The sequence below is a fragment of the Natator depressus genome, chromosome 18, assembly GCF_965152275.1.
Source record: "Natator depressus isolate rNatDep1 chromosome 18, rNatDep2.hap1, whole genome shotgun sequence".
NCBI classification, from domain to species: Eukaryota; Metazoa; Chordata; order Testudines; family Cheloniidae; genus Natator; species Natator depressus.
In genome coordinates this window covers 10,631,539-10,694,092 of record NC_134251.1, presented here as the reverse complement: position 1 = coordinate 10,694,092, position 62,554 = coordinate 10,631,539, and the positions used below count along the sequence as shown (strand labels likewise).

Here is a 62,554-nt window from a genome sequence, read left to right as displayed (position 1 = left end):
AGGATGCATGTGTCCCTGCCTGGGCCCTTTCTCCCAACCAGGAGGATGGACAAAAAACACAACCCGCATCCCTTACTCTTTTCCCCCTAGCTCCCAGAGCCCTGTAGTCACTGCTGATCTGACCCATGACCCATGTATGCGGCGTGACAGATGTCACTCATGTTGCTTAACACACAGCTGGAAGGTGCTCAGGTCCTATGTAATGAGGGCAGTATAAGAATCTGTACAGAACAGAATAGATCTCAGTTTTTGGGAAGAGCTTCAGCGAGTATCACTGCCTTTTATTCCCCCCTCCCCCAATTTTGTCCCAGAACTAAAAACCGTCAGAGAATCGCTTTGTCCATGAAGGAAAAAGAAAAGTGGTTTTGTTTCTAAAGCAACACACCAGATGGGCCGTATGGTGATGCAAAGCCTCCTCAGAGCATCATTGTAATAAGGGAGGTTAACTAGGAGTTCACTTGCCCCTCCCTGATGGATTTCACAGGCTCCTTTTCTACATTCTCTTCCTGACTAGTTTCTTCTTTTGCTCTCTCTTTCTCACACTTTGCCATCCTTACCTTCCCCTGTTGTTCTGTCTCGTTCATCCTCAAGATGGAGGGTGACTACGCTGGGCCAGTCAGAGTCTAGTCTTGGTTACGCTTGAATTCAGTGGAGATGCTCTAAGCTGACGGAGATTAGATAATAGCCACTTGGCTTCAACTTCTTCCTGGCGTCCACCTTCACACGATTCAACATCACTCTCAACTGCCCTATTCCAGCTACCAAAACTGACCAGTTTACCAACCTCAGGTCAAATGGACCCATTTCAAACTGACCCTCCCACCGATCCCAATTGAAAACGTTCTTCCAAACAGCCTTGCGTCAAGCCTCGTGACACCCAGCTGCCTCATTCAACCTGCCAGGCCACCTTCCAGAACCTTTGGATGGCAACATTCCACACCTGCTGTTAAAAGGACGTCATCACACAAATCAGTCTCTCTTTCTTTGTACTATCTAAGCAGATACAAAGAGGTAAAGAACATCCCTTTATAGGTAGCCTGCTGAATATTTTTGCAACCCTCTTGACAACTAATGAAGTAAGCAATTGTTACCATGAACCTAACCTCAGAATATTGGGATATACGGGAAACTAGGGTTTTGGTTTTTTTAAAGTCACAGGTGTCTTTCTACCCTCATTGATCATAATGCTTCTGTGTGCCAATGATGCCTGAATGGTATAACAGCCCCTGGGGGGACACTGCCTGCCTGTGCAAGTCAGAACAGTCCTGAGGCTATTCTAACTTGTATTAATGGTTGAACTGGCTCCTGGCCAGTAATAGGGGGCATAAATATGGCAAAAAGCTATTTTTGCTCTTCCCAGGTCCTGAACTGAATAGAGCTTAGTTGAGAGCTCCAGAATCAGGGTCATTGTTCTCAGACCTATCTCCATTGTTATTCCCCCTATCCCTGTTCCCATTGTTCTTTTGCAAACCTGACCTCTTCCTGCTTCTCCCATAACAGACTTTTCCCCTTCCATCATGCTGTCCCAATCCTCTTGCTGCTGGAATAATGCCCTTTTTTCTCACCTACAAATCACCCTCTTTTCTCCTTCTTTCAAACCCATGTCTTTCAGCAATCCCTCTTCTAAACATTAAAATTCCCCACTGCCTCCCTCACAGGAGATGTTGGCAATTGTTTTTTGTTGTCTGTTTTGATTTGATCAGATTATAAAATATTCACGTCAAAGGATTGTCTATAATTATATCCATAGTTTTAACCTGTAGATCTCAAAGCACTTCAGCCAAAGTGGGCAACCATAATTATTATTTTTGCAGATGCAGGCACAAAGACGGCAACTAATGGAGGGAACAAATAATACAGCCTACTTGTCCTGGCTCCCAGCCCCATGATCAGCCCATTAGATCATAGCTGCCCCATAATAGATCTTTGTATAACACCATGAACATTCACAGCACTATATAAATATTTATCAACAATGTTCAACTTCTGTGCATCAGGTACACTTTACTGTTGTGGACAGGAAATTCTTTATCATGCGTTGCATTGCGAGGTAGCATTATCCAGCCTGGTGAGAGAATTTAAACGAGGACTGAAATCGGTAGTTGTTCCGAAAATATTACAATCACTTTCTCCCAGTGGCTTTGTGGAGAGAGAGTAGGTGGCACCAGCTGTGAACCAGGGTAGCTGCTACTTCAGTGCTGGCAGAGGACTCCTCCAGAGAATGGCAAGGACTCACGTTGTATCCACATACAGAACTAGGCCCTGTGAATAGATTTATTACTGTGGATTGCCTGCATAGCTCATGAGGATGGAGCTCACTGCAGGTGTGCACGGACATGTCATTATTTAGCTGGATTCTGCTACGGTAACAAAGGCCTCTCTTGAAAAAGGGATGGCTTGCGTTGCAAATATCACTGTATCCAAGAGTCCGTGTACAGCATGTTTATTCTCTGCTCCTGTCACAAGGTAATTCCAGTCAGTTGTGTAGGTTGGACCTTTAATGGGTTCTATAGTTACATGGCCCCAGCAGCAACCTTTCCTCCACAGATTTGCGGTACAAGTCGCAGAGACTATTTGAGACTTTGAGGAACCAAAGCAGCAACGCTGTGTACCCTAAGGTGGGCAGCCCTACCCATTGGAACCCTGAGCCTAGGCCCAACTACTCTAACCATAGGAACCCTAACCTTGGGGTGGGGAACCACATGGTTGGGGATGTTATAATTCCTTTCTCTCCAGTTCGTGTGAGCCCCCCACCCCCGCCCCACTCTGTGGAATCTAAATCTGCTAAAAAATTTGTCTCCCAGTATTTAATTCACTTCAAAGTCTACTTACCCGAACAGGCGGTAAAACAAAACGATTCAGGGTTAAAACTCGATATCAACGCTGAAATACAGAAGGAAGTCTGAATGAGAGAGAAAACCCAATCTGCAAGTATTTATATGTTTGCGAGAAAGAGATCACTTGTCATATTAGGCAAGTTAAATTAGCTCTTTCTACACAAAGGATCCTTAGGTCTCTCTGGGATACTTGGTGACATGCTTCAAAAGCAATCACGTTATACTCCTTTCTTCCTTTTTATATTATTATTAGTTCAAATAAAGTGGATCTCAACAGCTAGGTAAATAGGATAAGAAGATAAAAAATTATTCAAAGTTTTACACTAAGATACACCAATAGAAACAAAAAATGAAGAAATAGCTCTGAAAAAGTAACAAGATAATGGACTAAACAAGGGACTCTTGGTGTCAGCTAGAAAACGACCTTTCCTTTGGAAAGATTGTACAGTAGTTACTGTTACAAGCAACACCTAAGGTGGCTGTGACTGGAAGAATTAAAGATATTTTATAGACCTGACCAAGGAAATCTCAACTTCCACTGTTGCTACTTATACAAGGCAATATAGAGGAATCCTGTGTGTTCAGTTTTAAACCCTTGAGATGTATCACCTAGGCCTCAGGAAACTGGAAAAGAAAAAAGCTTGTTAGGTATATAATTGGCCACCAGGTGTCACCGAGGAACCAACTAAAACAAACAGGAGCTGCAGAATAAATTCGATCTGGTAAAACATTTCCGTCTAAATTTATTTTTGATGAAAATTGGATTTTTGCTCACAACGTTTTCCGCAGAGTGGTGGCTTTCCTCAAAAATGGTCAGTCTCCATCCGAAAATGGAAGTTTCTGGTTTTCAACCAAAAAAATTAAATTTCCAATGAAAAATTAAACAAAAAGGATCCCCCCCCCCACGTTTTCATCAAAATTTTCACTGAAGGGGAAATTCTCCCTCCCCCAATAGCTCTACTTGGAATCTTTCTAGTTGAACTCTGCCTACAGAATGGGGGCACAATACATTCATGTCATAGTTTGTTTTTAAAATGACTTTTTTAAATGGAATAATTCATGCCAGTTTTATACTGGGCCTCATTTTGGAGATGCTAAGTTCCTACTGCTCAGCACCTCTGGAAATGAACTGCCTGGTATTTTACAGAATGCGGGTCCCAAAATACTTTAGCGTTTCCATAAACGGTGCAGTTACAGAGCTAAATCATATCAGGGCACGGGGGAAATAAAGAAATGTTGCTAAGAAGGAAACTATATTTTTTCAGCTGAGTTTCCAAATGAGAGAGAGAGAGAGAGAGTTATTGAGGCAAAGAAATGCAGGAAGGCTGGTCAAGATGTCAGGAGCCACAGAAATGAAGGCTCTTGTACCTACAGTGGTACAGATAGAGATACAGGAAGGAGACCACTAGAAAAAAATAGGAAGTGCAAAGGAGGAAGAGAGAGTGACCAAAGCCACGAGACAGACAACAGCAAGACCACAGAGGGCTTTGGGAATTAAAAGAAAAAAATTAAATTGGGTCCTGATGGGAAGGAGCCATGGAAATTGCTTGAAAGTGGGACTGATGTGGGTGAAGTTTTCTGGGCATGTTAGGAGGCTGTAGGCAGCATTCTGTATATGCTGCAATTCAAAGAGCTGGGAACTGAGGGAAGCCAAATGGGAGGCGTTGCAAAGGCTGATGAGGGTTTTGGGAAAGGTGGAACCAATGTACTGCGAGAAGGAGAAGAATAGCACGTAGTCACTTACAAATGCTGGCAGAACATCAAGTCAGAATGAAGTTGGGAAGGGTGGCAAGACATGAAGTAAGAATTCTTCCCTGCCATCAGAATTGCTTCCAAACACCAAGGGCTAAACCAATGTGGTACAAATGGATATAGCTCCATTTGAATTCAATGAAGAGATACCAATTTACACCAGCTGACAATCTGGCCCATTTAACATAGTTTGGAGTTCATCCCCCAGTCTAAATGCAGAACCACTATTGATGAACTAAACAGATTGCTCCCTTCATTGCTAAAATAGGTATTTTAAATTCCTGCTGTATTTTAGGCTGACCCTTCTGGTGCCTGTTGAGGGGTAAAGGAATGAGTCTGTGGATTAGCCCAGGCCGAATACCACCAAATATACAGAGAAAAGCATCCGAACTTTTGGATACTTGTCTGAATCAAATTTCTAAAAGATTCAAGACATTGTCACTTCCTCCCCCTCCCTTGGCCCTCTGGAAATAGTGGGATGCCTAATTTTAGAAGGTTTAAAATTACCAGCAGCATCAAAAATTAAACGCCAAAGTCCCATGTTCCTCTGAATGAACACACTGTAGATATAGAACTGTCCTGCTGACTACCTGTAACATTGTTAACTTTGTACATGTACAGTTTAGAGTTGGCTGGCTCTGTCTCTCCATGAATAAATCTTCACATCACTTGTGTGGGATGTCAGGATGGGCGCACTTGCCAGAATAGCTGCTAGCAGAATTTTATACTGCTGTGCAAGAGAAAGCCTACATTAAACGTGTGAATCCAGCCAGTTACAGTGCAGACACATACCATCTCATCTTCTGCACAATGTTCAATGTGATCTTCTAACTAGTATTTATCTGCAACACTTGCCCAAATTGTTATGAAATCATTTACAGTGTCAACAGTGCTGTGATGAAATATTGGGTGCTACAAAACATTCTCCAGTGTTGTTTCAGCTTAGGAGTACAACCCGCACTCTCTTGTGGATGTAAATAACCTAGTTATATATCCAAGACACTTCAGAAACTGGAAGGAACATCAAGTCAAAGTCAGTTCTCTGACTACATCACCCCCAGTCAAGAGACATGGAGCTTGCTTACTTCTTGTTCACAATTGCAGCAGAAATATTGATTGTTTCTTTTACTCTGGTGGCAGCATGGGCAATTTATTATGATCTCTCCAATTCAGAAATCCCTCCTGGAGTCGAGCAACCTGGAAAGCTTCGCATCCTTCATTGCCTGATGGTTATTGTATGTTTTCTGGTGAGTTTTCCTGGCTTGAAACTGTGTTTACATTTTGGTTTTTGATTGACATGGGAGGGTTGGAGGGGAAGCAGGGGGAAAGTTTTAAAAGTAAATGTTTAAATGTGGTGCGCTCTTCTGAGCCAGAAACTAGGAGAGATGGGACAAGTATTTAAGATAAGAAGAAAAGCTGACTTTGAGTTATGGAACAAATTCCATCCTTCTCCTGGATATGCTCCTGCCAACAGAATTTGATGCATAAGTCAGTGTGGCAGAGAATTCAACTCTGAATTCCACTGTCCAGGGACCAGCTGAGATCAAGTCTGGTACTGAGAGGCCTGGAAATCTGCTGTTACGTACATCCTCTACTACCCCTGCCCTTCAGTGAAGAGGTATCTTAGGGCAACAGCAGCTACTGTCCTCAAGGCTGCAACAGACACCTGTAGAACAGCAGCTGGCCTGACACAGAGGTTTCCTTTCCTTGCTGCTCCATCCTTGTGGAAATACTTAGGATAGAGTGTTCACAAATTCTGGTATCTGCAAGGAGATTCATGCAATGCATACCATTTAGAAGCAACACCCTGCTTTCCACCAAATATATAAATCTCACTGTGTGAAATATTTCCGTGCAACATAACTCAATAAAAACTGCTTGCAAAACTGAAATGGTTTAACTTTTTTTAAAAACTGGTTCGTATGGGCTAGCATGCCTTCATGTTCAAAAAGATGTTGCCTTTTCCTTAGCTGAGTTGGATTGTTGTGAGCCCACAGTGCAAGGTTTAGGTGTGATGTGCCCTTGCGTGTTCATGCAGATTTGCATATGTTCAGAACTATGTATGGGAGTGAAATTCACAAGCTAATAGCAGCCTCAAATGTTTGCAGATAAGTTGGTGTGTTTTGATTGTTCCATAAGGTGGAAAGGTATCAACTTTTTGCCCCCCGGCTCACTTACAGCTATTAATTTTCTTGTTGTCTAAAAGTCCAATGACTTTTAAAAGTTGGCAAATGGCTGTGAATGGACAAAGACTAATTTTGACAACTTTTGAGATCTAAGTTGAGCACATCACACAATTCTAGTGCTTGTGTAATGAGGAGATGATTATTTTATTTCTTGGTTACAGAAATGATAATCAATTTCCTGTATCTGAGGCACAACTGCATTACCAAAGTTATCTGTCTGACAGGTAGTTTTATAGTACAACTTTTTAACAATGGGGATTAGATAGCTTATGGGGACTGGTGATGGAATACAGAGCCTTTTACCTAGGTCAACTGTTCAAATTAACCTGTCATGGCAACCACAACTCACAATAATCTGAAGGCTATTTGGTTATCTATGTTGAAGGAGTTGGTAATCTTAGTTCACTTTCTAGTGGACTAATGACCACTATTGGCATGGACTGGAACTTTGTTAGCATTCTTGGTAAAGGACTTATTAGGCCATGAGGGCTAAAGCACCCTCTTGTTTGAGGCATAAAGACTGGGAGATGTAGGGTAACTGGCACAGCCACTATCAATGAGGCATTTATTCTGAGGAAAAACAGAGGATTCCATCTCCAGGCCTATCAACATGGCAACTTTTACCATCAGACCTGGGGGAAAATTTCCACACGAATAGTATATTCACCAAAAAAAAAAAAAAAAAAAAAAAAGGCAGGTATGAGTAAACCAAAAGTATTCCCAGATTTGACACAAATTCACCAAATAGTTTTGGCTAATTCCCCCTGGCTTTAGCTGCCATTCATACAACCAGCAGCAGGTGACAGTGTCCTCCGTGTAGCCCTGTGGTTGGGATGCTCACCAGCATTCAATTCCTCCTGCTGTCTGATGTGGAGAAGAAATCTGAACTTGGGTCTCACACATTATGAATGTCTGTGGAGTACTGCTATGAATGACAGTGAATAGCCATTGGGTGAGGGAAAGAGAGAGGCTGACTCTGTAGAGGTGGTTAGCCACTCATTCATCTGTGGTATGGGAGACCCAAATTCAAGTCCCTGTTCCAATGAATATTTAATTATTTATACACAGTTCAGCAGCATTATCAAGGGAGACAGAGAGACCACACCAGAATGCCCCATAGCCCAGTAGCTAGGGTACTTTTGTGCACTGTAGGGAATGCAAATTCAAATCCCTTCTCCACATTAAATGGAGGGAGGAACTGAATACAAGTAGGTGCCCTAACCACTGGACTAAAAGCTATAAGGAGGGCACCAGCACTGCCTCCTCCTATCTGCACAGTGGCCAGCTCTGGGCCATCTTAACTAATTTCTGGCCTTCCTTGTTCCAAACAGGGTAAGATTTTTGAGCGCCTGGGTTTCTGCTCTGAGATCAACTTCATCCGCTACACACAAGATGGAAAAAACCTGCAGGAGGACCCCAAACTCTTCATAAAGGACCTGCAGTTTGAGGAGGTGCCAGTGAGGGTTTACCAGCCTAGAGCGCCTTCTGTTCGCCGAAGGAGAGGCGTCATCTACTTGCATGGAGGAGGCTGGATGTTTGGAAGCATTAGTAAGTCATTAAAGGGAGGAAAAAAAACCACGAATGGTATTTAAAACAAATAACTCATCTGAACTGTTTAGAACCTCAAAAAAGGATCCAGGTCTGTTTCCCATTTCAGGAGAAGTTTTGGATCAGGTCTTATTGTATCCAAATGAAGTTGTGGCTTCCATATTAGCATCTAAATGAATGTACACTGGTCGCTGTTGGTAAAAACAGCTTTCAAATCCAACCTTCTGAAGCCTCACGGCTAACGCCCTGTTTTTATTTAAATTTGTGCAACGCCATTGAACTCTGAGGGGAGGATTGAGGTCTGTAATGTTAATCGGTGCCTGTATTTTGGGTGTCCATGTGATGTTAAAATGTCACATGGCGGGTTTTGTTTTTTGGGGGTGGGTGGAGAGTTTACACTAGGTGGAAAAGATTGCCTGTCATAGGCCACCCAAAGCTTTTCCACTAACATTGGAAGAAACATTCTCTAGGAAGTGGATTGTCACAGATGGCATTGAGGGCTAACAATGCTATCTTTGCCACAAGGAAACTAGCCTCTTGTTTTCTAGAAAACTGAAAATACTCAGGGTAGAGCTGGATGAATAACTGATTTTTTCAGTTCACAGGCAGCTCTGCAAATAAATTAAATAAATAAATTAAAGCCATCGGTTTGGGTCAAACAGAGTGGAAAACGTTGTTGGTGGACTTTGCTGACATCCACTTTATAATTTTCAGCCCAGTGGGTAGGATACTCACCTGAGATGTGGCGGACCCAGGCTCAGATCTCTACCTTAGAACAGGGATTTGAAGTCACATCTCTCTTCTCTTAAATAAGTGCCTCAACCCCCAGGCTATAGGCTACTCTGGGGCCGGTCTATTTCTATCTCTCTTGGTATAGCTGTTCCACTTTGTATAAAATACTTGAATAGTCACTGGGCCAGAGAGCAAGAGTGAGAATGACTCGATAGCCTGGGGCTAAGGGGGATGTAGCAGGGGGAACAGCCAAGGTAAAGTCCTTGTGCCAATGAATAATTATCTGTATAAACTGGAACAGTTGCAACAGGAGAGACAGAGTGCCCCACCCTAGAACAGCTCATAGCCTAGTGGTTAGGGCAGTCAGCTGAGACGGTAGAGACCTAGTTTCAAATTGCTGCTCCAGAGCAGTGATTCAAACCTTCATCTCCCACGTCCAGATGAATGCCCTAACCACTAAGCTAAAGGTTATAAAATGGGCAGCAGCACGGCTGTCCCTCATGTTGTAAACCTAGCTCTCCCCCGAAAAGAATTTTGGCCAAAACTATCTGGTGAATTTCTGTCATATTAGTAAATAGTTTCAGGTCGAACAAAACTGCATTTTTTGGCAAATAAACTACATGTCTGGAAATTTTGCCCCGCTCAAACAGATTTTTGAAGGGTCTTCAAGCCAGTCTCCAATTTTGCGCACACTTTCAGTTGCAGGTTTAATATCGTGGGTGCAAATTTAGGGTCCTTTTCAAGACAATTTAGCCATCACTATCCATTTATTGCCGTAGAAAGGATCAAGAGACCAAATTCTGCCCTCAGTTTCTCCCTTTCAACCCCACTGCCTTCACGGAACAATAAAAAGGTGAGACAAGTACAAGGCAGATTTAGCACAAGCACATTAGCTGTGTTACAGAATATACAACAGTACTGATCGGACTGCCTCAGAGCAGTGTTATGTGATATGGTGTTAAAAATGTTGATGGCCCCTCTGGATTAGGGCTCCCAATGCTGGTGGAGCTGAACAGTAGAAAACTTTTTGAAATCTTCCCCAGCGTATAGAGAACCAACCCATGCCTACCGTTAAATCAGTAGTAGGTGGTATGTGTTATTTGGTTGCAGTGGTGGTCTGAAAAATCCATGCCTGAGCTTCTTAGAAATATGCACGTGAAGGGAAAGGTGAAAAGCGTTGCACTTTAACAGTGCCGCAAACAAGTGAAAATGCAGTTCATGAGCTAACAAATACAACTATTTGACTGGCAAAAACAAATAAACCCAAGACGACTAGAAATAGGCCCAAACCAAAACTACGGATTCACCCCATACTATTTGGGATGGAAAACTTTGGATCCAGGTCTGGATTAAGAAACAAAATGTTCCGCTGGGACTCATCTTAATGTAAGACACTAATTCAGTGCCATTGGAAACATCTGTTTTCAGATTCCTATGACAGAGTGTGCCGCTATATTGCCAGAGAAAGCGAATCAGTGGTGGTGTCTGTTGGGTGAGTTAACCAAGTGCAAACGGAGATTATGTACAAGGAGTGGGTACGACAACCCTGTGCAGTATCTTTGGGGACCGTTGTATTCAATGTTTATGTATTATCGTGTTCTGCTTCCTGTGGGAGGGTTACCATAGCTCTTCCAGGATCTAGAACATTGGGGGTTTTCATACATCAGATCAACTGCATCCAGATTTCCCCTCAATGGTCCAGCGAGAGCACCCATTCTCAGGCTTCCAGCTCCGCAGCCATTGCCATTTGGGAGTGGAGACCTGCCTCTCCTTCCCTTCTGACTGGGGTATTTCCAGGCTTCCCAGCTGTCTGCCTTCACTGTGGTATTTCCAGCACAGACTGGCTGCCCAAGCACACCTGCTTGCTTTCTCTTCCGAGACGATTCACAGTGTGACTGCTCATCGTTATAGATATCACACAGCTCTTTTTATGCTAGTCTATTTTATTGGTAAATACACTACAGAGAGAACGTACTAAAAACAATAAAAACCTACTTACATACTAACAAGCTTACTAGACGTCCACCCAGACTAACATAGGCTCGAGCAGGAGCAGTCCTTCAAAACCCCACAAAGGGGGGTCTCTTGTTTGGTAACAACTTCATAACAGCATCAGCTCACAACTAGCACACTCCTCACATTTTATTCCACCCTTTATACAAGTCAGGATCTTTGATCTGGAGTTTCTAGGAGCAGGTAATTAGTAAACAATGGGTTTTCCTCACCAGGGCGTACTTCAAAAGAGTGGTTTTGAAGTGGATCATTTGAATTCCCCCAGGTACTTTCTAGGAAACCCACTTCACCTGCATTGTTCCAAAAAGCCCTTTGAAGTTCTTAATATCTTTCAGGGATTGCATCAGTCAGTCTCCTAGAGAAGTTATATACTATGACAAAGCTCTGTCCTTGTCTCCGTGGGTCCCGTGTTTCTTGGCGGATTTCGCTAGCCTCAAAGGCTCGCTGTGACCCTCTATGTAGCCCTTCTCTCTCTAGAGGCAAGGGTCACAGCCGACTGAGCCATTTCATCATAAGCCAGCAAGGGAGGTGAGGAGAAGCTATCCTCCCTTGCACAGTCTCTGTTGTCTCCCAGTCTCAGTGATTAATCAGAGGGCAAAGGGGGGGAGCCTGGGCCAGCCCTCTGCTCCGGGCTCCAGCCCAGGGACCCTAATAGTATCAGCTATGGTAACTGATCTTTTAGAAACAGGATGCGTACAAATCCCTGGGCTACTTCCCCACAGCAGGGGGGGGAAGTACCCCCCACTTCCTCAGGCTTCACTTCACCCTTGCCTCAGGGCCTCCTTCCTTGTGCCTGATATGGTGTGTACTACTTAGTTCTTCCAACAGTGTAGCTTCCTCCTTCAGCTCCTGACACCCACACCCTCACTGACTAACTGGGAGGCTTTTAACTAGTTCCAGCCAGTCCTTGGTTGGCTTCAGGTGTCCCAATCAACCTGGCTATAGCCACTGCCTTCTAGAAGGATCTTAATTGGCCCCAGGTGTCTTGATTAACCTGGAGCAACTGCCATTTGGTTACCATGGCACCAGGGATTTGTTTAGCCTGGGACTAACATACCTGTTCCTCACTACTTTACTGTAGCCGTCTGGCCTTGCCCCATCACAATACCTACAATTCCACAATATCACACACTCAACTGCATTTTTAATTCAATGGACCCCAAAGACGATAAACCTAATTCACAAAGGTCCAACCTAATTCAATAAAGTATATTCAGGATATTGCAGGAAATTGTCAGTCTGTCACAGGGGTGATTGAGGTAAGTAGCTGAGATGGTAAACAACTCCAAAGAGGTACCACCACCCTCTGGGTTGGTTTGAAAGTTCTGGTTGAAACTGGATTTTCCAGAGACCAAGAGACAAAGAAACAGCTTTTGGTATAAAAAGCTGAGCTTGAACTAATACAGGGTCTTCCTCTTGATTCAGCAAACGGACAGGATCTTTGGTCTTAGTAGGGTCCCAGGCCTTATTGGCCTACCACAGCCCGGTAAAACCAATGGATGATTTTGGGTACATTTAGTGTCTAAATCTGTTTATGGTTTATTATAGGTTTTCTTTGTGATGCTTTTACCTTAAGAATAAATGTTCTCTGCTGAGAAAGAGCTGTGTGGGAATTCGTAATTGCTGGTATATTCAGAATATTGGTACACTGGTCATAGACGCTGGAGAAAAAGCCACCCAGGGCTGGCCATCAGGTAGACTGGCTTGCTGGTGAGATCACAGTGTATGTCAGGGGGCTGTGGAGCCTTAGAACCCCTGGTCAGAAGGGAGTAGGACATAGGTCCTTGCCCAGGGACAGATGGCAACTAGAGACCTGACTGGGCAGTTCTGGAGTGGACCATGGAAGGGGGATACAAGTGCAGTTACCTGGAACTGTGACAGAGAGTTTAGAACTTGCATGTTGGACTTTCAGGAATATGCCTTTATTGGAGAACTGCTTGTCCAGCATTCACATTCTGCACTGTACCCCATTTTCCTCCATGCTGCGATGATGCCGGGCCTGCCCTGTGATACAAACTAGTCATCCCGCTACCCCCAACCCTGGTTCCTGCCATGAAAACAGAATTTTTTCCTTTGCATTTAATCCAATATTTACTATGGTTTTTGCAGACCCAAGAAATAGTTTACCTGTGGTATGCAAATGTTATTGAGAAGGTCACACAAAGTTATGCCGTAGAACGAACAAGAGGGCATTTGAACACATGTCTAATGTCCTCTACCCTTTTTGGGAGAGCACGTGCTTCAAGCCTGTGGAAAGCAGACCTTGCAATAGGAGCCTCTTCCTCAGGGTTACTTTGTTTGGGATATGTTCTTGTATTACGTATACCATTAAATTAAGAGAGAGCATGCATCATTTTCCTATTTACAATACACAAAAGGTGCACGCTCCTCTGAAATGCCTCTTTCTCTTGTATCATAACTGCTAACATAATTGCTTCCTGTTTAGGAACGACTCACCCTATTTTATTATTAGTGAACTATTTGTTCTTTATTTGCCTTTTCTGTCAAAAAATCTCTCCTTGTCCAGTCTATTGCAGCAGAGTTAAGAGAAGTGTCTACCTCTTTCTCCTCATATGTCCCTCTCTGAAGTTTCTCACATTGGGAGGCAGATACTTGGCATTTTCAGCACCCCAGATTAATGTCAGGGAACATATCTACTTGTCGCCTCCTACTTGCTATGCTCCACCTTTTAGAAATACTTCCTGTCTCCTTCACTCCCACAGTGGTGACCTTCTTTCATTCCACTCGTAACTTAAACATTAATTAGGAGGCTGTGGTTATCAAGAGGCAGATCAAGGCCCCTTTAAAATCTTGGCCCCATGTATTTTTAAACTATTTACTATATTCACGGTTAATGTTGGATCCTTGTTTGATTGGTCCTTTCTCTGAAGCAGTCTGTCTCTCATAAAGAGAGCTGATCATGTTTTAGTTCTGATTGTTTTCTGCTATTAAGTGGAGCCCATTCCTGCGGGAAGACTGTCTATTGAAATTTGAACAGTTGCAATAAGATTGCAACTTTATATAAAAGAAATGCTTCCTGCCCACAGAGGCCTTATTTATCTTTTGGCATAATAGCAGTAATTATTATTATTACTAAATAGCACACTTAATAGTAACCGTGTACAGCTCAATGAAGAAAAATGCAAAAGAATGACAAAGCAAGGGTACTTCTTAGACGCCAATAGCCATTTTGAAGAGCACATCCATACAGCTTAGAGTGAAGAACGAAGCTCCACTCAAAATTAAACTCACTATGAAGGGTTTCCCCAACTCCTTCCAGTTCAGGATATTAAAATTTTTCCAGCACATGGACCTTGGGAGAGGAATGGTAGAGGGGTGGAAGAGCAGAAGAAAAACAATTGACTGTAAATAGAAATTAGTTGGTTTTGAACCTCCTCTCCCAATTGTTGTCTTTCCTTGTTGACGGGTAGCAAGTAAAAAATTTTAAAAAACCTAAACAGAATATTAGGGGAAGCTAAAAAGGATCCTCTTTCTGTAAGAAAATCCCATCACCAAGAATGAAGAATTTTGAAAGAAAATTTTCAATTATTATGACTTATGTTATTACAGTTGTTCCTCGAGGACCTAGCTGAGATCTGCACTCCATTATGGTAGATGCATTCGAATCCACAATGAGGAGCAGTCCCTGCTTTTTAGAGCCTCCAATCTAAATAGATGAGCTGTGTGAGTAACCGATTTTTTAGTTCAGTAGGTGAACTAAATGATTTAAAAAATTGGTTTGTTTCCACCCAAAACAAAAATTTTCTGGTGAATCACAACCCCCCCCCCTCGAAAATGTCATTTTGGTTTGAACAAAATGTTTCATTTGACCCAAAACCAAATGTTTTGGGGGTTTTTATTTAAAAAAAGCCCACCTTTTAAAAAATAAAATTGACTTAAAATTCAAACAAAAATAATTTTGAATTGAAAAATCAGAACTTTTTTTTAAAAAAACATCGAAACAAAAATGTTTTGATTATTTTCGCCCCCTGAAACGATATGCCGAATTCAATACAAATTTGCAAAATGTTTCGGACAAACTTAATCTGCATTTTTAGGCAAAAAAAAAGTTGTGTCTGAAAAATTTCAACCTGCACTCTGAACAGACAGAGCAGTCAAAGCGCATGAGGGAAACAGAGGCACAGTTAGATGAAGAAGCTTGGTCCATGGTGAGCGACAGGCCTAAGAATAGAACTGTCCCTCCCAACGCCCAGCCCTGCTTCCTCTCCAGTAATCAGTGTCTCCAATGTTGTAGGTATCGTTTGGCTCCTGAGCACAAGTATCCATCTCAATTTAGGGATTGTCTCGCTGCCAGCGTACACTTTATGAGGACGGCAGAAGACTATGGGGTGGATTCTGCCTGTGTTGTCATTAGTGGGGACAGCGTTGGAGGTACTCTTGCTGCTGTTGTTTGCCAAGCATTAGTGAGCAGACCGAATTTTCCAAAGCCACTTGCTCAGATTTTGATTTATCCAGGCCTTCAGGCAATTGATTTTTATTTGCCTTCATATCAGCAAAACTGTGCAGTGCCCCTCCTGTACCGAGAGCACGTTATCGGCTGTTGTCTGAAGTATCTGGAGAAGGACTTCTCAGTATTGGAAAATGTCATGGAGGGGACTCATGTTCCTCTGGACATGAAACAGAAGTGTGGGAGATGGGTAAATCCAGACAATATCCCTGAGGAGTTTAAGGCCAGAGGCTACAAACCACATTTGCCCACTTCATACTCAGATGAAGTCTATGAGGCGGCTAAACTGGCTTTAGAGACAACTTTTTCACCTCTTCTGGCTGAAGATTCCATTGTCAGCCAGCTCCCCCTGTCTTATATTTTAACGTGTGAATACGATGTGCTTCGGGATGATGGACTGCTCTACAAGAAACGGTTAGAAGACAGTGGTGTCCCTGTGACTTGGTACCACGTTAAAGATGGCTTCCATGGAGTGATAAGCCTATTTGATTTTGGGATTCTATCATTTCGCTCTGGTAAAAAAGCAATAGATAACATTGTAAACTTTCTAAAAAGCTTATGAAAACTGTTTAAAAATGTTTGTATATATTTTAAAGTCTATATTTATACCAAGTTTCCTGAAGTCTGGATCAAAGATTACTATGACAGGATTAGGGGTTTGTGGTTTTGATTCTGCTCTCGTGTTTTAGTTGGGAGGGAAGGGGAAAAATAAACAGGCCTACTTTTAAGGCTTATTGAGTTCACATTCTATAAGAATACAGAGTATTGTACAAGTTTCTTTTGTTCAGTTTTGACTCCCAGACTGCAGTAATAATTTCTTTTGTCCTTTTAAATGATTCGTAATTTTAATAATTAAAGAATGCTTTCATGAGTACAGTAGAAAAAGAAATATACAATGCAAAGCAGTACCATAAATAAATACTCTTTGAATAGGAGCCACTTTTTGGTCGCTCTGCCACTGCTGTGTTATACCTATTGGGATGGTTCTTGGGGTACCCAGGGCTGTGAATCACCTTGTTACTCCCTGCCTCTAGTGAGAGGTAGCCTTACCCTTGGTGACTGGGTGTCAGCTCCCTAACACCATCAGCCTTTCAGCCACTCAAGCACTCCCCTTTGGGCTATGCCAGCCTTGTCTTTGCCTTGCAGGTTCACAGTAGGTGTACCTCTGTCTCCAAGTCTCCTTGAATCATTCCCCTGTGATATCCAGCCCCTGACACTGGCTACGCACAGAAGTCCCAGATCCTCTGCCCGAAAGGAGCAGTGTACCCCAGTTTACTAGTTTTACCTTAAACCACTGCTCCTGTAAACCACACAGCACTTATGAGGAACATTTAATGAAACAAACATAGATTTATTTAAGTGTAACCCTTCTGCCAGGCTGAGTTGATAGCAGCAAGGGCCGGGTTCAGTACACAGGGGTTCCCTCTCATCAAAGCAAATGCAAAACTGGCTCGAGCCCCCACCCAGTGACCTGGGAAAATCTTACACACACTCCTAGGTGCCTCAAAGAGGCAATACTTCCCCTCTCGCAAGGACAGAGTCTTGGTGTAGCAGAGAATCTTTAATAACATGAGGTAAACGACATCAGCATTAAATTGGGAAAACACCACAACTAGGGTTCATCAACCAAACCATGAGCAAAGACCCACCCCAGCAAATTGGGCCACGTCCTTTCCCTCGGGTTCTTGAGTCCCACAACCCAAACGTCTCTTGAGTCCAGCAATCCCAAAAATCACCCAAACTCCAAAAAGTCCAACAACCCCAAGAGTCCATCCCCAGAGTTCAGAAGTTCATCTGCAGAGTGTTACTCCCCAGTCTGGGTAAAAATGTACGTGTGGGGGGGAAGAGGTAAGGGGCTCCTTACGTGACCTGGAGCTGACTGCCCCACAGCTCCATAGGGCTTCACTCTGATTCACTTCACAAGCCGCTCCGCTCTGCTCGTCGTCTCACGAACGGCTCCGCTCCGCGCTGCCAGCCGTCCCACGAACAGCTCCGCTCCACCAGCTGTCCCACAAACGGCTCCGCTCCACGTCACACAAGCAGCTCCTGCTGTCCCATGAACTGCTCCACCAGCCCATCCACGAACGGCTCCACTGCGCTCTAGATCTTCAGGCTCCCCATTACTTTACACAGTGCTCAGTGATTTCAGCTCTTAGTAATTTTAGCTCGTTAGTGATTTCAGCTTGTAGTAGTGGGAGCCTTAGTGCTGGTGCACCATAAAGCCAAAGTGAATTCAGCACAGTACCTGTAGCTAGACTCTTAATAGACCCAAAATTAGCTCTGACATTCCACAGCGGAGAGAGACACAGGTGCAATTACTGTTTCATGCCCTCACAAAGGGACCCAACCCACACCACCAGGCACTAATACCTGCCTCCAGCCTCTTTCAATTCACAGAGTTTTGGAACCCATGTCCCTTGCCTAGCGAGTGCTACTTAGTTGATGGCGAGTCCCTCCATCATAACAAAAGGCCAAGTACAGTTCCACTGTCCTTGATTCCCATAATCAGGGTAATAACAATTTATTCTTCCTGCCCCAATAACAGAGACACTGGGGATCGCACAGCAGCCAAAGTGACCATTTGGGCAGCTATGGCTTCATTCTAGGCGGGGTGGGTGTGCCTATGCAAATGAGATCGGCCCCTGAAGTTCTTTTCCACAACTTGCCACACCTCACCACCAGATGTCAGGGTGGAGCTCATCCTGACTCTGCTTACATAAGAAATAATAGAGATTCAACTTGGAACAAGAGCGTGTGGTGGAAACAAATGATTACATTACAAAACAAAATGATAACAAGCGTAGGCCCTAGTTCACATTCTAAGAGTTGCCTTACCTGTCTAATCAACTAGGCTTTTCCTCCAAAGTCAAGCCGTTGCGGAGCTGGCTGGCTTTACAGGAACCAGGATCCAAGCTTTCATGGAGACATTACCACTCCACAAGATGTTTCCTCAGTGAATGAATCTAGAGTGCCTCTCCCCATTCTATATGATACCAGCAGTCTTTTGTCTTTATTCATACACAGGGCAATCCCCTGCCTCTTGAAATGTTCCCTTTTTACCTCCAAGTAGTTTCGATTGTTTGCAGTTATCCCTGCTGTTTTTTCATTGATAGTCTTGGGATGGAGCAAGGCTAGACAACTGAGCTTTACATTACATCACTGGCTAACTGGGGAGGGGTGATCGCTCCCTCCTCCTTGAATGGGCCATCACTGAGACATATTACCCTTTAGTGACAAATTTATACATTCAAGACCTTAAAGCAGATTTTCAACTTAGTTATGTTATTCTTTAAATATTGGCTGTACACACGTTTCACAATGATTATGAGTCTTGTTAAGTTATGAGCTTTCTGTAGATACCTTACATGTTCTGTAGATACCTTACATGTATAAATACCCTGCAAGATATGTGTTTGGTATAGTGAGTTTGCCAGGTTTGAGACAAAAGCTGTTTGTGATGAACAGGGGACCTTTGCCTAGGGGTTTCTGTGTCACACCTATCATATAGGTGAATGTTTAATGGTGAATATTACATATATGTAGGAGATTGTTTTACTGCAATTTCAGATTTACAAAAATACATATAAGAACATGTAAATTCTAGTCCTCAACATGGCAAAAGACACGTCCAGAAGGTTAGCCTCAAAAGTGCAGAACTCATAAAATCCCAGCCTTAAGGCTGCAAAAGTCTATAGAATTATTATTAGGAGAGTACATAGAATTATGCAATAAACAGGGCTTATCAATGCAAAAATGCATGTAGAAACATGCAGTAAAGCAACCTCAGCATTACAAAAATACATAGAAGAGCACACTCAACCATAGTCTGAAAATCTCGCTCATCTCCTTGTAGGGGAGACCCACTGGGGTCTTTGTGACTTTGTGGACTTTGTGACCCTCAGGTACTTATGAAATGAACAATAGCCAAACTCTCTGCAGGAAGGTTTTGAAGGATTCTAATTTTACTCCAAGAGGTCCCACAAGAGGCTCTTGTGGAGGTACCCGGGGCTGTGAGGTGCCTCCCTATCACCTACTCTTCGTGTACAGAAGCCTTGTCTGTGCCTGCCAGGGTTAGCTCTCTGACTCCACGGGTAGGGTTGCCAACTTTCTAATTGCACAAAACTGAACACCCTAGCCCCGCCTCTTCCCCAAGGCCCTTCCCCCTTCCCTGAGTCTCCGCCCCCATTCACTACATTCCCCCTCCCTCAGTGGCTCACTCTCCCCCACTCTCACTCACTTTCACTGAGCTAGGGCAGAGAGTTGGGTGCGGGAGGGGGTGAGGGCACTAACTGGGGGTGCGGGCTCCTGCGTGGGGTCAGAAATGAGGCATTCAGGGTGCGGGAGGGGGCTCTGGACTGGGACAGGGAGTTGGGGTGCAAGAGGCGGTGAGACGTCCGGCTGCGGGTGCGGGCTCCGGGGTGGAGCTGGGGATGAGGGATTCGGCGTGCAGGAGGGGGCTGCGGGTTGAGACAGGGGTTGGGGTGCAGGAGGTGGACCCCCTGCCTAGGAGCCAGAACTGCTGGCCACTTCCGGGCTGCAATGTGGTGCCAAGACAGGTAGTGACTAGCCTTCCTTAGCCCTGCAGCACCGCTGACCAGAGCTGCCAGGGTCCCTTTTTCGACTGGGTGTTCCGGTCGAAAACCGGACACCTGGCAACCTAGCCATGGGCCGCAGGCAACATAAACATTCCCCTCTAGGCCTATGCAGGCCCTGTTTTCTCTCGCTACAGATCAGCGATAGGCACACTCCAACCCCCAAGTCCTCTACGCATCTGCCTGGAGTGCCCAGCCCTGGTCCACTGAAACTCACAGTATTCACAGATTCACTGCTTCCAAAGAAGCAGGACACCCCAGCGAGCCAGTTTCACCTCAGATCATTGTTCTGCTTCACAGCTCTTAGATACGCTTATACTGCAAACAAGTAAAAGTGAATTTAACAAAGCAGAGAGATTCAAGTCAGAGCAGGTAGAAGTATTGGAAACAGATGGTGACACAGAAAATCAAATCATAACATACATTCTAGAACCTAGATTCACTTACGAGACACTTTCATGCCTTACAGCGTAATGCTCACCCAAAGGCCTTCCAGCCTTTTAGAGCCAGGCTTGGCTACGATCTTACGCTCATTAGACAAGTCATACTGCCAGCTTCACCTCCTGGGTGAAAGATTCGGAATGTCTGTTTGTATCCCCAGATATATCAGAACTATCCATTGTACTATCAATATGCAAGACATCCCTTGCTGGCTGTTTTTTTCTTGTATACTCCTCTCTCAGAGATTTCACAATCTCTTAATCAGCATCTGTCTCAGTATACAAATAGGCATACATTATGAGGCACACAATACACAATGACCAGGTGGGAAATAAGCATCTGTTACCCCCTGCCTGAAAAGAAACTGTCTGAGAATGTCACCTCCTGCCTTAAGAACAACATTTTCAGGATAGATACATAACTCCTTAAATATTGTCTGAACATACATGTCACAGTGATTATGTTAACCAGTGGGCTACTGGTTCTTGGTAGATACCTCATGTGCCACCTTTTAATGAATTATTATGCGTATATCTGACCCATGTGATCCTTAGAAAATCCTATCCTGGAGACTCTGCAAGTTGGCATCAAAAAGTCCCCGGGTCACTTCTCTCTCTTTACTCCCCCTGCCCCTGGGGAGTGGGAAGAGAGCCACAAAGGGCCCTCTTTCTCCCTCTCCTAGGAATGGGAGAGTCACAAAATTAATGCCTCGAGTAAAACAAACATCAGCTACGTTTGGTATCTGAATATGAAGGAGTATTTTCAGCTGATGTTTGCTTAGCAGGCATTTGGGTTTCCCATTCTCATATCTGCTGCTGTTCAGAACAACTGACCAGCAACACATTTGGCCGTCTGCCTGGCCAGCACAGCCAGCACGTAACCTTTGAACCAAACACCCAGCAAAAAACATTTTTACCGTGACTCTTACAATGCAAGTGCAGCAGGGTTATACTCCGGTAAGGTCAGCATAGCAGGTTTTAGCCTGAAAACTATCACATTAAAAGTAGACAACATAATAAAACTACCTTTTTCTTCAGATGACATGATGGACACTGCAAAAGGTACACTTATCTGAAAGCTACCTTATTTCAGATAAATACTAGAGTAAAGCGATGCACTGGTTCTTTTGCACAGAGGTTTTGCTAGTATATTAACACCCGTAATTATTAAATCAGATTATAGGGCCACATTCTGTTTTCACATGCAATCTCTCAGCTGTACTGTTAGCACCAACTCATATGCACACCGATCAGAGCCTGGAGCAGGTCCTGGGTGCATATTTAGGTATCTGTTTACCAGCATTACATCTGTCTTTACAGGGAAAAGAACCCAAACAAACAGGAAAACCAGATTAAAACATAATAGGAACGAACAATATTTACCAGCTGGAAAAAAGGGAAATGAAGCCATTTTAGGGCTATGGCGGCTTGTCTCGGCCAAATTTAAAGGGACAGCTGCCAGAAAGGGATGCTGGGAAAGGGTTTTTGTTATGAGCTGGGTTAAACCTTGTTATGGGTTGAGTTAAAATTTCATTAAAAACCCACGTATGAGCAGGCCCTCTACTTAAGATAGTTGTGAGACAGGTAAGGGACCATACCTAAAGCAAGGTCTCATAGAGTCTGTTTGGAAATTAGGGACCAGAGGGCAAAGGGGAGGGTTCCAGTGTGTATTGTAACCAGGTGGGGCTGGGTGTATCTGTGAGAGAAGACACACACACCGGCCCAGATCCTCAAAGGTATTTAGGCTTGTAATTCCCAATGATTTCAGTGGGAGATAGACACCTTTGAGGAACTGGTTGACAGAGATAGCTGGAAAAAATCTGAGTAAAAGCCTGTAAGCACAGCGTGGCCCAGAACCCTAGAGAGAGAGCCTGGGTCAGGGTGCGGGCTGAAAAGAAAGCATTCCTTTTGCTTTCGGTTCCCCCTGCATTCGCAGAAGCAAGCCTTTGTACATTCCTTGTAAATAAACAAGATGGCATTAAATAAAATACCAGACTCCATCATCAGTTTCTGCTCCTCGCTGGAACATCCCAAGGGCTACTTTGCCTAGCCTCTTGCATCAAAACAGGGCAATAATTCCTGTAAGACAGTAAGCCTCCAGTGTTGCATCTCAGCAGGCATGAATCAGTCACTAAGAGAGGTTCTTTTAGGGAAGGTGGCTGCTTTTCTTTCTCTCTCTCATAACCATTGCAGTTATATGTGCTGTGATACAGTATTCAGTGATTGCTGAATAAAGGATTTTCTCTCTGGAAGTTCGGAACGTTTCACTTATTCCTACTGCTATGCACCCTTTTCTCTTCCCTACCTTGGTTCTGGTTGAAGGCCTAATTAGACTCTTAAACTGGAACTTTTTTTTGTATCCACTTCTACCTTAAAATGTCAGGGAGCTTTTCTGTGTGCCTGAAATAAGTTTGTAAATAGTGTGGCTTTGTGTTACTTACATCAATCTATTATGGCTCAGTAAATTAATACTAGACTTAATATACTGAAGCCAAAATTACAGCATTGTCTGTGACAACGTTTTACTAAAGCAAGTAAATTACCTTGTAATCAAATGTGTTTGCACTACGAGCATGTTAAATAAAGCGGAATATTTTGCAGTTAAAAAAAAAAAAGACTGATTTGATCAAAAATATTTTTGTCTATATGGAACGCTGGCTATGATTACATTTCCACAGGAACTAGTAAGATGGTGCCATGTAGAAGATCATTATTTGTAGTAACTTCATAACATTATGAAAGCATATGAACAAAGGGAAAGAAGAAGGTCTGTGAGCTGAAAACTTCTAAGGCCTCGATGGCGCAAGTTGTTCTATGCACAAGGCCCCCTTGACTTCAGTGGGAACTTGCAAAATCAGGCTCTAAATCTGAAAAGTTACCATTATTATGATGCTCTCCTGGGATGTGGGAGATCCTAGTTCAATTATCTCCTCTACCTGTTGGGGAAGAAGGGATTTGAATGGTAGTCTCTGACCTCCCAAGTGAGAATCCTAACCACTGGATCCAACCCTTAGAATATCCCAGAGCACTCACCGGAGACGGGAGAGGTTCTTGTTCAAATCCTTTCTTCATCATCAGGCATAATGGGGAATTGAACCAAGGTTTCCCACCGAGCGGGCCTTATACTGCCCCTACTTCATCCAGTGCAAAGGGGTTGTGCACGTTAACAGATTAACCACATGACATTAGAAAATATAAACTACGATTGCTGGCCCTTCGCAACCAATTTCCAAACACCAGTGATGTAAAACAATGCAATAGCCTTTGGAATTCATGTGGGTTCCTTTCAACAGCTCTGTGTTTTGGGCTCTGAGTGGGGAATCAAACAGACTGCTCCCTCATCTTTGCATCTGATTGCACCCCGTTTCCAACAAACATCTTATTACTTGCGGCAAGATTATCCTTCCCGGTGAATATTTGGGGAAAGTGCAGGGATAAGCAGAGTGGCCAACCCCACGCCAAAAATGATGAATCAGGCCTTCAAAAAATCATTACAAATCATGAAATGTTACAAAAAGAAACGTCAGGTACATTTCCTTTGCTTTCTGGTTTCTGAGCCCTTGGGGGACACTTGGGTCACATTTTCAAGTTTCTCTCTGCAACTACAAGGGTTAGAAATTTACTTTTTTTAAAAATGGAAGTTGAGATACTGATGTTATTCCTTCATTCCCACAGCGGGGCCTTTAAGAACTCCCCCCAGTCCCAATAATGAGATGCTTGTGATAAAAATCATGAGAGCTGGGAACACTGGATTGCATGGCTGCGGGGTACCGCAGCTACGGGCATGGTATAAGCACCTCCAAAATGTTCAGAGTTCCTATTATCTGCCGCATGTCTAAAATTTGGGATGCTTATCTGAACTCAAACTTTAAAATGGGATTGCCTTTGCTCTTTTTTTGGTAACGGTGGCTTGTTGTTTAGCTAATGCCTTTCTAAAGGCCCCATTGTGAAAAAAAATAATGGCATAATCCCAATGCACTTTGAGATGAATAAATTATGGATGCAGATCACAAGCAATGTACAGTACAGCCTTTTCTCTCTCTGCTGGTAAATGTATCTGCATATCACAAACTTGAACTTCAGGATCTTTACAGTCCTAGATAAATATCACCTACGAACAGTCTCATATCCCATCATGGAGACATGAGACTCAACTATAGACATAGATTACCACGGTCCACACCCTTTCTCCTTCCCACTGTCAATGCAAGATCAAATGCAGTCTCAGTATATGAATAGCTGGCAGTTATACAGTGTTTTGGAGTGTCTAACACCTCATTGGCAGAGCTGCTGGCATATGCCGAGCTGTGAGGCTCACTGACTTATTACAGTTCCAGACCTTGATGACTCTGCAGCATTTGCTCACTAACCGAGAGTCCTTTGCACGACCTGTAGCTGAGAAGGGGAAAAATTCGTCCTAGTGCAGCCTGATTACATGCAGAGGTGCTCCAGAAACAGGAAATAACAAATCAAAGAGAACGGAGGAGTCAAGTGAAAGTCAGATTCCTGGCGTCGTCGGCCTCACTACATGAAATGGAGTTTGCTTATGCGCTGCTGGTGTTAATATTGGCAGTTTTCATTGCTGCTTTCATATTGCTAGTCGTGGGGACAATTTATTTTGATTTCTCCAACTCAGAAATCCCTCTTGGAGTGGCCCAGCCTGTAAAGCTCCGAATCGTTCACAGTATTTTGATTGGCACAGCGGTTCTGGTGAGTTTACCTTGTCTGACACTAAGGTGGGGTGCTTAGGTGAGCCTGTAAATGTCACTCTAAGCATAATGCAAATGCCGGGAATAGGAACCCTGCCAGATGCCTTTACTTGCGGTGAAAGAAAGATGCTACTTTTATGCTTTTCGGCTGTACTTAGGAAGCAGTTTCTCTAAGTCTCTGTCAGACTCTTTACCTTTGTAGCGCATGTACAGTCAGATTCTGCTTGGCTCGTAAGGTGGTACCACCTCATGGGGTGCAGTGTTGCCAACCCCAAAAGATTCAAAAATCATGAATCAGGCCCTAAAAATCATGAGTTTTTTCTTTTTTTTTAAAAAGATGATAAATGATGGGCTGCTTTTGTTCCACCCCCCGGGTCCCAGAGCCTTTAGGCTGCACTTGGGTCATGTTTACAATTCTCTCTGCAGCCATGAGGGCTAGAAACTTTGTTTTTGAATAAAGGCGGAGATTCTCATGAAATCACAGAATCTCAGGAGCAGGGGCTCTGAGCAAAACACAGTGTGTTGTGAGAGTCATGAGAAAAATCGCGACATTTGGCAACACTACATGGTGAGGAACCTTTCCTTGCTCCAGACCACATGCAGAGCCTGCCGCAGGGCCAGGCAGAATTGCACCCCCAGCACTCTGGGGAGTGCAGGGTCACTTCCAGCGCTACTCTCCCAAGGGCATGTGACACACTGAAGGGGACAGGCAGGAACCAGAGCCATGGCTCTGCCCCCTCTATTAGCTGGCTAGTTGTGTGGAGAGGGGACATTAGGGATTAGGGATCTACTAATTCCTCATCCCTTTATGTAGCAAATTCAAGGCGTTTTTTCCTTGCTTTCAATTATTTCCATCAATACATCTCCTGTCTGATCTCTTTTAATTTTTTCATTCATACCATCACTCTACCCATAACTAGAGCTAGTCAAAATTTTTCAGATGAATGTTATTTGCTGAATAATGCAGTTTTGAATCACATTCGCGAATCTGTGACAAATTTGCAGAATAGTTTTGGCCAAATAAATTAAACTGAAAAAGTCAAAATGCTACATTTCAACATTTGCAAAACAAACTGTCCTGATATTTTCATTTCAAAATGACTTTTGCATCAAAATTTGTCTTTTTTTATAACAGGATTAAAGAAAACCCAACACTGCAACAAAATATTTTGTTGGACCCAAAACAGACAATTTTTTAAAAAAACAAAACTTTTTTGTTTTGGGGCAACCCACAATGCTTTTTTAAAATTTTTTTTATTTAGTAGATTTGGAGAATAATTGATCACCATCCTCTTTATAACAGCCCTTAACATATCCGAAGACTGGTATCAGGCCCCCCTTCAGTCTTTTCTCAAGATTAAATATGCCCCCTTTTTTTAAACCTTTCCTCATAGGTCAGAGTTTCTAAACCTAACATTATTTTTATTGCTCTCCTCTGGACTCTCTGCTATTTATCCACAACCTGGCATCCAAAATTGGACACCTACTTTATCTGCTTCTCACCCACACATCTCCAGGTCTCTTTGATGCCAGTAATGCCCATTCCAAACATTCATCAAACCACCACTCTCCCCTCATCTTAGTTCCTCTTAAAGCCTTGCTTGCGAAGCCCACAGGAAGTGAAGTGATTAAAATGAAATTTACAAAAGCAAACAAACTTGGAGCCCAATCCAAAGTCCGTGGAAGACTCTCATCGGCTGTACTAGCCTTTGGAGCAGTTGGTTGGTCATTAAGGTTGAACAAATTACTTGCGCTTCATCCATCCCAACTGCCCTCCACTTCTTGTTTGTCGCTCATTATGTCATGTTTCAATTCTAGATTGTGAGCACATTGGTCTGTGAGGTGACTAGAAAATCTTTGGGCAGGATGCAAATAAGAAACAATAAATAACTTACACAACTTGCCTCATTACTAAGGGTACACAAACCCAGAAAGTTTCTTGTTCTGCTAATTCTTTATTCATGTAACTGTGACATTCCCCATTTTATAATCTGGGCTGCAGAACAACTGTGTCCCTTCAATGCTCCAATTTGGGTGTCTTTTACACTGCTTTGCTGTCAAAAAAACAACTGCTGACATGGGCGGCAGGTATAATAGGCCGGGGAGGCTCTTGCGGGCCAGGGGTGGTTGTGGGGTTTGGTGGCAAAGTTTTTGCTTTATTATGCCCCGTGAAGGTTCCGGGATGGCTGAGGAGGTGGGATGTGGTATTCAGCTTCACAGGTTTATCAGTAATCTCCCTGGACTCCAGAGAGGTTGCTGAGGAACCCAGGAAGCTGAGTAGCAAATATCACCTCCTCAGCCATCCTGGAACCTGCTTGGGGGATATCAAAAGCATTGGGAAGAGACGCTTTTCCCCGGGGTGGCTTGGGGTCTGGGAAGGGGAGGCCTGCCCCGGGGCTTCTACAGGTGTGTGGGGGATGGCTCGGGGCGCCTCTGGCAGATAGGGAGACTGCTCTGGGCTTCTCCAGGTCAGGGGGAGACTTGTGGCTATGGCCGTGGGTGGAGCAGGGCTTGTGGCTTCAGCGGGGGGGCTGCGGGCAGAAGGAGCAGAGCCTGGGGCTAGCCTCCCATTAGGGGTGCTCAACCCACGACCCATGACTGCTGGACCTGCTCCCACACAGTCTCTAGCATGTAAATTACTCCCAGCTGAATTTCATGAATGCTCTGGCCAGCCACTCATGAATTGTATTTTGAGGTGACACCAGCAAATCCTCAGCCCCAGCCTTGTCCCCCAGAAATGTGCATCTGGCATTGCCAAGCTCCCCCTCCCCCCGGACAATACAAGCTCATAGAAAGTCCGTCATTTCATCAATGGAAAATTATATGCACCAGTCCTGTTATCTCAAGTGGAGGTTCCCAAACACTTCAGTCCCACCACACTGCTTTAGCTAAAACAATAAAACAAGTTTATTAACTACAGAAAGATAGATTTTAAGTAATTACCAGTAGTCTTTACTGGCTGGAAGCCTCCAGACAAGGACTCCTCCCCCACTTCAGTGTTTCTTCAGGCATTGTTACTGCCGTGAGCAGAGAGAAATGGAGGAGAGGTAATCTGTGTTGTGTGTGTTTTCTCTTCTTATGCCATTCTCCCCTCTTTGAGGATTATCTCCAGCTGGGGTTCAGGTGACACCCAGTCTGTTTACACAGGAACCCGCAATTGTTCCATTGTCAATATGTAAAATTCTCACACACACCCTTCTTCCTGCCAAAGAATGGCCGCTTAGCTAGCTGATGTTCCACTTGATTTTGTTGATACCAGATGTTGGTTTGTCTTTTGTTTCTGAAGAACTGGTTTGTGCCTGCTGTTCTAAACTTGGAGCATGTTACAGCAATGTTATAAAATCTTAACTTTTCATACAATGTTGATTCACATATTTTACCAGGACAATAAGGTTCAGCAGATTATGAGTTTTCAAATGATACCCCACGAGGCATATTTTGTACAAAATATATCATGGTCTTGTAAAAGTGGTGAACATCGGGGTACAGTCTGTCACAGTAACTGAGCGTTACTTTATTGCTGTTATCAAATAGAAACTGAACCACAGGGAGGAAAAAGCCAGACAGATGTCTGTCAGTAATGTCTAGTCAATGTGTGGCATGCAGATCAATATGGCCAGTCAGTTGTGTCAGATTTCTAAAGTGATTTCAGCATGGCTATAGATTTGGATAGGGGATAGACCATCTCTTTTACAGCCTGTAAGAAGTGAGTGAGTGTGCAGTGAGGGTTGTTACATTGGGAAGATTAATTTTCAACACTGGATACAGAGACTAGAATCCATTCCTTATTTTTACCTACCATCTGGATGGCAAACTACTCTGTAGACCAGCTTGGTTTTCACCCTGCTTTTTTTTTTTTAAGGGTGGACCAGGTGATTGGTAATGGGGTACATGGTAGAATCCTTTGCTTCTAATTGCTGGTATCATGAAAAATCATTGTAGCCTGAAATCTGGTTGATGACCTCTTCTCTCAGTCCTTGTGGATGAGCGTCCATATCAAGAAAACCACCACTACAGTTGTTACCTGTCTGCACCCTAGGTGGAACCCTTAGCGGAATAACTAAGGACTGAATAACCTATGGAGACCAAACTCTCCAATAAAGGGCAGAGGACCAATGATAACGCAGTGTGTGAAGATGGCTGCATAGACATTGTCTGTGCTTCATTTCTCTATGGTGCTGCTGCTGTTATTATTATTTTATTTATTCGGATTGTGCTCGTGCCTGGAACTCTATATTCGTTGTTTTTTTTCTGTATGAACTCCAGACTTTTGATCCTGCCTTAGTTTCTCCAAAGAGAGCACAGCTTATGCCTATTGAGGAGAATGGAGTTTCTTTATGCTAATCCCTGGTCTCTTTCACTCTAAACAGGGGAAGATTTTGGAGAAGCTGGGTCTGTGCAGTCAACTTGGCTTCACCCGCTATATGCGACGAGGAAAGAAATTAGGGGAGGACCCAAAGCTCTTCACGAAGGACCTGCAGTTTGGGAAGGTGCCAGTGAGGATTTACCAGCCTAGAGCGCCTTCTGCTGGCCGAAGGAGAGGAGTCCTCTACTTCCATGGAGGAGGCTGGATGTTTGGAAGCATTAGTAAGATATTTAACAGCAAAAATATGATGGATAATTAAAGATAAAAAGTCACCCTATTTTTACAAACATCAAAGGGAAGTTGGTTTGGGCCTGAGATTTGGGAGAACATTTGAGATTTGACTCTTCACCAACAAATACACACATACTCTGGCAGGTAGGTGTTGGCTGCAAGAAGAGAGGACTTGTTGAACATTACATGGCTGTTCCAGAGAGTGGGGCAGCTTGGAAACAGGTGCGATACCATGATGAGCAAAGGGGACAGTGAGAAATGAAGCTGGGGTGGTGTGTACAGGGTGGGGAAGAGCAGGGATTAGATGGGGGAAAGGAGAGAATTGTCATTTTTCTTAAATGCGTCACAGAGCTAACAGGGTATAGAATTGCTACTCCTTAGAGCGCAAGCCAAACACCAATGAAAACATTTGTTTTCCAGATGCCTATGAAACCGTGTGCCGCTATATCGCCAGAGAAAGTGAATCGGTGGTCGTGTCTGTTGAGTAAGTCAGCCTGGTCCATTTCTATTCTATAGGAACTAGTTGCTCTGCATTGTGATAGCCACCAGCTGCACTGCTTCTAGGGTGCCTCCCTTCTCCGAGGACTATATTTTCAAGAATCCAGGTGGCTCTGCAAGATGTGCAAGTTGACTTTATGATTTTGCCGCTTTTCACTGCTTTTGTGCTGAGCTAGACAGAGTAGACCCAGAATAAGATTGTTGTATATGAGCGCATTTTGTCATCTGCTGGGGGAGAAACACTGGAAACAAGTTTTCAGATCATTTTAATTAAAAGCAAATCTGTCTTGCACCCAGCAATTAACATAAAGTTGTCAGATATTGAGCCAAATCTTCATCTTAGTCCGCAAACTCCCATTGAGGCCCTGAGGTAAATGGGGAATTTTGCCCTCAATAAGAAATAAGAAATATTTGTATGTCCATAGCACCAATAGTAAAAATATTGTTGGAGAACAGTAACACTTATAAGAGCTAGGTATTATGATTATAGGCATCAACCAAAACTGGGGTCACATGATGCTGATCACAATATAAACACAGTAAGAGACTGTCCCTAACCCAAAGATCTCACAATCTAAATAGATAACATGGACAAAACAAGTATTATTAATCCCCATTGTACGGATGGGAAACAGAGGATAAAAAAAAAGAGATTAAATGACTAAGCCAAGGTCCCTCAGGGAGTCTCTGGCACAGCTCTCCTGAGTTTCATTCTAATGCATTAACCGGAAGACAATCCTCAGCATTTGGCCCTGCTGGTTATAATTTATCTGTGATCTGCAAATATAGGAATGATCGTTTGGAGAGCGGGTGCACGTTTATGAGGTAATATTGATGTCCATGGCTGCAAAATAACAGGAGGGCTGAAAGTAGAGGAGTTTGTTGCAAATAAACTTCCAACAGATAATGATTTTTTTCCATTTTTATAAATCACCAATTCTTTGTTATATTAGGTATCGTCTGGCACCAGAGCACACGTACCCAGCACAGTATGAGGACTGTCTCACTGCTACCACCCACTTTATGAAGACTGCAGAAGACTATGGAGTGGATCCTGCCCATATTATCATTAGTGGGGACAGTGCTGGGGGCAATCTTGCTGCTGCTGTTTGCCAAACACTAGTGAGTAGACCAGACCTTCCAAAGGTGCATGCTCAGATTTTGATCTATCCATGCCTCCAGGCAATAGACTTCGATTTGCCATCATATCAGCAAAACTGTGGAGTCCCCATCTTGTTCAGGGAACGCATGGCTTTTTATGTTCTGCAGTACCTCAAGGGGGACGCATCATTTTTGGAAGATGTCCTGGAGGGTTCCCATATGCCTGTAGATGTAAAATTGAAGTTTAGAAAATGGCTAAGTGCAGACAATATACTTAAGGAATTTAAGGTCAGAGGATACAAACCAAAGGTGCCTATCGAATGCTCAAATGAAGTTTATGAGGCAGTTAAAAAATTTTGTGAACCAGCTTTTTCCCCACTTCTCGCTGAAGATGCTGTTGTTCGCCAGCTCCCTGAGTCATTCATCTTGACCTGTGAGTATGACGTGCTTAGGGATGATGCTCTGTTATACAAGAAACGATTAGAGGACGGTGGTGTGCCAGTGACCTGGTACCACATTGAGAATGGATTCCATGGAATCATAAGCCTGTTTGATAATGGCAGGTTGTCATTTCCAGCTGGAAAAAAGGGACTGGACAACATTGTAAACTTTCTCAGAAGCTTATAAAAACCAATCTTCTCAAAGGTTGGGTCGTATATTTCCTCTGGTCTTCATATATGCCTCAAAGTCTGGGAAGAGACCTATAGGAATAGTATCTTCTATCACATGATGGGCTGCCATGACATGGTTTCCATTGGTGATGAAGTTCATGAGCTTGTGTGAAGTCCCTTCTGTTACTGGTTGGAATGTTGATTGCACACCTACATATTTGAAATGATTTCTTTGCATCATGCTGCAAGCTATTGTCTTTATAAATATCAGTAAAGATTAAAGAATACTATTTGTAATTGATTTTCTGGTTTGACCCATTTGATTCAATGAAGGCCTGACTGTTAATCCTTCCATGGAGAGAGATGGTGTGTGTGTGTCTGCGTGTGTGTAACTAAAAGTACACACCACCTACATCACAACATTATGATGTAAAGTCCATGCACTGCAGTACTTTTGGAGAGCGGTACCAGCATCCAACTTACATCCAGCTACAGTAGTGAAACCCTTGGTCTTTCGTCTTCTGCAAATTTAAGGGTTCATTATGGATCATGGAATATTTTTCATCTCAGTCCAGAATATTACTTATATTGCATTACACAAAGATTAGCCAAACATTTTGTGAATACCTCTTTTTATTTTGCCCAGTATGCCACACCTGTAAATAGAATGAAACCTGAAAAAAAATCATTGTTGTCCATCTAATGTGCCCACCAAAGTCATGGTGCCATGAAGCAAACATCCTTGCTACATCCCTCTACAGAAACATCAGAGATGTTTCTGCTCTTCCATTTAACAATAGTCCACCACTTTTCAATAAGATACAGTGTTGTATCAGTTTAATCTCATGTTCTATTAGGGAACTAAAATCTTCCCTTATAGTGAAACATACTTGATGCTTTGCCTGCACTGTTTTCTCTTTCACTTCCATGAGTAAAAGATGTTCCTCCTTATGGAAAAGTTCTATCGAATCTAGTAGGAAATCACAACCTTTTTAGGAACCATCCTATCAAATCTAGTTAATTATATCCCTGCTATTGAATTTTATAAGATGGTTACAAAAACTCTGTAGAAAGGATAATATTTTTGATTTTTGGGGGGGGGGGGTTCTAGAGTAATTTCTACAAACACCTGCTTAATTTCGGTTGTAATCCTATTGGCTGTATCCCTACTAAATTCTACAAGCGTTCCTTAAAGCTAGTCCCCTTGCTCTGTCCAAATTTCAACTCCAGTAATTATGTCCAGTAATTATGTCCTTCCTACTCCGTCTTTGTAATGTACAGTACTGTTGGACTACTTTTTTTTTTAAATTACCTTATGCAGAATGTAAAGATCCAGTCCTGCTCCCGTTGAAGTCAGAAACAAAAATCCATTTATCTTCAATGCGGCAGGAGCCTCTCTCTCTTAGCAGTAGGATCTGCTGTTGCCTAGAGAGTGTTTGCATCCATTGACGATCACCATGGAGGCAGCAAACAATGGCAATTCCAAGGCAGGGGAGTTCCACACATTAACCATCTCGCCCTGCACACAGGCAGAGGGAAGCATAGATTCCGTTCTGCCTGATCTCTGCTGCATGAACACAGAACCACCATTCACATCCCAGAAGGGGAAGGGCAGAGGAACCATTGATTCTGCAGGAGTGGATGCGAAAGGGTGCTGCTGAGTCTAAGAAGCATGCTTACATCTCAGAGGGATGTGCAGGAATCTCCCAGCTGGAACATCAAACCAAAGTACTCCACGAAAGTGCTCATTGGAAACTGGTTGGAAGAGAGGAAAAGGGTAAGAAGGGATAAAAGAAAAGGGAGAATGGGAATAGAGAGGGTCAGCCCTGATGCTCTGGAGATGATCAACCACCAAACTTTAGGGAAGTTTGGATCCAGGCCCGTTTCAAAAGAGGAACAAAGGCAGAATACTGGGTGCCTTGACCACAAAGTTCACTGGCCTGCTTCCATTCATTCTAGTCAGGAGGTAGTACTCTTCCCACTGAGCCACTACTAAAGCCATGCCCAAGCATGACGGATGCCCAGGGATGTGGTGTAGATGGAGAGGTTCTTACAGACAACACATAGAGCGATGGTCCTGACAACTTTGGGCCATTAAAGATTCCATGGCACTTCTCCCAAGACCAGGTACGTTCACTCCAGTTTTCCGGTTCACTTCCAGTTGTGTAATTAAGTTCTGTCTACCTCCGATTCCCCAGTGCTTTCAGGTGTCTCTTTGTCCTGCACTGTTATTGGGTGCTGTAGAAAGGTATCCCAGCCAGGGGCAGCTGTATTTCAGTGGTGGGTGTGGACAACCCTGTACTAGCATGTATACTTTGTAACCAGCTACTAAAATCTGTCAAGTGCAATGCAGTCATTGTAATGGTCATTCATTATACTTATTGAATTCTGCTTTAGCGCAGCTCTGTTCTCACAGCAAGGCAGCCAACCCCTGCAATCTCTCTTCTTTGATCAGGAAACCAGCTTAGTTCATGATGACACGTCAGACGTGTTCTTCCTGGGGGGTGAAGCAATGCCCTATTTTAAATAAAGAAAATAAACATGTTTAAGTTTTACTGAGTGCCAAAGACCTTTTTTTTTTTTAAACTTTAGATCCTTTTACTTTGGGATACTAGCAATTGTTTATGTTCTTCATAGTCAGCCTCTTTCCACACATATGGTCTGTAGAAATTATCTTATATTTAAGTGACACTTTTTATATCAAAGTATCTCAAAGTAATTTACAAATGGAACATATTGTATATAGAGATATAGCCTACATTGTAAGCTCTGTGAGACAAGGACTGTCTTTACCCTGTTCGTAGAGGGCATAGCAAAATGGGATCCTAATCTTGGCTGGGGTCCCTACACACCACTGTCATACATAAAAATAATATATACCCACCACTAAACTGCAGCCACCTCGGTGTGGGAACAAAGCAGCTGTTTAATAGCACACACCAACACTGTTCAACAAAGCCCTGATTACTCTTCTCCCTCCACAAACTGCTCCAAGTAGCACCCCAATCTCTTTATAAAAAGTGCCAGGGGGACTGGAATGACCACAGTTGTTCTGGATGTTGGTTTTACATGTCAGGCAAAGAACAGCAAGATCAGCAGCACAGCCACCCATTACACCACACTGATCTTAATACTGGCTCAGTATTGATTGAGAGAGAACTGCCTCCTTTTAAAATCACTCAAACTCCTTCCGGCAGCCCCCCACTATTTCCTGGAATTGCAGCCAAAGTCTCACTCAGCCGGACACCACTTATCTTATGAGATCTGACAGGATCACAATGGGAAGAGATATTTGATGGGTGTAGACATTATACAGGGAGAGGAATTATTTAGGGTGTTGCCTGGCGGTATAAAATAGGAGGAAATGAAAAAGGGAAAATGTAGGTTGCAGATCAGGAAACACTTCCTGAAAGTGAGATGTTTTAAACCATGAAATAATCTCCTCAGGGAAGTGGAAGAGGTCTCACTACTTGGGATTTTTAAAACTAGACTGGAGAAAATCCCAGAAGATATACTGTAGGGAACAATCCTGCACTGGGTGGTAGATGTACCGAGGATCAAAATGAAAGTTGATCATTTCCTTCCAGTAGCTAAGCCTGCACTAGGTGAAAAGGTGTGGCACCAAGGCACTGGTGAGCTTGTAATGTCCACACATAAGAACCGTCCCAGGGTTTTTACAATGATTGGTTTTACTGGTTGATTGCAACATCTGAGCCAAGGTCTTCTACCCTGAAGACCCTGCAAGCAAGAAGTGCCTCCCAAGTGTGGACAGGAAGTCATTAGCATCAGGGCTTTAGGATCCTTTGTCATGAGAGCCCCTGGGTAAATCTGCCAGACCAGCTCATTTTAATTCAGTTGTTCCGCTGATCTTCAGAAGGGCAAAGGGAGGCATTTTCAAAGTCACATGCGAGTCACACAACTCAATGGGAGTTTGACTCTCTAGTAAAGTGGTCATTAAGGGATTAACTGGGTTACCAGAGTACTACAGGTTGGAGCCACGTTCTATCCCTCCCTTCCTGTTTAGCTAGCGTGTGTTTCCTCCCACTCTGTTTGTAGATAGTTGAATAAAGCAGCACAGTTGTGACAAAGTGGGACTGTTCTTAATGTTTTCTCTGAATATTGTGGGGGTGTCTCAGTTTCCCCTATGCAGTTCTTAAGTATCTAGGGGGTGGGGTAAGGGTGTATGATCATGGCAGAGGCCTAGAGGGCAGGTGTGTGCAGGGGTCTGGACACAGAGAATGGCCGACACCCTGTTTCCTGGCAACTGATGGCCTGGCCCTTCCCCCCCTGCAAGGTGAGAGCTAAAGAGTTGGAGAAGAAAGGAATCAGGTGACCTCCTGGGCCGGGAAAGGGACAAAGCCCAAAGGAGGAGGGGCTGGAGAGAGTTTCAGTTTCAGGCTGGGTGGTCAAACACAGGGAACCCCAAGGCTGGGTTCTAAGCTCCCTGCCCCCCAGAAGGACTTGACTGAGGGGTCCTGGTTGTACCCATAAGCTCTGTTTTAGACTGTGTTGCTATTGTCCAATAAACCTTCCGTTTTACTGGCTGGCTGAGAGTCACGGTGAATCCCAAGAAGAGGGGTGCAGGGCCCGGACTTCCCCACACTTCGTGACAACCGGTTTTTACCTATAGTACTGCAAGTAAAGTGAGTTGGCTGACAGTGAGTGGTCCCTGTAGAAAAGACACCTAACTGCACTTTGGGCCTTTGAAAATCTCTCCCAACGAGCAGTTGTTTCAGTGTGAATAATTGCTACATAGCGAGTGTCTCCTTTTGGATCTCTTTTAGTTTATAAAAGACATTGGGAAACCCAGCAACAGCATCTATGGGACTGACTTTATTTGCTTCCCTGACCACAGAACAGATCGAACAGTGAGGAGAACAATTATGAAGAAACTCGATGTAAGTAAAAAAAAAAAAAAAGGGGGGGGGATCTCAGGACTTGACTATACAGACGTTTAGTACTCGACAAGCTGGAGTGTGAATCTACAGTGCACCAGCCTACTGTGAGCTGAATGGTCACATGGCCCCTGCTACCATCAAAGTTCAGTAATATGCTTTGATCTGCTGCTGTTTGAAACCACAGGCTAGAGGACTGTAGATTTACACCCTGGCTTGCTGTGCGCTAAGTGGCCATGTAGACAAGACCTCAGATTTAAGATTGTAAATGTCAGCATTCAAAACAGGCATGTATTAAATTTAAGATTAAAATCCTGCCCAAGTAAGAGAGAGAGAGAGAGAGAGAGAGAGAGAGAGAGAGTGTGTGTGTGTGTGTGTGTGTGTGTGTGTGTGTGTGTGTGTCCGTCCAGGGGAAGGTACAGAGTGATAGTGGCCAAGTTAGGGCCCCCAGAGCCATCCTGCATGCTGCTTCAGGGCAGGACGGCTTGCAGAAGAGGGAGAATACAAATCCCACAATGCTTCTTGCAGCTCCCCGCAGTTCCTGTTGTTAACCCCAACATGTGTGCAGGGGGAATAGGACGTGTTTCCTGTGGGAGGGCATCCCCCAGCAGAGTGCCTGGAGCGGATCCTGCACTGCTGCATCACAGATGTGCACATGGAAGAGGCTCCTTATGCCCTCTTCTCACCAGTGCACCCCCATGTAACAGGAAAGGATTTTGCACTAAATGAGGCCCAGAGCCTCCAGAATGTTAGGGTTCTCCCCAGACACCACCCTCTACAATGTCTCTTCCTTCAAAATGCCCCCAACCCCAGACACCTTGATTATTTCCTCCAGATACGTGTATGTGTGTGTTCATGCCCCAGAATACTTTGGTAACACGTGAGGATCAGTTTTTCAATTGCATACCCCACTGCACCTGCAAATGCCTGAATGTGTGTGTGTGTATGTGCAAAGCTGCTAACTATGTACCTGTTTTGCAAGTGCAAAAGCAGGGGTTTGTTGGGGATTGGGTTCTGACCCATATTTGCCAGATCACCTGGGGCGCAATCTGACCTAACAGTCTCCAGCACCTTTTAAATGCTCTACCCATACAAGCAATATGGTTTCGTGCACCTCTCTTTACAGGGCCTGCCAAAGCAGCATCTGTTTATGCATCATGAAGAACAGAACAACCGAAATTTAGTAACTCAATACGATGATCATTACAACAGACATGGCTATAATCCTGTGTTGCCTCCGCTCCGCAGATGGAATGGACAAAAGCTAGCCTGGCTCCCGGAGAAATCAGATTTCCCCATTTTCGGTACTTTTTAGTGTTATCCTGGTAGTCACTCAGAGGCAGAGGTGCAGTCTGGTCTAGTGGTCAGCATTCAAGCCTTAGGAGTCAGGGGTCTCACTAAATTCTAACCTTTCGTCTCCAAATGGCTTGCTGTATCCCTTAGGCCAATCACTTACCCACTCTGTGCCTTAGCTTGCCCATCTGTAAAATATAAATAATAATAATAATTAATACTTATCCACCACAGAGGAGAGTAGTAAAGTTTAGTTAAAGGACCAAACTTTTCTCCCATGTGCAACAGTGCAACTCCCAGTGAAAATAACACTGGTGTAACTGCTAGAAGAATTTGGCCTATGTTTGTAAAATTCTTTAAAGATTAAAAGTGCCTCAGACTGAGTGCTAAGTGTTATGAACAGACAGGGAAGACTCTCTGTTCATTTCCCATTGCATAAGCACAAAGTCATTAATGTCCTGTCTAGTGGTTAGAGCCGGTTAGGAACATCTGAATTTGGGGGTTGAAGTACCCCAAGCTTCATTCTGAGTTTAAGTGCTTATGGTTAAATGGGCACCTGCCTAATACACTTGCGGTTTCAGGGCAAAATTTTCAAAAGTCCCTAAATGACTTGGGAACGTAAGTCCCATTTTGATGTAGGAATGGGAATTAGGTGGCTAAATACCTTTAAGGATCTGGGCCTTAGAAGCCTAAGTATCATTAAGTGTCTAAGTCACTTTGGCTCCTAAGTCATTTAGGTGCTTTAGAAAATTTTACCCATATTCTAGTAAATTGGTTCAGTTACCCAGAAATATTGTGAACTATGGATTTAAATGTTAAATGTAATTCCACTAATTTTTCTATGCACCAGAGGGTGTACCTATATACCATTGCTCTCGACTGGATGGACTCGAAACTGCTCGCCTGTGTGTCATAGCTCCTTCACTGTCAACAGCTAGGAGTGCTTCTCCTTCCACTCAAGGAGTAAAGGTTTCGGGTTGTGGAAGAAAAGGGTCTGAATTCTGTCCTCGCTGTTGTCACGAAGTTCTGAATTAACCCCATGTGCCCTGAGTTATGGAAACCCTAGTGGCCATGAATTTGTTTCTATTACGATGACATTTCATCATTGTTTTTTCCAGAACCACCCACCAACTATGGCCTTTTTGAGCAACTAATGAAAAAATGGACCCACCAAGAGGCAGGAGTGATGAACAGTGTCTACACTGTTTCTTATGAGATGCCGCCTGTTTCTGCTTTTGCCGTTCGCCGACGTCCGGTCACAAATGGCCACCAGTGCACTCCGCGATGGGTAGCGTCTTCCCCACAACCTCCGTGCAAATCTGGGATGTGATGGCTCACCAAAATGCCTGCCAGCTCCTGAGCAGCCGGTCAGAGACACGGCAGCCATTGGCGCCACACTGTAGCGAGCTTCTTGCCATACTATAACTGCTATTTAAATACAGCATGTTGCCCAAACACTAAGATGATTCTGGTCCATGCGCTATTGGCAGAAATAGGAATTAGGCTGTATAGAGGGAGTGGTGTCTACTGGTTGGAGCAGATCACTGGAATGTAGGGTGACTGGATTACATTCCCAGCTCTGCCTTTGACCTCTGGCAACTCCACAGGGTGGACTTTGTTTCCCTTACTCGAATCAGACATCTGCGTGATCTTTCTGTGCTGCTGTGAATGGCTCCGAGTTCACCTTTGTGCATCAGCTTTGCCTATGTACTGACAAAAGTCACCATCACTCACTGCCTCTACTAAGCAAGTGACCTTATTCAATTTAGGGCTGGGTGTGGCCCTTCTGTGCCTCTCCCTTGTGGAAAGAAGCAGTAAGGTATATATTCCATATACAGGGAGAGTACCCTATATATTTACACACGTTACACATGAGGACTGTCATCTATGCCAGGGACCACTTTTATATTAGAGTGAATACAGGCTCGTTCATGAGCGCAATAGGTAAACCATATGCTGCTTCCATGGCATCTGCCTGTTTTGCATATTTTTGTTTTACCTGAGCATTTGTAAAATGGCGTAGGATCTTGGCCTACTTCATGGCTGTGCGTGTGGGGGTGGGTGAATAATGTTTATGAAGTGCTCTGAGATCATCAACCTGGAAGGTACTATTACGTAAGTGCAAAAAGATCAAAACAAAGGAATCAACACAGTTCTGTTCCGGCTAGGAAGAAGTTGGGGTATTTGACTGGGATTTAATTAGTTTGCAATTTGTAATGAGTTTGACTCATGCCTACCAGAAATTCTAAGTGCTTAGTGGTGGCGTTAAAAGATTTGAGTGAGTAACATTTAGTCTTTCAGGATAAATGGGATTTGACTAACTCTTAGTCAGGCCTGTTTTGATTACATTTTGTACACTGTGAATTCAACCTGATCCCTCAAAGCCAGATTGTCCCATCCGAACTCACAGCTACGGAACTACTTGTGTAAGTGCTTGCCAATGTGAGTAAGGCTGGAACAATCTAACCCTACCAGCAAGTCATGCCAATCAACCCATTGCCGAGTAAGGTGTTATTTTGAATAAAGGGTGCAGAATCTGTGTCTCAGTCTTCACTTGCATTTTGCACTCAAGTACAATAATAACTTCTAAAGGGAGAAACGTGTGGCAGTAAAACTGTATCTGTTTAGATGAACCTTCAAACTGGGCAGAATACACAGAATAAGTTTGTTTCCCTAAATTGATTTACAAAGTTCATATAATTGTGTGCATGTGGGGTTTTTTCGTTTGTTTGTTTAAAAACAAATTCAGTCACTTTTTAAAAGCAGAAATCAATCAATGCCTCCAGTTCAGTTTTCATGGGCAACCCTACAAAAACAAACTTAACAATAAGGAGAAAACCAGAGCGGGAGGGGGAGACCTCTTTAAAAGCTGTTGATTTAAACAGGTTTTTGTCATTAGATATATGGCAATTTCAATATCAACAACTTCATTGTCATGACAGGTGTCATTATAAAGTGAGGCATCTCTAATTAGGACAGGTTTCACAATGGTAATGGTTTTATATAGTGTGTCCATTTCTCACTACTGCTCATTTCAGATTAGGGGACAGGCTGTTACAGATTGCGATATAACTATTAAATCAATAAACAAACAAATACAAGGCTGTTTCATTTTACTGACCTAATTTTTTTAAGCTGGTCTCTGTGTGTGTGTGCGTGCGCACACATGCATGTTTTTCTGCATTTAATTTTTACCTTTCCTTAGAGATAGGCCCATACAGCAAAATCCTACTCCAGATTTTGCAACATCAAAATTCAGGGATATCGGATCAGCCCCTCATAGAAAAGGAAGGTCAGCTGCAACATTAGGATCAGGGTCCAGGATTAGAATCCAACTCCTTCTCCCTTTGTTTAGGGATGATCAAATTTGGGGTTTTGGAGGTTTACATTTCTGGAGTGGGGAGGGTGACATGGTTAAGTAATAGTTATTGGTTTTGGAAGGGCACAAGGAGATGAGTGAAAAGGCCCAAGCTCTCCTATTACCATTTCTTCCGTGAGCACGAGTGGTGCCCAGAAAGGGAGGATTCCAGCAGGATACTACAAGAGATGGGCCCAAGCCACCACATCTGAAGTCCCCCAAAGTTCAGAGGTGTTCAGATCCTGGGTCTGGCGTAGACCCATTACCTAAGCTCCCACCAAGAAAGCACGTGGAGCATATAAACACTGTGCCACGGTCTCCAGAGCAGTCACTGGTGTGGCTGCAGTAGAAATGCACTGTGCAGCATGGGTGGTACCCTGGAAGGCGGTGTCTCTCTCCCGGCTTGCCTTTTCTTTTTCTCAAAATTCTATTTGTCTCGCTTCCGAGAAACTGGCAAGAAATCTGTTTTTTCTCAACCCCTCAACCTGCAAATATGTATAAACCTGTGAGACGCCTGGATGCCAGGTGAACCAAGGTGGCTCTCAATATAATATGCAAGCAACCCTTCATGTGCCCTTGGCTGTAGCTTACTAAATGTCTCATGACATTTGCAGAGTAAGTCATGCTGCCTGGCCTTACGTTACCAAACACCGTAAACCTAGAAGACATCCCAGGAAGTGGCCTTTACGTGGCACCTTGCTACTGTTTTCAGTTGTCGGTAAGTCTGCAAATGAGCTGCTGCCAGACTAATGATACAATCCAGATGCTGTCATTCCACAGAGGTGCATTGAGCTCACCCTTGCCCCTGATGACAGAACTTAGCCCATACTGTGGTCAGTTCAGACACAAGCTGTTATCTAGCCAGGACCCACCAATGCATTCGCAGAGTGAAATGTTAGAATAAGCTTTGAAATAATGCCAAATACCTGCACATTAGGGTTGCCAATCAATTATTTACCCATCCTTCCATGCTAGAGTATCCTTTCCCTGGAGGATCTCATTTATCGCAGTGGGTTTTTTTGCCATCGCTATCACACATTGTAAAAGTCAGATAGCCCACTGGGGAGGTTTACTGTGCACTACCATACTTTAAAGACAGTAGTAGTAACTAAAAATGACTGAACGGATTTCAACTGTTTTCTCTATTAACCTGGCCTGGTGGCGTACAGTGTACTGCTTCCCCTGGGTCTTCCCATAGACCTCCAGGGTGATTGGATCATGTCTCTTGTGGTCAGCACTGCTAAAACCTCCCTCCGTGTGATGCACATGGAGCCATCAGTCTTAGCAGGGTATGTAAGACAAACACAGAGCAGATACAGCTGTGTGACAAGGTTAAGGAGAATAGCACCTGTCCGCACCACCATCTGCTTTGTTTTATTTAAAATATATCTGTGTGCATCTCATAACTTCCCTTTGAGGTTTGAATTGATAGCCCGACATGAGAGGATTGTCTCTATCTTGCTTCACTTACCATGAGCTGATGAAGAGACTCGGATTCTTATTATGGGTACCAATACCGATAATTAATTTTCAGGCAAGGGTCTCATGGCACTTTACAAACATTCATAATTTTGCACAAAACCATGTCACACAAGTTAGAATTTTGCAGGTAGGAACACTAAGCCACAAGTAACTTGCCCAAGCACACACAATCAGACAGGGTGGGAACCCAGGAGTCCTGGCTACTGCTCTTGACTCTGTGTGCCTGAAAAAGCAGATAACTTGCAACAAATTCTACTTACTTTAAAACGTATTTTAATCTTCTGTATCACAATAAGGTCCGATCCTGCAGACATATATGTGCTTAACTTTAATCACATGAGTAGAATCATACAATCATAGGGCTAGAAGAGACCACAGGGGTCATCTAGTCTAACCCCCTTCCAAGATGCAGGAGTAGTCCCATGAAACACCGTATAACCAATTCTTGCAATTTTATTGTGATTCGTATGATATTTGGTATTTTTCCTTAAAGCCCCAGCTCCTGGAGTCATGTGGCCTCATGAGAGTCTGAGCTTTTATCTGAAAAAATATTAAGTTTCTAGCCTTCATGTTTCTGGCAAAAAGCTTGAAAATATGAAGCCCAAGGGCTCAAGAAAGGATCCATGTGCTTAAAGTTAAGCATGTGCCCAAGTCTTTGCAGGGTCAAGGCCTTTAGACAACAGGAGTGGTGCTGAGATCTGGGCTGGGCCTCTGCAAAGGGCTGAATTTTACCCATTATAATGTAGAGTTTTGTTTTTTCAGGTTGCATGTGATTTCAAACTCAGAACAATTTCTGAGACAACTGAAAAAAGAAAAGGAGGACTTGTGGCACCTTAGAGACTAACAAATTTATTAGAGCATAAGCTTTCGTGAGCTACAGCTCACATGCTCACGAAAGCTTATGCTCTAATAAATTTGTAGTCTCCAAGGTGCCACAAGTACTTTTCTTTTTACGGATACAGACTAACACGGCTGCTACTCTGAAATCTGAGCCAACTGAGTGACTGATACATTTGTTTTAGTCCCATCTGTGTAGAGCAACAGTGACATCTATTGGTAAAGTGCATATTGGCTAATCTATGTGAGCATACCACAGTATTGCAGAGCCATACACAAGACAAGCGGGCTCAGCACAAGTCATGCATCCAGGGATCCGACAGCAGCATCGTTAATGAAATCCCACTGAGCTAGAAGAGTCTTGATTAAATACATGAAGCATTAAGCGTCCTACTTTGCTTTTGAGTCCCAAGACTATCAAACCAGGACAATTTTAAAGAATGAGCATTAATATAGATGAGTGAGATTTCCGTGGTCACTGAAGCAACAAGCAATCCAGCAACATGCTGCGTCATAAAAGCACTAGAAAAGTAACCTTAAAAGGAATCCAGAATAAGCTCGTCCCCTTCAAAGGAATGAAACACGTCATGTCTGGGATTCCTATATCCACAACCACATTTTGACCTGTAATTCAAGTAATGCATGCTATAGGTCACAACATGTGTAACTCCCGTTAACGATGGCACGATTGGTGTGCATCTCAACAGCAAAACTGAACCCATATATTCCAAATGCAGGTTAGACATGCATGCAAATGTATTCTTCATTAGCACCGTCCTACCTATTTGCTTGGAAACCTGGACATCAATCATTTATAAATATTAAACATTTATGATGAATGAAACATTGATGATTATTATCTGCAGTATGTATAAAACCAAAGCTTAAGCATGGGGAGAAATGCCCAGCTTGGGAATCATCAAAACACACAGGTAGAGCCCTATGAAACTTGCATGAAGAAATTCATTCTAAGCCTGTGATTAGAGAGGGCTGGGCTCCCTGCTGCACAGGTCGGAGCTAATGCAATAACTGAGTCCTGTAAAATTAAAGTGTATCACCAGAAAACCCCAAAGAATCATATCATGCTGGCGGACTGGACGTGACGTCTCTTCAAAATAATCTGCTTACAAGTGAAATATGCAAAAAACTACCAGGAGCTGCTAGTGGCGGCTGGGGCTAGCTAGTAGTAAAGTATTTGCTTTTACAATATAAAGTCACTGCAAATGCTCAGCCATTTTCTTTTCACTTTAACAACGCAAACAGCATCCATGTGCCATTGCTGTTTAACGGTGGCTTGGTCTAGAACCTCAAGATTCCCGGCCTGTGTTGAACTCATTCCGTGAATGCCGCAGAGCCAGGATTTTTCTATCCTCAGGCATGATGGTTTCTATCCTCGGGCAAGATTCACTGGGCTTTGGATCAGGCCCTCTGGTGCTACCCAATGTCTGCAAGAGTGGCAGAAACAGGCTGTGATCAAGCAGCCCGCAGCCAACGTTGAATGAACACTCAGTTATCTCAGTCACATTCCTCAGAACTCAAATAATCTACAGTGCAATATTCCAGAGAACACAGCACTGATAATCTAGTGACTCGGTTTTTGCTGTGATGCAGAATGAGCGACCTATATCGAGACAATTCCAGGCAGTTCCAAAGTACATGAAGGAAATTCCAAGCTGAACGCAGAGCTGCTGCCAGCATCTGTCAGCGCAGTATCTTTCTCTCTTTCTCCTTTGCCCCTGTATTCAGTACAGTTCTGTTGCAATTTTAGGCCCCGATCCAGCTAACTCTTATGCATGTGAGTCGTTCTGTGCACACGAGCAAAGTTCAGTATGTGCATAAGAGTTTGCAAGGCCCAGGGTCTTATATTACAGCTGTAATCTATTGCTGAGGTAGGACAGGCAAATATAAAAGATAACATGGAACTCTCTAATTAACATGCCCTTATCTTTCATGCTATGGGGCAAACAGTGAAAGTGTATCTAGTTGCTTTTGGTTACTATACTGTTGGAAAGCAAAACATTTAAGTCATCATGTCCTCCCCTTACTGTGTCAAACACAATCACCTCACCCCCACACTTCCAGAAGTTAAAAAGCCTATATTCATTCAACAGGAAAAAGTTACAGATGATGTAATTGCGTCTTTGTTCTTTCAGCAGGTGATATTTTGACAAATGACATGGAAAAAAGGGAGAAATAAGAAATCTCATCATAAACTTTCGAAAAAGGAATGACAAGGCATTCTATGCATAAATGGAAAGGACAGTCTGGAGATAATATTAGAGATAATGGAATTGATTCTGGTTTGAATGGCATTTGCTTGAGATAATTAAGGATAGTTAAGTGTCAAGCAGGCTGCGAAGAGCTACAAAGGTATCTCACAAAAGTAGGTGAGTGGGCAACAAAATGGCAGATGAAATTCAATGTTGATAAATGCAAAGTAATTCACATTGGAAGACATAATCCCAACTATACATATAAACCAATAGGATCTAAATTAGCTGTTACCACTCAAGAAAGAGATCTTGGAGACATTGTGGATAGTTCTCGGAGTCATCCACTCAGTGTGCAGCGGCAGTCAAAAAAGCGAACAGAATGTTGGGCATCACTAAGAAAGGGATAGATAATACGACAGAAAATATCATATTGCCTCCGTATAAATCCATGGTACAGCCCACATCTTGAGTACTGCGTGCAGATGTGGTCGCCCCATCTCAAAAAAGATATACATGTACTGGAATTGGAAAAGGTTCAGAAAAGGGCCACAAAAATGATTAGAGGTATGGAATGGCTTCTGGATGAGGAGAGATTAATAAGCCTGGGACTTTTCAGCTTGGAAAAGAGACAACTAAGGGGGGATATGATAGAGGTCTATAAAATCACGACTGGTGTGGAGAAAGTGAATAAGGAAGGGTTATTTACTCCTTCTCATAACACAAGAACTAGGGGTCACCAAATGAAATTAATAGGCAGCAGGTTTAAAACTAACAAAAGGAAGTATTTTTTCATATAATGCACAGTCAAACTGTGGAACTCCTTGTGTTGTGAAGGCCAAGACTATAACAGGGTTCAAAAAAGAACTAGATAAATTCATGGAGGATAGGTCCATCAATGGCTATTAGCCAGGATGGGCAGGGATGGTGTCCTTAGCCTCTGTTTGCCAGAAGCTGGGAATGGGTGACAGGGGGATGGATCGCTTGCTGATTACCTGTTTTGTTTGTTCCCTCTGGGGCACCTGGCATTGGCCACTGTTGGAAGACAGAACACTGGGCTAGATGGACCTTGGGTCTGACCCAGTATGGCCGTTCTTATGTTCTTATATTTTTATCTGCCTTCCTAGAACAATGAATTCAGTGGGAGCTGAGGGTGACTGGATATGCAGGGTAGCCTTTGTGGCTTACCTTTACAGACAAATATATGAGCATAGAAACATTCACTCATTTGCAGGGTTAACGAAAGAAAAATACACAGCACAAACTCCCACTCTTCTCACAATTAGGATTTGAACTTGGCAGGAAGAAGAAACTTTTACAACTAAAAAGTCCCCAAATTCTTCAGAAAGAAAAAAGACAAGAATAGAAAGTCTACAAATAGAGATGGGCTCGAAACAGATCCCTGGAGCCAAATACCCCTGAATTCTGAGGTCTCTGAAAAGCAGATCCAAGTTTTGCAGCCTGAACCTGTCACTATTAAATGAGGTCGTAGTATTTAGCCTATCTCGCTCGGGTGTTGTGTGAAATTATTAATGTGTGAAAATCACCTTGAGGTACTTGAACAGAAATCTCTATATAATGCGAACTATTATTAATAAATAAAATAATAATTAATAATAATGTTATTATTTGAGCTGGTCAGAACATTATGGATCTCCAGAGGTTATGGGTCAATTACAGGAGTAGGTAGGTGAGAGTCTGTGGCCTGCAAAGTGCAGGAAGTCAGAGTAAATGATCATGATGGTCCCTTCTGACTTTAAAGTCTCTGAATCTATTGTCAGTGGAATTCCATGTAGTCAAAATACACCGTTTCACTGAGATGTGTCAAGTTCAACAAAGCTTTTGTCAAGAGGTCTTTTAGGTTCAGGGCCCTCTGGTCACTTCTGTCCAGAGAAAGAGAGAGAAATCAGAACCAGAACTCTGATCTTCCCAAGCAGAAAATGAACATTTCACACAATTCCGTTCCGGGAAAACATTCAAAAGGTTTTGGTTTTGTTCCACTGCGGAATGAAAATGTATGCACTGGTACAGCCTGTACTGTCTCATGCCCAGACCTCCTCTGGCTAAGCTTTGTCTACTCTCTTTTGAGTCAGATACGGTACAATACTTATAGCTGCTGTAACTTGGCTCACCTTGGGTATCAGTTTTGCCTGTTTGATTCAAGTGTGAGCCTGCCTGCGGGTTGCAACCAGCCTCCACTGGCCTGCAGAGAAAGCATCTAAAATAAAGTAAAAATATCTTCTGTTTATGTCATTATCAACAGTCATCCCCCAAAGGGGTGTAAACGGGCAGTCTGGGCTGGTAAATATCCACGGCAGCTTTGCCAAGCTGTATCTGAGGACAACGGGGAGAGGGAGGAATTTATCAAACGAAAACGCGGGCGATGATTTCTATTTTATTTCTATTTTTGCGGGCAGCCCCATTGCAATGAGTGGTCTCTCACGGGGACTCATGAAGGAAAACCCAGGAGAGTGAACTTATTAAGACATAGAAGCTCCCAGCTAGAGGGGAGGTAGCCTTGAAACAAGGGAAATGCAAAAGGGCAGGACTGAAACACGTAGGATTCTTTGGATCACGGTGGGGCTTCAAAAACGCCCCCCTGCTATTTGGTTCACAAAGGCTGGAAGAGAACTCATTCTTTCAGGATGGTTTGAATGTTAGATTTAAAGTCTGTTAGGAAAAATGCCTCCTCGTCCCCCTTCTTGGGCTACAGAGGCCTCGTTGCTACCCCACTTAGCTGCCTCCTCGCCCCTGCAACAAGCCACAGCTGCATCCCCGCCCCACAGAGACACGGTGAAAAGGGGCTAGTTTCATGCAGCTTGGGCAGATGTTGGAAAAAACAGACAATCGCTTTATTCAGGGAAGATCAAAGCACCACAGATAGGCAATAATGCGACTGTTGCATCCAGGCCCTTCCTGCAGGGTGCTGCTGTATATTTAATCGGGAGCATTTTAAAAAAAGTAAATGACAACAACAAATCCTACACACAATGTTAAGAAAAAAAGAGGCATAGGGCCAGATCGGGCTAGTGAGGCACAGTCCTGAGTGGGAAGGAGAAGGCAAGAAGCTTCCCTGAGTTCTTGGGTGGCACAGCCTCGGGGCCATCTCTTCGCAGCATGTGGTGCTGTCACAGGGTGGGGACATAACCTCTCCCAAAGCGGCAGGCGGCAAGGCTGTCAACAGACATAACAGATGCAATTGGCATATAGGAGGGGAGGGCTCTTTGCTTCCTGTGCACAAGAACTGGCTGCAATCTGGGTTATAATGCCCCCCCCCCCATTTATTTTAGAACAGTGTCAGTAGGTTTGTTTCCCTGGTAAGTCCTTCTCCCTTTGGAATCCCATTCCTCCTTACAGAAGGACAATGGAGCTGTGCACAGTGAAATCCAGCTCACACTTGAATCTCGGTGACACCAGAGAGGCATGCAGCGAGTTAGGATTGATACACACCTCTCACAGCTAGCACATTTCCTGCCTCAAAGGAGGCTGGTGTCAGCCCAGATGAGCTGTGCAAACAAGAAGCTGGATTCTTTGGACTGAAAATCTCAGGGAGCATGGGGGCTGACCGAGGAACTGTGATGCAGGCTGGCTGGCTCAGCATTAACAGGGATTGTGCATGCCAGCTGGGAGGTTAAGTTGCTTAAGGAGAAAAAGGAGAGGATTTCAGGGAGAAGCCCAAAGAGAAACAAGCAATTGACAAGAGGTTGTTAGTGTGGCCAGGAAGTCTCCGTTTGGAAGCTATAAATATTCCTTGTAAGTCTCTGAAAAGAGCATCCAAGGCGTATTTGTTATTAAACAGTGTCTCTAGTCTGAACATTACCACCACCTTATTAGGGGACACAGCCAGATTCTGCCCTCAAAAAGTGCACATGGGACTCCCACTGACTTGTGTCTGAGCAATACCTCCAAACACATGCACCCAGCGAACCCGATGCTGCTCCCACCAGGGCAATCGCAAAGCTTTCTTTGATTTCAGTACGCCTGAAAAATAAGGCCACTTATTTAGATGGATTAAGATGCCTAAATTTAGGCACCCCATGTTTGACAATGTTGTCCTATATATTTAAATAAATATAATGTTCTTCTTCCTGAAAAACTTAAATGATTAACATGGAAAGAGTATTTTTAAAACTATTCTTTTTCCCTTGATGCTTTCAATAGGGGTGGACAGTCCAACCAGCCTGATCAGTTTCACTGGGTTTCTAGTCACTTTGACTGGTCGTACATTGACACAATCCATGCAGGGGGAGGCGGCAGGTCTGAGCCACTAAGCGCCCATAAAGGCTTTAGTAAACATAACACGCACCCTAAACTCATTGTTCAACCTTTACTGAAATGGGTGAGCACTCACACAAATAGCCCCCTTTAAATCAATGGGACTACTTGAGTGAATAACTGCTTACCAACTTAAGAGTTGTACAATCTAACCCAAAATGTAGGGTATACAATAGTGTAAACACTCAATTTTTTTAACCTATACTGTAAATTTACTTTTCAAAGCTTGCCAGTTTGCAGAGGTAGCTGCCATTTTGTGAGACAGAGTTGATGCTGCGTGTTACAAAGGAGAGACACACTGTGCTCTCTCTCTCATTGAGGCTTTATTTTTGTTCTTTCTTGTTTTCCCCCTCAATCTAATACAAGAGCCACACAGGCTGAAAAGGATAAGTTCATGGAAAACATATCACAAAGGAACAACTTGGGGGGGGTACTGAGGATTTGCTGTAGAATAACCCTTTAAAATATATACGTATTTCTACACGTAACATGCTGGGCAAGTGTGATCACGTCTGGTCTAGGCCACACGTAGCATTACAGCCCACTACTTACACCACATAGTGGAGTTACTCCTTCAGCTCATGGGGTAGAGGCTTGTGATTTTGGTGCTGTAAAATCCTAGGTTCTGTTGTCCAGTGACCCAGGGGATGGGGGGTGGTTGATAGATCTAAGTAAGATACTGGCTGGTTGAAGCCAATATTATTTGCTGTGAAGAAAATTCTATCAGTGTACTCGCCATACAGGGGAACTGCTCTTTATTGTTCATTTATTTTTACTCTTTCTATTGCAGTCGCACCTAAGGTCCCCACCCTCTTTGTGCGAGGCAGTGTGCAAACACCACAAACGCCGTCCCTGGGCCAGAAAGCTCCCAATCTGGGGTGGCCTAAATACACTGACAGTGTTTTAGAAATATGTTTGGGCAAGCCAGCCCGGTCTCTCAAATAAGAAGCGTGGACTGGCTGCATAAACATGTACTCTTCTGCCTCCGAGCTGCTCTTGGGTAAATATGTAATTGAGGCTGGTGCCTCAGACGATATTTTGGGTCTAATTTAAGGGGCTGCATATTTGGTCGAGTGGGTCTGGATGACTGTCAGGTAAATATTACAAGCTGTGCATCTTTGACAGCCGATTCAGTAAGGGCTTGATTTAAGGATAACATGGACCTGACTGTAGCTTTTAAGTCATTGGCCACATTTGGGCTGGGGGATGCGTAAGGGGTCCCCAAGTGGAATACAGCTGGCGTTCTCCTGGGGCTCAGAGAGCGTGCACCCTGGAATGGCAGCGGACACCGGTTCACTCTTGCAGCATATTCCCCTCCAACACTCCTGCAGTTCTCCTAGCTGGCATGGAGGCTCATGGCCCCATCCTCCCCAATGCACCTGCTTTAGGAAGACCAGCGTTGCTGCTTGATTAATACAGTGCCTGTACTCCCTGGCCAGACTGTGACTGCCCCTAAGCTAAGGGACTGATGCAGTACAAATAAATTGGTTAGTCTCTAAGGTGCCACAAGTACTCCTTTTCTTTTTGCAAATACAGACTAACACGGCTGTTACTCTGAAACCTGTCATGATGCAGTACTGTTTCTCCCTGATTGCTGTTGGGTGCCACGTGGCCAGTTACAGACTCCTTCTACTAGCTGAGCTAGGGGAACTTAGCAGTTGGAGACTTGTGGGATTTTTTTGCATCCTGGTCTCCATTCATAGAATATCAGGGTTGGAAGGGACCTCAGGAAATCATCTAGTCCACCCCCCCGGCTCAAAGCAGGACCAATCCCCAATTTTTGGCCCAGATCCCTAAATGGCCCTCTCAAGGATTGAACTCACAACCTTGGGTTTAGCAGGCCAATGCTCAGACCACTGAGCTATCCCTCCCCCCATGCATGTGTACATGGCTAGCTGATGACAGATTGCCCTAGGTTCATCAGATGTACATCAGCAACTGCATCTTGGAAAGGGTATACTTTGAAGCATGTGTTCTGGGTATTTATGTTCCCTAAGGCAGCGGTTCTCAAACTTTAGCAACCCAAGAACTCCCAAGCCCCTCGCTCAGCCCCAGGCCCCACCCTCACTCCACTCCCTCCCCCAAGGCCTCACCCCACCTCTTCCTGTCCCCGCTCCACCCCTGCCCCTCCTCCGCTGCTTTCAACCCCTGTCCCCCGAGTGCACCCCCCCCACTCCTCCTCCTCTCTCCTATAGACCACTGAACAGCTGGTCCCCAGCATGCAGGAGACACAGGGAGGGAGCGGGAGGGGGAGGAGTTGATCAGCGGGGCTGATGGCCCTGGACACGATTCCACCCCTTCCCCTAAGCATGCCCCATCCCCGCTCTTCCTTCTCCCTCCCAGCTCCTCCTGCATGCTGCTGAACAGCTGTTCCCCGGCGTACAGGAGGCACAGGGAGGGAGGGAGAGGAGTTGATCAGTGGGGCCCACAGACCCCGCTTACAGACCCCTAGGTGTCCATGGATCCCAGTTTGAGAAACACTGCCCTAGGTGATAGCTCTGTGCTGTGGTGCAGTATGAGTGATTTAAAAGCCTTTCTGACACCCGTGTATTCTATTTTGCCAGAAGGCTCCAAGTGCAGAGCACTCATTTCTGAAATCAGCTTTGTGCTGGCAAAAGCCTCAGGATGGATGTGGGGATATAGATATTACCCTCCCTAGAGATGTCTTGGGAAAGATGAAGCGATGATTGACATAGGATGTTGGTCTCACAAACAGACCGGAGAACGAGGAGAAAGAAATTTAATTCATGGGCATTCCTGAGAGATCCAAAACTTACTAGGATCAATTTTTGCCTTCACTTGTGTGGGTGAAACTCCCATTTTGAAGCCTATAAGAGTTTCATCCTTGTAAGTAAGAGCAGTAGTAGGCCTTTCTCCTTTGTCTGCTCAGCTGCAGCATTTGGAGAGCAGAGAAAGAGTCCAAAGTTTTGAATTGGACAAAAGGTTCTTACAGAGCTGACAGGTCGGCTTAGCCAGCCTCATGCAGCTAGCAGATCTCACAGAACAGCGTGCAGTCCTGGACCCAGGGAAGTCAGTGGGAGTTTTGCCACTGCCCTTGTCTTCTGTGGGGCCAGGATTTCATGCAGAGTACTGGGAAAAGAGAGATGCTGACCCTGGAAATGGAGTTGATGTCTCTCTCAATATAAGCAATGGTCCTTTTCTCTAAGCTGCAGTGACACTTGGTGCTGGTATCTGCAATGACTAGATCTATGTCAACATCAGTGCAGGAGAAATGGAAGAGAAAGCTCTTAAACACTGCAGGAACAGTTTTCCCTTTTCTCACAAATCCTACATTTATTTCAGCATCCAACCTCAGGCCAAAGGTTGGAGGATTATGAATGAGTCACCATGGTGATGATTTAATCACGGAGATGCACTGCACAGATGCACGTGCTCTCACAGGGACACCAGCAGAATTCATGGAAAAGCCCCAGCATCAGGACGACAAGGGGACATTGAGGGGCTCTAGCTTTCATAAATAGCGTTGCCGACAGACTTCTCTTACAGAAGCAGAGGAGAAAACCAAAACTCTGTGTTGGCACCTAGCAGCATTCTCTCAGGATCTACTAATGGGAACATAGGGCCTAGGATCTGGAACTGGCTGCTCAGACAGCAAGTTTTTAGAAGAATATCACAAATAATCTCCCAAAGATAAGGAGTACTTGTGGCACCTTAGAGACTAACCAATTTATTTGAGCATAAGCTTTCATGAGCTACAGCTCACTTTGTCGGATGCATACTGTCTTGAGGCATGAATGGATGTAAGGTGGCCACAAAAGAGGGGAATTTTTCCTAATCCATGAGTGGAACCATCTGTAACTTGAAGCATGGGTGGGCAATGCCATGGAGTAGGGAGGCGTTTAGGTCCAGCTCCTCAAAAGGTATTTACCTGCCTAACTCCCATTGATTTCAAAGCACATTAGAGTCAATGGGAGTCTTTCCATTGCTTTCAGTGGGCTTTGGATGAGTGCAACATCACGAATACTATGCTGTGCATTTTTAAAATTTCCTGTGGGGGCAACACTTCATGGGGTGTTAGCTGGCTACATATGTTCTTTGTTACACTTTGTATTATCACGCTCACACCACCGAATAGCACAAAACAGAGACAAAAGACTGGGTTAGTACAAGCAAAAAGTCTCACTGATATAATTCAAGGACTGTGTTAAGATCATGCCTGGGAAACAAGAAGAGTGCAAGACCCCTCTCCCCCAAATCAATGAATGGGTATGGCAGATACTAGCTTTCTTGGTGGACAGAATAATGAGGGGAGGGGCTGTTCCACCCATCACTCCCTTTTGAGGTCTTTAAAGAAAGAGACTTAGGGGAGAAAAATTGGCTACTGGAGCAAGCCTAACCCTCACGGCTGCCAGCCCTGCCCTCCCCTAGGCCTCATTTATCCCAGTCCTGAAAGTCATACTGACCAAAGTCAGGGACCCAGAGTACATCTCTACTACCACTGGCTGATGCCTGACCAGCACCTGGGACGCCACTCCCCTCCACACCATGTGCCCTTTTCCTTCCCCACCTTATTTCTTCTCTTTCCCATCCCTCTCCTTTTTCTTTCTGTCTAATAAGAGTCTAGCTTAGCCAACCAAGGCTGCATATTTTGCAACACATCTGTAGTCCTATGTCCAGAAAGAGGCAGCTAAAAGCAGCGCCCTGAACAGCCCAACAGCCAGGTCTCAGAGTGCTGTACCTGTGTTTTTCCACCAGTGAGACTGCAAGTCAACATCAACACCAGAGCCAGAAGGTGCATTTTCTCTTTGTTGTTCTCTCTTCCCTTTCATGGGTTTGTCTCTTAGGAAATGGGATCAGACCTTAACTACAACCATGCTCCAGCCCTCTTTACCGCCAAAGAACAGTTATTACCAACAAAAAGAGTGTCAACCAAGAGGGTTTTTCCTTAAAAAAAAAAAAAAAAAAAAAATTAGCCCATGCAGTCCATCTAAAGCAGTAGAACAGAGGAGAGACGACAGATGAAGTGCCACCCAGCACAAAGACTCGAGGACAGTTAGACCTAGAACGATATAGAACAAAGTAGCCTTGGTAGGTCAACAGAGAGTGTGGAGAACTAGGTGTGTGTGAGCAGGAGGAGGATGGGGGAGAGACGGGCGAAGAGGGAGAGAGAGAGAGAGAGAGACAGCAGCAACTAAACCACCAGGAGTGAGGACAAAGCCCTAACAGGTTAATGGGTCTAGATAACAAATATCGACAGGTTTCTAGGAAAGCTCTGAGCTCCTTTCTTTGGGCTCAGTAGTGCCCTGTGTGGCAGTGGTGAGGGAAGGCTTGCAACTCAAGGAGGTGTACTCTGTGTCGTGTAGGTAGCTTGTGGAACCCCAGACATAAGAGAAACACCATTAGCTCTGATTGGGAACATTGCTTTCCCTTCAAGACTGTGAAATGAAGACAAATGTGTGAGGGTGGCTCTGCTGGAGAGAGGTGCGGGGTTCCTCTCACTGTACCGGGCTCCGATCGGCCAATCTCCCCTTGTTCCACCATGTGCAGTGGGGATGCCTACAGGGCAAGTCACACTGGTCTCAGGGCACAGCCATGATAAAAGGAATTATTTGAAGAGCTGCTCTGCTTGCCCTCCATCTAGACAGATGCATGGTTTTGCATTCTAATAAATTTGGAACATTCTGAATACACTTGCCTGATGTCCTAGCTCAGGGCAGAAGCGGAGGACTCTGGTCTCCACAGTTGTCAGATGAGAGCCATAAACCACTGCTACCTTCACTTTAAAAAAAAAAATGTGGAGCACGAGCACTTATCCTAACTTGGCAGCGTGACGGCCGATTATTTTAGTTTCATGGTGCCGACTCTCTGCAATTTTAAAAAAGGCCATCTCGAGCCTCCCAGGCCTTTTTGATATTTCTCCCTGAAAAGAGGGCTGATATTTTTGTGGTTGTTTTGTTTTAAGCTTGAACTTTTAACACCTCGGAGCTGCCACCAGCATTCTGGGAGACGCTATTTTGATTTTGCTCATTAGCAGCTGTGAAAGAGAAAAAACAACGTGTCTCGCCTGTGCTATTAATCAGAACATATTTTCGCCTGTAGCGGGTTCCTGAGCGTGGGGTGTGCGGGCTGCTGACTGAGGTGCCTTTGGAAGTCTTCCCCTATAAATAGAAAATAGCAAGCCCTGGTTGCAGAGTGACCCATGTGCAGGAAAAGAAACCTGTTAATCAGGCTAACAGGCGCGGGCTCACGAGGCTGTCTAAAGAACCAAGAATCATTTAGGATATGCCAACGTTCTATGCAAAACAGAATTGTCAAGTGGTTGAGCAGTGGGACTCATGATCAGAACTCTGCTCCTGACTTGCTTCTGGAAAATCCCCTTGACTCTATGCCTCAGGGTATGTCTACACTGCGAGCTGGGGGGGTGATTTCCCCTCCCGCAGATGTACGCTCGCAAGCTCTGATCGAGCTTGCATGCTAAAAATAAGGGTAGCCATGGCAGTGTGAGGGGCTAGCAGCCCCAAATACATGCCTAGTGTCTTGGAGAGGTGTGTACTCGGGCAGCTAGCCCCTCCCACCACTGCAGCTAGGCTTTATTTTTAGCGCGCGAGCTTAGTCAGAGCTAGCGCGGGGATGTCTCCTCAAGCTGGGAATCACACTGCCAGCTCCAAGGGTAGATGTGCTCTTAGTTTAACCATTGATAAAGGGCCCCTGAGCAGGCATACCCCCAGCACGTATGGTGTAGGGGTGATGAAAGGGTTAAGTAGCCCATGCGTAAAGCACAGTTGATCTCTGCCTGAAAATGCAAGATGTTATTCCTGTTTACAGAACTACATTGCCGCTTATTTCAGGCTAGATTCTGCCACTTTCATAGTCCCTTATTGATTTCCATGGGCCTACTCCCAGAGAAACGTACAGTCCAAGGCAGGCAAGACCCATACCACAGTACTACAAGAAGGATGTGGAAAAATTGGAAAGCATCAGCAGAGGGCAACAAAAATGGTTAGGGGACTGGAACACATGGCTTATGAGGAGAGGCTGAGGAAACTGGGATTGTTTAGTCTGCGGAAGAGAAGAATGAGGGGGGATTTGATAGCTGCTTTCAACTACCTGAAAGGGGGTTCCAAAGAGGATGGATCTAGACTGTTCTCAGTGGTAGCAGATGACAGAACAAGGAGTCATGGTCTCAAGTTGCAGTGGGGGAGGTTTCAGTTGGATATTAAGAAAAACTTTTTCACTAGGAGGGTGGTGAAACACTGGAACTCATTACCTAGGGAGGTGGAGGAATCTCCTTCCTTAGAGGTTTTTAAGGTCAGGCTTGACAAAGCCCTGGCTGGGATGATTTAGTTGGAGTTGGTCCTGCTTTGAACAGGGGGTTGCACTAGATGACCTCCTGAGGTCCCTTCCAACCTTGATATTCGATGATTCTATACCTTGCCAACAAGTGTGTTACCACCATTGTGTGCGCAGTGGGCACCGTTATTTGTCTGTGCAGCACATAAGGTCCTTTGCTCCTTGATGGACGTTCCTAGGCCATACTGTAGTAACACACAACAACAACACCACACCACATTTGTATGGTACCTTTCATCCCCAGCATTGCCAAGTGCTTCACAACCTTTTAGAAATGCAGCCTCCTCTGGGGTGGAACATGGGTTTGTTTGTTTGGTTTTTTTAAAGACAGTGAACAGCAACAATACGCCAGGTAGGAAGAAAGAATAGTGGATTTAGTTGAAACTGCCGAGGGAATGGAGTGAATTAGGTATTACTCAAATTGGCACCTGGCCACACAGTACTAATCGCCAGCCTCTTGCAGAGAGCGCTATGGTGCTTTCAGAGCCACAGCTGATCAGAATCTCACTAGCACCTCTTACTCACACGGTAGATGGGAGAGTGTCATTTATACAACAGCCTGGGTAAGTACCGAAGCAGATGGAAGAGCACCCCCTACTGACTCCCCAGTATCAGGACCTGCAGCACTCTGCATTTTCCTTAGGTTTCTTAGCCAAATAAAGATGAAGCCAGGCCCAGCTTCGCTAGTGAGACCGGTTGAGATCACAGCTTCCAATGGCATTGCTGCATTTAAAGCTGAGTGACACCTGAAAAGAATAGACCAAGGGGCAGTGTGCTACCCACTACATGCAAGTGAAACTGCAGCATTGGGAGCCCCCCCCTTGCAGGAATAGCAGCAAGACAAGCTCCTACGCAGGCTGAAGGCCATCCCTAGCTCCAGCTGGCAAAACCAACACAATTTACCTGGTCCTGCTTAAGTATCCCCCCAGAGAGCTACTGTGGGAGCGCACTGGAGTCACGAAGCTAAAGGAACGTGGGATGCCTGGCACGTTCATCAGCATGACTAGAGGACTCTCAGCTTCTGAGCATTTCAGGGGACAGACAGAAGTGTTCAGGCTTGCTTGGGCAGAGCACAGCTGTAGATTTTGATAGCACCCTTCGAGGCCTCTGGAACAGCACATCCTTACCCGAACACCTCTTTGGCAGCACTGGGCTGTGCAACAGTTGTTCAGACTTGGTCTGCCTGTTGGTCTTCCCCTGCTCCACCCAGCTTCCAGTGTCTTCTGGGTACAGTGTCATAGCCCTCCAGCTGGGTCACTGACTGCTCTACCCCTCCCAAAGTGCAAAACAAATGCTTCCCTTTCCTCTGGGGGACCCAATCAGCAAGAGCCTTCTTCCCTACAATGCATACTCCCCGTGTATTTTCCCTTCATATCTCTCCCCAACATAGCAGGAGCTTTCCCTTTTAGCTTCTCCCTGGAAGCCTAACTCCTGCCCCAGATGTTGGAGGGCAGGCTGATTGGGCTTCCTGTAGCCCATTAACCCTTTCCTTTCTTGTGGGGGCTTTGTATGCCCCATCACAATATCCCAAAGTGCTTTTCAAAGCAGAGTTAAATGCAGAAGAGCAATTCGGGGGGTGGGTGGGGAGGAATCAGCCACCATGATGCACTCAGCCATCCCTCCCACACGGTCTTGGGGATTCGAGACGGTTTTATTTCTGTTAAAAAATTAAAACCAGATTGTGGTGCATAAGTAGCCTTCCCAGCCCACACCCCTTGAACCCATGCACTAAACAATACATCACCGAAATGGAAATCCTGTTCTCTGTAAATGGAATACCTGAGGATGAAGCTATCTGGGGGAGGGGAGAGAGAGAGAGTTGCTTTATATAGTGCTTTAACAGCAGGCAGTAAGTCCCATGCCAAGACATCCAATGTTGGTCCTGATCAGTAGAAGTGCTGAGCACTCACAGCCCCTGTTGAAATCAATGGAAGCGGTGGGTGCTCAGTAGCTTTGAAAAATCAGTTCCTCCCTGTGTTGTCTTTTATTAAGGAAGCCAAAACCAAGGCTACATGTGCCAGAGGAGTTTCTCAACAGTTAGATGAGGGGGTTGATGGTTAAGACTCTTGGGTTCTCCTCTAAGTTGCCTAGTGTATCCAAGGTGCAACCAGAGTAACTCATGCAACTGCAGGTGTTGTAAGACTCACCAATTCATATCTGCATAGCACCATGAGGTCACAGTTGAGAAGCAGCTATGCAGCATGTGTCCAAATGCATTAGGATTCCACTGTGACATGACGTAGCTTCTGAAATAATAATAATAGAGAGGGGACATGATCTGCCTGGATAGCAACCTCCATGCTACCACGAGGTGAAGCTCAACTGCTTGCATACAATACGTTTCAGAACCAACACCACCCTGAAAAATAAAATACATGGGGTAAGAGGGAGTCTCTGAATTCACTTGTCGATTATTCTTTCCTCTTCAGCAAAAATGGAAGTAGGATTTCTATAGTGAAGCTCTGTAGGAAAAAAAAATCTATTTTTGTAAAACACAGGAAAACAATGGAGTCTCCCCTCACCTTGCACAGCTACACCCAGGAATGTGACGGACATCTTCAAAATAAATGAGTTTCCGGGCATAAAATATCAGAGGTCACAATTTAGCAAACTATCCCAAGTCAGGATACCTGCTCATGGAAGTCAATGGGGCTTAAGCAGATGCTTACAGTTAAGTGTGTGCTTAAGTGCTTTCCTGAATAGGGTTCAGAATCACCAAGCGGAAGTAGTAAGGTGTACGAACAGAACTTTTCCCTAGACTTAGTTTTGAATAAGGCCCCTGATCAATGCTGAGATTACCGACCAGGTTGGTAACCAATGCTCACTATGATGTTGCTTTTTGTGCTGTGGACAATTGACCTCTAGGAACTAGGTGGAACCCATCAACTCATTTCACCCAGGCCACCCAAAGCAATGGTGTTTGGCCAAAAGAAACGATGCACCTTGTTTTAGGGAACCTTGGTTATCTGGCACACATGGCTTACATAAGATTATCTCAGTTCAGTGAGATTAAAAATAACCCATAGATGGGAAATGTTCACCCTGAACAGAGATGCGCATTGCAGAGTGTTTGGGCAAAATGCAGATTCCAATCCCTTTTCCCCAAGCAGGTGCCATTTACAGTTGTGGCAATGTGTAGTGGACATTGCATGTTCACAAGAGACGATGTCTTTAATTGAAAAGTAGGGTTGGCCACCAGAGTGGTTTTATGAGGGAAATAAGGGGATGCAATTATCTGAGCTTCATAACACCCTCAAATGGGCATGGAGAAGTTCAGACAAAATTATAAGAGCGTAGAATTCAGTACAAAGCACTGGAGGTGTCTGACTGCAGAACCGTGGTGTGTGTGGTGGTGGGAGGGGAAAGGGGAGAAGACAGAAAAGCCATTTACAGACTTCACAATCAGGTGGGGCAGGCACCATGCAGGTTGCAAAATGCCAAATCTACATCAGCCCCCGTTACTTCTGCTAGTATTCTGAGGCATGACGCGCGGGTAGCAGGGCTACATCTGAACAACGGTGTCTGTACTTGTGACAGCAGAGAAGGCGTTCAAATGCAGGGGATATGCACTACTAGGAAATACCGAAGAGGTTTTCTTTGGAATTTGTCACACAGTGCAACCCTACCTGCCATGACCTGCTGTAATGCAACATGTTTGCTTAAACAAAGGTGGAAGAGGCTAATGGAGTAAAGTAGCAGATACTTAGCGGCTGCATTCAGTGAGCAGCAGAGGAGCTGCTAGCTCTGCAGGTGCTTATTACGTGTTCATTACAAATGAACACGTCCAAACAACTCACTTGAATTCATAACCCAGGACTTGAAAGAACTGAGGTCAGAGAATAATAGTGTTTTACATTTCGAGCACACCTTTTACACGGCAGTAACCCAAAGTGGGTTATAAACTCACATGTACACTGGATGCATTTTCTGTATCACTTTTGGGTACATCATAGCAACTGTTTAACAGCACTCTCCACTATCTGCTGGCCAGCGTTGCTGATTGCCGTATCCATGGATCTAGGAAGGCAGACTATGTGTCTGAACTGGAATTTAGCCAGGCTCCAGGTAACTAATACACCATCTCTTAGGGAAAGTATTACAAGCTCTTTAATTACTGCAAGCCCTCTGGACATTGCTTATGTCTCATCGGAGAGAGGGTGGGAGAGTACGAATTCATTTGCTTAGGCAAGAAACTCCAGTCTGGGGATTTACCTGGAGCTATCACAAGTGAAAAGCAGTGCCGCCTAGAAGAAGGCAATTATTATAACTATTGTTTATATAATAAAATATAAAGCCACCTGCATCACGACGCTATACGCATGCCTAACGAACAACTGGGATCTTACCCTTCCCCTCCCTGCTGTCTGTTACTTTCACTTGTTGCACCATATCTAAAAAGGAGACTGAGATCATGGGGACAGGGACCGTGTCTTCCCAGTTCTATATTCTAGAAAGTGCCCAGCATGCTCTTGGGTGCTGACAATGGCTCAACGGTGGAGAGGTATTGCTAGCCCTTATTTTGCAGAACACACTTCTGTTACTGTCCCTGGTCTTCTCAGCCCCTGAATTGTTTCTTCTGCCTATTGTATTCTTGCCATAATCCTAGGCAGGGAGTGTCCTGGGGCAGGAACTGTCCTGGTACCTTGTCTGTGCAGAGTCTAGCACGATGAGGCTTGGATCCTGGACCGGGACTTCTTGGGATCATTGAAGTAATAAAACACCAGTCACAATATTAATAGTAAATTGTGCATACATAGATAGGGAGGGGGCTACTAGGGTGAGAGGGCCTCCGTTTGTTGGCTTCTTTGG

At 44.3% G+C, this 62,554-nt stretch overlaps 3 protein-coding genes across 3 annotated transcripts; all 3 read left to right on the top strand.

The window, feature by feature from the left end:
* Window positions 1–5,659: 5,659 nt before the first annotated feature.
* LOC141974377 (arylacetamide deacetylase-like 4) lies at window positions 5,660–16,098 on the top strand. Its single transcript, XM_074934051.1, has 4 exons — window positions 5,660–5,836; window positions 8,107–8,323; window positions 10,484–10,547; window positions 15,324–16,098. Exons 1-4 carry the CDS (start codon window positions 5,660–5,662, stop codon window positions 16,096–16,098), a joined length of 1,233 nt encoding a protein of 410 aa, XP_074790152.1.
* An 8,827-nt stretch (window positions 16,099–24,925) lies between these two features.
* LOC142000730 (arylacetamide deacetylase-like 4) lies at window positions 24,926–32,352 on the top strand. Its single transcript, XM_074975220.1, has 4 exons — window positions 24,926–25,278; window positions 29,648–29,864; window positions 30,295–30,358; window positions 31,326–32,352. The coding sequence occupies exons 1-4, from the start codon at window positions 25,102–25,104 to the stop codon at window positions 32,098–32,100; spliced, it is 1,233 nt and encodes a 410-aa protein (XP_074831321.1). The 5' UTR covers window positions 24,926–25,101; the 3' UTR covers window positions 32,101–32,352.
* A 1,221-nt stretch (window positions 32,353–33,573) lies between these two features.
* Window positions 33,574–41,326, top strand: CFAP107 (cilia and flagella associated protein 107). Its single transcript, XM_074975288.1, has 4 exons — window positions 33,574–33,861; window positions 36,869–36,982; window positions 38,106–38,283; window positions 39,391–41,326. Exons 1-4 carry the CDS (start codon window positions 33,757–33,759, stop codon window positions 39,600–39,602), a joined length of 609 nt encoding a protein of 202 aa, XP_074831389.1. The 5' UTR covers window positions 33,574–33,756; the 3' UTR covers window positions 39,603–41,326.
* The last annotated feature ends 21,228 nt before the right edge of the window (window positions 41,327–62,554 follow it).

Bases quoted from the DNA above. Each gene is read 5' to 3' on its own strand.
- LOC141974377 (XM_074934051.1), top strand. From the start codon at position 5,660: ATGGAGCTTGCTTACTTCTTGTTCACAATTGCAGCAGAAATATTGATT. The intron at 5,837-8,106 runs GTGAGTTTTCCT...TGTTCCAAACAG, and splicing joins TGGTTATTGTATGTTTTCTG to GGTAAGATTTTTGAGCGCCT. The intron at 10,548-15,323 runs GTGAGTTAACCA...CCAATGTTGTAG, and splicing joins TCAGTGGTGGTGTCTGTTGG to GTATCGTTTGGCTCCTGAGC.
- LOC142000730 (XM_074975220.1), top strand. From the start codon at position 25,102: ATGGAGTTTGCTTATGCGCTGCTGGTGTTAATATTGGCAGTTTTCATT. The intron at 25,279-29,647 runs GTGAGTTTACCT...CACTCTAAACAG, and splicing joins TGATTGGCACAGCGGTTCTG to GGGAAGATTTTGGAGAAGCT. The intron at 29,865-30,294 runs GTAAGATATTTA...TTTGTTTTCCAG, and splicing joins CTGGATGTTTGGAAGCATTA to ATGCCTATGAAACCGTGTGC.
- CFAP107 (XM_074975288.1), top strand. From the start codon at position 33,757: ATGCTTACATCTCAGAGGGATGTGCAGGAATCTCCCAGCTGGAACATC. The intron at 36,983-38,105 runs GTAAGTAAAAAA...CTCTCTTTACAG, and splicing joins CAATTATGAAGAAACTCGAT to GGCCTGCCAAAGCAGCATCT. The intron at 38,284-39,390 runs GTACTTTTTAGT...TGTTTTTTCCAG, and splicing joins ATCAGATTTCCCCATTTTCG to AACCACCCACCAACTATGGC.